Below are 72,089 nucleotides of genomic sequence, written 5' to 3' on the forward strand. Positions count from 1 at the left end.
ATCCCATATAAAGAAAAACCCCTCCAATACTCCCGAGTTGTATAGTTATTACTTGTCCTACCACCCTTGGTGTAAGCTGCTTAATGGCTTCCCCTCCAAGGTACCGGCTTGGAAGAGGAAGTATTTCTTCCTTGACCTAAGTAGTAGATTGTCATTCTTGATGACCTAGAGAGAGAGTGAGGGACACTGGGGAGGAAACTCTCAGTGAGCGGGTGCAAGCAAGAGTGCAAGTACTAGTGGACCGGAAGTCCATGTTGAGTGAGTACTTGGTCGAGGAGAAACTGATCCAAGCTAGGTTGAGTCCTCTGAGTAGGTCATCGTTTCAGGCTTGGGCATTGTCTTTTCCTTCTTTACTTTCTATTTTTTTACAGTTCAGCTCACCTTTAGATTTCTTGTCCAAGAAACATGTCGGGCATGCCAACTTCCGGGTTGTTCTAGGCCATGAAGAAGAAGAAGAGGAAGGTGGCTCATCAATAGAGGTGTCAACGGTCTTTGAAAATCCGATTTCGAATTCAAAATTCGGCACAAATGAATCAAATTCAGATAACTCGAATATCTAATCAGTCGAATTCGGATATCCTATTCATACTGAATAGTTAATGGAATTTGAATTCTAATATGACCTTATTTGATTCGATAAATATCTAAATCCGACTGATTATTTAATTCTAATATAATATATAAAATTTTTAAATGTTTTATATAATTTATATATAATAATTAAATTATATAAATAACTTATATACTTATATACTTTATATAAATAAAATATTTATTTTATATATTTATTAATTTCTTAAAATAATTAATTAGTCAAATTCAAACCGAATCGAATATCCGAATATTTAATCGGATTCGAATTCAAATATTAATTTTCAATATCCGTCAGATGTCGACTTGAATTCAGATATCGGGCTTTTTTAATCATATTCGAATTCGGATATTGCCTGATCTAATTCGAATTCGATCCGTTTACAACCCTACTTACCAAGAGGCACCTCAAGTCGTTGCTCTAGAGACGGTCGCGCAAAGTGCTACTGAGGCCATGCCGGTTGTTGACCTAGTCGGGAGAGACCAGCCAAAAAGGACCTTGCTAGAGCCCAAGGCCGCCCCTACATCCGAGGAGCCCCTTCCACCACCCAAGATCGAGGTGACTAGTGGTTCGAACGTCAAGACCGATCTCGAGGAGAGGCATATCATCATGGACTTTCGGAATGCCCTAGTGAAGAGCAAGGGGGCCGTCTTTCCCTAAGAGGTCGTGAAGCTTCGTGAATCACGTCCTAGTGATCGCAGTGGAAAGCTTATGCGTTGCCTCATGGTGGTATGTTCCTGACCATCCTGTCGTATTCATTCTAATCTTCATTCTAGACTTATTTTCCTTTTTCTCTTTTGTAGGCAAAGACTCTGGCGCACTCCTTGTTGGGTTAGGCTGAGGGAAGTTTGGCGAGGGCCCAAGCTGTTGAGAAGAAAGTGGTGGAGTACAAGTCCCCAATTGAGCAGGTTGTCCATCTCATCGGTGACCTGAAGGATGAACTCATGGTGGAAAGGAGCCACACTGCAGGCCTGATGAGGGAGGTTGAGAAGCTAACTAAGGAGCTTGAGGTCAAGGACTAGAAGTTGCAAGAGAAAGAAGTCAAGCTCACCGATAAATAGTTAAAGTTTCTCAATGACGTCCATGCTGCTGAGGTCTGTGTAGTTGAAGAATTTAAGACTTCGCCCGACTACTTGAAGGAAAGGGAGGAGTTCTGGTCCGACGATTTTCGTCAGGGATTCAAGTGGTGCCGGATGCTAGTGGCCTCAATGTGCCCAAGGTTCGACCTCAACAAATTAAAGTCCTTGGGGTGCACGAACGGGATGATGGATCAGGTCAATCAAGAGCTTGACTCTAAGGAGGAGGAGGAGGAGGAGGTTAATGTGGTCGGAGTATAGGGCGTGGAGGCAGACGAACTCCATAATGTCCGACTTTCTTGCCTCTTTTCTTGGACCCCCCATGTATATACATTGTATGTCGAGTCTCCGAACTCAACTTCCAAACTAATTCTAGTGTGTCCGCCTTCACCGTGGGCCAGTAGTAACCTTGTCATAGCGTTTTCTAGGTGAATGCCCTTCCTGCAAGTGTCCTTCGCACCTTCGTGGGTCTCACATAGCACATGATTTGACTGCCACTTTGTGAAATACATAAAAAAAAATGAAGTTTTTTCATAAATTTCTTTCACAAAACTCAAAAAATGAATATTGGTTGAAACACTTCAAAAATATTAGAAAAACAAAAAAAAAAAAAAAAAAGTGATGGCAAAATGCCTCTTGAGAAGGAACAATGATACGAAACACATCCTTGTTGATTAGCTTGTCGGAAGAACTTTGACCTATCAATGAGAGGCTTCTAACGGAGACACAGCACGCGGGGTAATTGCGTAAAAATGCAGCCCCGGAGATCTTTAAAGGAGATTAAGTCAGGCAGATGGGCCCGGCCCATTATATGGACCAAGGCCAACCATGACCGATCTGACTTCTTCTTGATACTTCATATAGTCTATCAAGGATTAAAATTTATGATTCTATAGGATGTATCATATTCGTATCCATATTCATGGATATAAGATATGAGTCATGCACATCAACACAATATGCCTTCTTATCAAGCTGTATTCCACCATATCAGTGGATACAATTCGATATTTACTGATATGGAAGCATATCTATGTCTAGTTTGACAATATTATATATTGATTGCTTTTGCCTTATTTTTCAGCTTTAATAAAAATTTAAAATATATATAACTATAAAAATTGAAATAAATAATTTAATGTTTATTTTTTCAAAAAATATTAATAAAAATAATATATTTCATCTATCTTAAAATGATTTGTATACTTTATTTTAAAATGAAAACATAGTTATTATTTGAAAAATAGTTATTATATAAAAATACTAAATAAATAAATTTTTCTAACAAAATTATTGGAAAATAGAAAGTTATAATAATAAAAACTAAAATAAATAGTTTAAGAATTAATTTCCCCAAAAATTTAATAAAAACTAAAAAAAATATAAACAATTTATTTTATCTACATTAAATGATTTATATGTTTTATTTTAAAATTATATGTTAAAAATGAAAACATATTTTATTATTTAAAAAAGAGTTATTATTTATATGAAAAATACTAAATTAATAAATATTCCAAAAAATAATAAAAATTGAAATAGAGTGATAATTATTGTAGTTTGAATGTTCTAGAGTTTGGTATGTTGATCGTAATGTTTCTCTTCCTATAAGCCTATAACTAGAAATATTCATTTATTATATGTTTATATCTTATTCATAGATAATTCAACTTTTAATTTAATGTTATTAATGTATATATTTTTGTGATTTGTATGCATTCATGTGATAGTGATGTGACCGCTGTTGAAGAAGCTGGTTGCTGCTACTGCTTTCAATGTTGCGCTCATTCGCTGATTGTGAAATTGTGATAGCTCTAAGTCTCTAACCTTTTTCACGTTGAAGATAGAAGAAGCCATTGTGATCGCGAACCTTCCTGCCTATTGTTGCTCTATTACCAGGCTTGATAGATGCATCGAATTTGACTCTCAGTTTCAGTTGATTGAACAGCGGAGGCTTCCACCTAATCCACAGGTTCTTCTTCACATGAAGGGGATGGAGAAAGATTCCTGATAGCTGCATAAAAATGTAAGGCAAATTAGGCAATACAAAGACTGACTCGATCTGAGTTGCACTTCTTATGTTGGAAAACGCGAATTCAGGCCGTTTCCATAGAGGACTGAGGACCAAATAAGGTATGCAATTCTCTCTACATCCCAGATCGAGTTAGACTCTTTAATCCCAGTTAGCCGATTAATAATGATGCCTTCATTTTCCTCTTGGCTCAACTAGAGATTGGCTTACAAGGTTCCACACTTGTTTTGCACCGTGCAATGCTTGAAAATATGTTCCACTGGCTCCCCCATTTCCTGCCATATCGAACATGATGGGTCCATGTTCCATTTTGTGTCCTTCGACCTCATTTTGGTGGGTACTTTTCCCATGGTTAAAAACCAGAGGAATAACTTAATTTGGGTTGGATTTTCAGCTTGCGTATATAAATTTTGATGGCAATTCACTGCGGGTAGAGAGTGGATAGGAAAAGTGAATAAGAAATTTGGACTCGAATTTTTTATCTTCATCTTGATGTGTAATGTTCATCCAAATGGCTGATTTTATTGTAAAACGACGCATCTGAAATAGGCCCCCGCCGCATCCTATTCCTATTATCTTGATTTGTATTTGGGATGTAAATGCCCATTATTTTGTTTAGGATACCAGATGAGATGAAGTGATGAACTCGTGAGCTTCGTCAAGGTCCGCTACTTTCTAAAGGGGTTGTTCGATAACAGCTTAAGTGTCTGCTGAACTGAATGGCTTTTCGCTTTTTCTTTTTAGTAAATGATTTTTCATTGATTTAGGCTCAGTTTGGAAAGAGTACAAATGCAAATACGTAGAATGTAAAATCTTATATTTTGTATTATTTTTCATATATTTTCACTGTATATATTTGCATTTGCACTCCTTCTAAACTGAGTGTAGATTGTGACCTCCTATACCGTTGATTAATATGACCCCTAAAAATTTTATAATATGATCATTTTGTTTACTAAAAGACAAAATAATATGTCATTCGGTTCGGCCATTATCGAATGGCCCAGTAGGTCTAGTTTGAAAATCATGAAGAACTTTATTCTATAACCAATCAGAGATGGAATTCTGGACTATGAGGCGGAAAGGGGTTTATTGATATTCTTCAAATTGTTATAGCCTTGTAGGCTGTTATTATCAGTATTATTAGGTCCAGGCCTTTTTATAAGGTAGAGACTGGGCAAAACATTTTAGAGGAAGTTGAGATCTTAATGTAATCTACTGGCCAAGATAAGATTACCAAACTAAGCCTGTTTGGGCATTTTTTTAATTGAAAGAAAAAAAAATCAAATTCTCAGCTCTACATTATAAAATGAGGAAACCAGCAACAACATAATAATGTATGGTAATAATGTGCATTGAAGAAGTGAACACATGGGAAATCTAGAAATGGACATTCTGGGTTGACCAGAGCATGTACATCTATACAAGCAGCCTAATTGAGTCAATTGAGAAACCTTTTTTTTTCTCATATGCTTGTGAATGTGTTTGATTTTTGGGAAGGGAGTGTGAGTCTGCAATAAATAAATTGAGGTTTAATAATTGAACCACTACTTCAAATACAATTATGAAGTTTAAATATTGACATGTACATTTGAACAGTACTGCATCTCAGTTTGTATCATTTGTCTCTGGGTTAACTGCATGTAATAAGAAATTAAATAGAACATGCTATTCATGTTTTATCTTCATAATATAAGGAGATTCCAAGTGTCTCACTCATGGTCTTAAGTACTGCTTACTTCAAATTACGTTCCAAAGTAGAGAGTACAAATGGTTTTCTTGACAGGTGATATCTGACATGCACTGAGCTATGGTAATTATCCCAAAGAAAACATCCAATGCTTATTCGCAACACCAGTGCTCTTCACAGAGAATAATATCCATCAAAATGCATGGACCTAAACCATCCTCATTAGGTACTAAGCATGCTGGAAATTGATGATTGTCATCAATTCCATTGTCATGCCATCTCCCAAATTTTATTTTGAATAGGTTTCTATATTGAGCTAATTATAGTTTAGGCTCAGTTTGGAAAGAGTACAAATACAAATACAAATATGTACAGTGCAAAATCTTGTTTATTGTATTTATAAATCTCACTTTGCACTGTACATATTTGCATTTGTACTCTTCTCAAACTAATCTTTACTTATAAATTTGTCCAGAAAGATTTTTTATTTGTTGATCAATGTAAAAGAAACTCAAACCAGTTGACCCCTGAAGAATTTTGATGTAATTCATCCATTTTGGTACCATAACCATAGACATTTATTTATTTCACAGGCTTTCTTGGATGGGATATATAATCTTTGTGTTAAAGAAAAAGACCAAATGAAAGAACATGAAACAATACTTGAAGCCTTAACCAAAAGCCTTCAAGCAATACTACATGGAGATACTTATGAGCCATCAATTTTGAAGGAATATATATTTGTATGTTTGTGTATACATGCATGCACTTGCTTAATCACAATTCCCTTGAGGTTTCATGATTAACCAGGATGCAACTTCAAAGAAACAAAAAGGCAACCTTCACATAAGCATACTAAAATGGAGGCGAGACACCTTTTTTTTTCATTGGATCAGCTAATGTCATAATGAACTTAACTTAGGACAGCTTTGTGACTACTGCATAAGAAATTTATAAGGAACAAACATATTTCATTAGGTCTTTTTTTCCCTTTTATTTCAAAGGATCAGAAAGGAGGCTCAGTAATAAGGAGTATGTTATGCATGAAGAAAAGATTACCAGGAGTATACAGCAAACAAAGACAAGACAAAAGGCTTCCAAAGAGAAGCTGGCCAAGACTTGAAGCATGGGAAAACAAAATGAAAAGAATGGACCAACAAACAAAAGGGATATACCCTCATGTACACCTAGAGATCCCAAGAATAAAAAAGAGATCTTCCTATAGCAGTACCAAGCCTTAAAGGTTGTGCAATTTCATAATCAAATTACCCGGAACAGAACCACCCAAACATGCCAAACTCAACAAAATAAAATAGAAGGATGACCAATGAACAGTGACCACCCTCACACAGCATGCCTAAAAATCCCCTTCCACTCTCCCTCTCCATCTTCCTCCTCAACCTCTACCTCTACCTCTAGAACTTCTTGAAACATCCTTTTCAATCTTTAAATTATTACCCCTACTGCCATCAACTGATTGTTCAACCAATATCCTACTCTGAAAAGCTTTCACCTTCTTAGAAGGTATTTTCTCTCTAGGCATCCTCCATGTTATCTTCTTCAGATTCTGCTAATGCTTTCAATCTATCTGTTATGGACGCATTCCTCGGGAAAAAGTATCATCGCCGCCGGCAGCAACAGGAACCTGACCCACCACCAAGAGCAGCAGTGATTCAATGATCCTCGTCCTACCCAGTTCGGCAACAACAGATTATATTAGATCATCTTGCTTGTTATTATCTTATTGTTCTTATCTTATTAGTGGATTATCATATTAGGATTAACTTATCTTATCCTTAGCAAGATAGAACTGGAAGTCTCCCTATTCAGCAAAGAGACTCCCTAAGATTAGGACTCTTGTAATCTCCTATTTAAGGAGACACCATTATTGAATGAGATATCGAATATTCAGTTAAAGAAGTGAGTTAGGAGGGTTTGGTGATCTCTTAAACAAATCACCAAGGTGCCAAGATAGGTTCATCAAGAGCACGAAGGAACAAGGGAAAACAGGAGATTTTACCCGTGGGCCGACCCGTGATGAGATCTTATTCTCGGGCACTTAACAACTTGGTATCAAAGCAAGGTGTCATGGGAGATCTGGAGCAGCTGCCATCCAAGGTCCACGACCTTGAGCACCAACTCGTGGAGACTAGTTCAAAAGTACGTGAGATCAAAGACGAGGTAAGGGAGCTACGACGTCTGATGGAGTTGTTCCTTTCTAACAAGGAAAGGAACGCGGAAGGAGGGACAGCCACTAGCGGCCGCCGACCAGATCTGTCGGATTCTTCTGGCGAACAACAGTCTATTAGCCAAGGAGCCGCAATCATCCCCAAGTACAGCAGGTTGGAATTTCTATCGCACAACGGCAACGGAGACCCCTTGGGCTAGCTGTATTGGTGAGAGTAGATTTTCGGAATTAGCGGACAGATGACCATGATAAGGTAAGTCTCGCCGCCTTTCATTTAATAGAGGAAGCACAACTTTGGTTCTATCGGTTAGAGTAAGAAGAACCCAGGCTCGGTTGGCCCCAGTTTAAGTCCTATTGCCTCCTTCGGTTCGAACCCCCACTGACCAGCAACCCCTTAGGTGAGCTGATTAACCTTAAACAGACCGGAACGATGGCAAAATACCAGTGCCAATTCCAAACCCTCCTCGCGTGGGCATCCTTCGTGCGACCGGACCTGCACGCAGCCTACGGGCGGCCTGGCGCAGCCTGTGCGCGACCTGGCGCTACCTGCGCGGCCTGCGCGCGGCTTGCATGGCCTGCACATGGCTTGCGCGGCCTGCGCGACCTGGCCGGATCAGCCTGGCACATGATCCGACCTGGCAACCCATAAGACGCCCACCGATGAACCATAACGGCATACCCCGCGAGCTCAGTAGCTCACCAAGGAGCTCGGTAGCTCACCAAAGAGCTCGCCAAGGAGCTAGGCAGCTCTCCAAGGAGCTCGCCACCAAGGAGCCAGGCAGCTCGGCAAAGCTCGCCACAAGCAGCTCGGCATAGCCCAAGGAGCTCAGCATAGCTTCCCCCGGGCAGCTTGCCACTTGTAGGGTAGTTCGGTACAGAAGGGTAGTTTGGCGTATAACAGGAAGATCTCCTGCCTGACAACCTGGCCCAAACACCGACCCGCCGACTGACACAGGCGCCGACCTAACAACCTGGCCCAAACATCGACCCGCCGACTGACACTGGCGCTGACCTGACAATCTGGCCCAGGCGCCAACCTGGCCGCCTGACACAAGCGCCATCCTGACAACCTCGAGGAGTTCACCACCGTACCCTGGTTCTGATAGGATATGACGAGTCTTACCGGTTGATGGCTTTTCACCCACCTAACCCACGAGGACACCACTATATAAGGACTCTGACCCCCAAAGCCAGGGGGGAAAGGATGGTAACCCCTACTCTCTAGCTCTCTCATTTCTCTCCAAGCTCTCTGTAATCAGAATGCTAACTTAGGCACCGAAGAGTCCCCACCGGGAAAATACCCTCGGGTCCTCTGATTCAATTCTCGCAGGTCCCTTAGCTCCCGCCACCTACAAAGGAGAGGAAATCACCTCACGTAGAGGGTAGTCGGGTTGCGCTACACCAGGGAGCTCCACCATCCTTTGAGCTACAGGCCACCTAGGAGCAGGTCAAATGAAAAGTCCACCAGGGAGTTCGCCACCAGGCAGTTCACCACCAGGGAGATCGCCACCAGGCAGTTCGCCACCAAGCAGTTCGTCATCAAGTAGCTCTCCACCAGGGAGCTCGCCACCAAGCAGTTCGTCACTAAGTAGCTCTCCACCAGGGAGCTCGCCACCAGGCAGTTCTCCACAAGGGAGTTCGCCACCAAGTAGCTCATCACCAAGAAACGTCACCACCGTGTCAAATAACGAGGTGCTTAGCCAAAAAAAATTTATACATCACAAAAACTTGGTACGGGACCAGAAACACATCAAGTGGCACCGTCTGTGGGAACACGCTACAAAAAGCTAAGTTCTCATCCTACAAAAGCTAAGTTCTCACCTTACCAAAGCTAAGTCCTCACTTTTTAGAAATTGAAGCTATCGCTTTATAGTTTACATTTTTTTATGAACTCAATGACTATGTAGGGAGCTAACAAACTAAGTAGCTCTACCAACCTTACTTTCAGTTCAGATAATGCCTCATCAGTCCTCTTTGCAAGGTCCCCCTACAAAGATGAGCTCTTCGTGGCTTCCGCGGGAGTTGGCGGCCAATAGACTACATAGGTTCCCTTATCGGTCGAGCCTTCCAAGGCTCCCGTGTGAGCTGGCGACCTAAAGTTAGTAGTACTGCCCCCAAAGGTCGAGCTCCTAGTAGCTTCTTGTAGGAGTGGGTGACCGGCATTACGAAGTTGATGCAGCACAATCATAGCTCGACACCTCACAGGCAAAGCCTACGGGCCACATTACGGCTTAAGACCCGGTCGCCTCTCCGGCACGGGCAAAGTCAAAAGAATCCCCCAAATGTGGTTACAGCCATGAACTTAGCCGACACGTTCGAGCGCAAGCTACAGCCCAGCCGCGGGACCGACAATGTGGGTCGTCCACCGAACTCATGGGCACCTCCAAAATCATCTATAGCGACACCCTCTTCGGCAGCCAGCTGGGAACTGCGATCTCACACAACCGCCACCTCTAGATCGGTGACAAGTGCAGGTAGCAACATGGCCGCTCCACCCATTAAGCGGTTGACCAGGGCAAAAATGGCAGAACGCCAAGTGAGAGGCCAATGTTTCAATTGCGATGACCTCTACTCAGCAGGACATAGGTGCAAGAGGCTTTTTTGCCTCCTAGTCGATGAGCAAGAGGAGGAAGAAGAAGATCTCGTCATATTCGAGCCGGAGATCTCCCTCCATGTGATCACCGGTATTAAAACCTCTCAGACCATGCAGTTATAGGCACAAATAGCAGGTCAACTAGTGCGTATTCTTGTCGATTCAGGGAGCACACACAACTTCACAAGTGAACATGCCGCCCTTCAGTTAAAACTACCAATGGAACTCTGACCACGACTACAGGTAGCCGTTGCGAACGGTGAAAGAGTTCACAGTCCGGGAATCTGTAAGAGTGTTCCGCTACAGGTCAATTCTGAAATATTTTTTGTTGATTTATTTGTACTCTCCTTGGATGGGTTCGATGTTATTCTTGGGGTCAAATGGTTAATTACCCTAGGCCCGATTTTGTGGGACTTCAGTGCACTCACAATGACATTCCACCTAAATGGGAAGCAAGTTTCATGGCACGGTTGCAGGGTTAAAGAGAGGACACCACAGGTCCATGCACTTCAGACAGAACTGACGACCATGGAAAGACTCATCGCCGAGTTTTCAAATATATTCCAGGAACCCAAGGGGCTCCCTCCTCCCCGAGCATGTAACCATCGAATTCCTTTGGTGGCGGGTTCAAAACCAGTCGTTGTCTGGCCTTATCGCTACCCTCACCTATAGAAGGATGAGATAGAAAAGCAATGTACAGAGATGCTGAAACAAGGGATCATACACAAGAGTCACTCTCGTTTCTCTTCGCCGGTTCTGTTGGTGGCGAAGCAGGATGGAACTTGGAGGTTCTGTATTGACTACAGGGAACTCAACGGCCGGACAATCAAGGATAAGTTCCCTATTCCCGTTGTGGATGAACTATTGGACGAGCTGCATGGTGCTTAGTACTTCTCTAAATTGGACCTCAGGTCCAGCTACTTCCAGGTTCACATGGCTCTCGATGACGTGAAAAAGGCTTCCTTTCGAACCCACCATGGCCACTTCGAATTTTTAGTCATGCCATTCAGTCTCTCCAACGCCCCATCCACATTCCAGTCATTGATGAACGAGGTATTTCAGCCCCGTCTGCGCAAATTTGTTTTAGTATTCTTTGATGACATCCTCGTCTATAGCAAATCATGGGTAGAGCATGTGCACCATCTGTAAACTGTATTTGAGCTCCTACGCCAACACAAACTCTTCCTCAAATGGTCCAAGTGCTCCTTCGGGGAGCGATAGGTTCTTTATCTCGGCCACGTCATCCACGGGCAGGGTGTGATGGTTGATAGTTCCAAAATTCAGGCTATCAAGGACTGGCCCAAGCCTCAATCAGCCAAGGCCTTACGCGGGTTCCTCGGATTAACGGGTTACTACCACAAATTTGTACAAAATTATGGACTGTTAGCGGCCCCGTTAACCAACCTGTTAAAGAAGAATTCCTTTCGGTGGGACGACGCAGCCGATGCAGCTTTTATAACACTGAGAAATGCTCTATCTTCCACCCCAGTCCTACAGTTACCAAATTTCGCTCTCGAATTTACAGTCGAGTGTGATGCCTCTGGAATGGGTATCGGGGCCGTGTTACAGCAGCAAGGGCACCCGATTGCTTTCTTCTGCCGCAGACTGGCCGATCAGCACCTGAAACTTCTGGCCTATGAGCGCGAACTAATCGGCCTAGCCTGAGCCGTCCAGCATTGGAGGTCGTATTTGTGGGGGCGGTCGTTCATTGTCAAAACTGATCATTACAGCCTCAAATACCTGTTAGAGCAATGTCTCACCACTTCCCCTCAGCAGCATTGGGTTAGCAAACTGCTCGGGTTCGATTTCCAGGTGGAATACAAGGCGGGTTCCTCAAATCGTGCAGCTGATGCCTTGTCTAGGCGAGATGAAGACGCGATGGCTCTGTGTGCAATTTCCCAACCCCGAATCTCCCTATTAAACGACATTAAGAAGGCAATGCCACAATCTTCGGAATGGTCGCTCCTGGTCCAGAAGATCCAGTTCGGCGCTGCCAACTCCAATTGGTCGCTTCACGACGGGTTGGTACTATATAAAGGCCAGGTACATCTTCTGCCTGAATCCCCGTTGATTTCCACCATCATCACTGGCGTCCATAACTCCACCCATGAAGGCGTTCAGAAGACGCTACACCGCGTCCAGGCTGATTTCCATTAGCAGGGCATGAAGACTTCTATTTGGGATTTTGTCCAAAATTGCTCCACGTGTCAACAACAAAAATGGAAAACCTGCACCCGATAGGCCTCCTTCAGCCCCTTTCGGTCCCGACACAGATCTAGGCCGACATTTCCATGGACTTCATTGAGGGACTACCCAAGGTAGGTGGCAAATCAGTCCTCTTCGTGGTAGTAGATCACTTCTCTAAGTATGCCCACTTCATCCCTTTATCACATCCTTACAGTGCCACTTCAGTTGCCTTCGCCTTCTTTACACATGTTTTCCGCTTACATTGGTTACCAAAATCATCGTCAGTGATAGGGATCCTGTTTTCACTAGCGCCTTCTAGAAGGAGTTATTCAGACTACACGGCACCACCCTGGCCTTCTCCTCAGCTTATCATCCACAGGCCGACGGTCAGACAGAGGTGGTCAACCGCACGATTGAGATGTATCTCCGTTGCTTCGTAGGGGTTCAACCGCGACAGTGGGTGGATTGCCTTCCTTGGGTTGAGTACTGTTACAACACGACCTACCATTCTTCCCTCGACATGACTCCCTTTCGCGCCGTTTATGGCCGGGACCCTCCTCGATTGCTGTCCTATGAGCCCGGTTCTACTCATTTGGAAGAAATTGATTACTCCTTACAAGAACGCGACGCCCTCCTAGCCGACGTCCACCTTCACTTACAGCAGGCCCAGCTCCGAATGAAACTCGATTATGACAAGCACCACCGGGAACTTTCGTTCGAACCAGGACAATTTGTTTGGTTAAAACTCCAGCCCTACCGACAATGCTCCTTGCGCCATAGGGCTGCCCCGAAACTGGCTCCTAAGTTCTATGGGCCCTTCAAGGTTCTATGGCGGATTGACAGTGTGGCCTACCAGCTAGAATTGCCGGAGAACAATCGGATTCATGATGTTTTCAACATCTCCTGGCTGAAACCATTTACGGGTGATCCTCTGGACCAAGTCCCCTCCCTGCCGCCCTTGAAAGATGGCAAACTTGTTCCCCGGCCTAAGGCTCTCACCCGCTCTCATTTCAATCGAGGAATTCTTGAAGTCTTGTGGAATGGGGTAGCTTACCATCGGCTGGAGCCACCTGGTTGGTAGAGTTCCAAGCCACGTATCCGGAGTTCGAGCTTGAGGACAAGCTCTTAGTCCAGGAGGGGAGTAATGTTATGGACGCATTCCTTGGGAAAAAGTATCATCGCCGCCGACAGCAACGGGAACTTAACCCACCGCCAGCAGCAGTAGTGATTCAATGATCCTCATCCTACCCAGTTCAGCAACAACAGATTAGATTAGATCATCTTGCTTGTTCTTATCTTATTCTATTGTTCTTATCTTATCTTATTAGTGGATTATCATATTAGGATTAACTTATCTTATCCTTAGCAAGATAGAACTATAAGTCTCCCTATTCAGCAAGGAGACTCCCTAAGATTAGGACTCTTGTAATCTCCTATTTAAGGAGACACCATTATTGAATGAGATATCGAATATTCAGTTAAAGAAGTGAGTTAGGAGGGTTTGGTGATCTCTTGAACAAATCACCAAGGTGCCAAGATATGTTCATCAAGAGCAGGAAGGAACAAGGGAAAACAAGAGGTTTTCCTCATGGACCAACCCGTGACGAGATCCTATTCTCGGGCCCTTAACAATTTGGTATCAGAGCAAGGCGTCATGGGAGATCTGGAGTAGCTGCCATCCAAGGTCCATGACCTCGGGCACCAACTCGTGGAAACCAGTTCAGAAGTATGTGAGATCAAAGACGAGGTAAGGGAGCTACGACGTGAGATCAAAGACAAGGTAAGGGAGCTACGATGTGAGATCAAAGACGAGGTAAGGGAGACTAGTTCAAAAAGTATGTCATAGGGAAGCATTGTAAATTGCTAGTTGGAGAAGAAGAGAGATTGGGGGGGGGGGGGGGGAGAGAGAGAGGACTTTGGAAGTCCACCACCGTTGCAACCATGGTTTTTAAAATCGAAGCGGTCAGGGGTCCGGTTACCGGTTCAAATGGTCCAACCGTTTGACCCGAACGATTTTTCTATTTTTATAATTTATGTTTTTTTTTTACATTTTTCTATTATAAAATTTTCTATTTTTTATTTATTTGCAATTTCTGTGCTTTTCTATAATTTTTGATGGTTTTTCTACAATTGTTATTTTTTAATTTTGTTTTTCAATTTCTATAGTTTCTAAATTTTGAAAATAAGTTTTTATTTTGTGTGCAATTTCTATATTTTTTTGTTTTTATGTATTTATATTTGAAAATATTTTTTGAACTTTTTCCTTTTTTTCATATCTAAATATTAAAATATATCTATATATTTTATATATGTATATATTTATATTTTTCTATGAAGGTTAAAATGGTAATATATTAACAGTTGTTAGTCTCTTTAATGTCAAGTTAGTGATATGGTGAGTTTTAGACATTTTAAAAAGTTGTGGTGAGTTTAGGAGAAATACTGAAAACTTATGGTGAGTTTTTGACAATTTCCCAAAAAAAAATGATGATTTGGTCAATGACCCTGCGGCCCACTCAATTGATCCTTGGACCATCTGATGCAACCAGCTAGTCATTATTCAATCATTAATCTTTTTTTTTTCTGTATTTTAACTTTTTCCATTATTGAAACCAATAATTCTCATTTGTCACACTTATTTATATTTAATATTAAATATATGTCTAATTTTTTTACAATTTTTTTTTTTTGTATTTCATGTAATTTTGTGTATCTTTAACTTTTTATTATTTATTTATGACACCTCAGATTGATCTATGGTTGAATTACTAACGTAGAGGGATGAAAAAATAATTCCATTTTAGGATTGATTTTTTAAAACACTGCTTGGATGTATCTTATAATGTGAGGTTTTAGATAATTTGCCTCTCCCCGTGCACAACACTTGGTGAAACGAATTGAATTGAACTTGAATTTATGAATATTTAGTTGAATTAAACTTGAATATAAATATATTTTAGTCAAACCTCCTTGGAAGATCAGACATGTTATAGAAGATTGCATATTCATCCTTTGTAGAACCCCTTATGGCTCGGTTCGTTGGGTTCAACGTTCTTCTGATCAAGCGGCTCACAAGTTGGCCAAACAGGCTTTATTAATTCCTCGTCTACAATTTTTACTTGAAACTATATCTTCTAACTGTAATCCGAGCAGCTTTCTTAGTGAAATCCGGCCGTCAATTACCTGTTGATTGGCCTAGTTGTCTTAAAAAAAAGAAAAAAGAAAGAAAGAAATTTAGCTCAGCTTGGATAGAATGCACCCATGACTCTGGCATTTTTCTCTAACCACAACACCAACTCCAATCTAAAGAGTAAAGAGATCTTCCGCATCAAAACCCAATACTACAATTTGTTTTGGGGGATAGAAACAAATCTTGATCCCTCTAGAAACATCCAAATGATGAGTTTGATGGGGTCACCTAATTATGCTCATTGTATTTATGAGAGATCATTGTTTATTCGTCACTTTTGAATTTTACATATCCGTGTCCCCACCAGTCCACCATCTTCTGGCCTCATTCTAACTACTACTACTAATATAATAATAAATAAAAGACCAAATGTTTTACTAATAGAACACAACTTCAAAGATATATATCGTACGATCAATCCTGGATTCATCGAACATTACCAATAATACCGTCGGCTTTTCTAGTCCCACCAGCACGTCTGCCAATTAGTTTACATGGAGTTGAGTTTTAAATTTCTCTTGCGTAAGCAAGCAATTTAAAAGTATTGCTTAAAAGATTATATTATAGTTTTGGGGTGTTTGGTATAAGTGGAATTGTGCTGATATTGCATTTTGGATTGGTGAGAAATATACGTATTGCCATGCTATATATGTCTGTTATTTCAATTAGAAAAATACATATGTAAGAAACATCAAATTTGATGTTTTAAGTTTTTTATTTCAATAGCCACAAGCCCATCACTATCAAAAAGATACAGGGGACATAGCCCGCTTTGCCCCAAGCCCAAAGTACAAGGAACACTCTCTAAACTCTCAGAAAACAAAAAAAAAAAAAAAACACATTACATGTACCTAGGAATTGGTAAATCAGAGTTATTTTCGTGAATTAAAAATCTACCTTGTATAGATATTTGATTGATTGAGTAAAAATAGGCATTTGAGGAACTGTCTATTCCAAAATTCACAAGATAATCTACCACATGATTAGCCTATCTGTAAATATGATTAAAGGAAATCCTAAGCCGGGCCGCCAACTGGGAAATTTCTTGAACTTGGTAATACACACTCCAAAGAGTCATCAAATCTGATGAATTTAGGAGGCTCACTAAGACCATGTTATCACTCAGTCAAAATATTATTCAAATTGAGATTTGAGAATAGTTGAAAACCATCTAGAAGAGCTTTAACTTCTGCTTCGAAGGAGGTACAATGTTCGTAGAAACAAGAAAAGCCAACAATGAAATTTCCTTTGCAATCTCAAACACCCAAACCTGAGTTGCCTCTACATTCTCCATCAGTATTAATTTTAGTATAGTTTTGTGCTGGATAGGTTTCCAAATTATCCATTTAATACATCTCGAAGGGACATTTTTAATAGGAATTTGAAGGCAAGTGGCCCAAGAGGTGTTATGATCAGCAACACTAGGCCATGGTGCCATATTATTTAGTTGGCTAAGCCAACATTTTATTCGAATAATAACTTGGTTCGCAAAGATAGCCTTTCCCTTATGAACTCTCCATACCTCTCAACCCATATTTCCCACAGAATAATAGAAGGAACCAATCTTAAAATCTAATTTCATTGACTATGTCCTTCGTATAAACTCCACCAATTTTTAACCCGGTCCCGAATATGTTGTGATCTGTAAATATGAATGTCAAGCGTATTAGCAAAGTAACTCTATCATTTTGAAGCTAGAATCCCCGTATACAAGAGGTGATCAAAAGTTTCCTGTTTGAAGGATTTGCAACATCTACATTTTGACGTCATAAACACTTAATGAATCAATTTTTGGTGATGTATCGATTTTTTGTGCTAAGTACCTTATCATTTGGTCTGAGCTGGGGGCAGATTAGGTGTCGAGTTAATTGGGCCGAGCTGGGCAGGTTAGATGCCGAGTTGGGCAAGTTAGGTGCCGAACTGACTGGGCCGAGCTAGGCAAGTTAGGTGACGAGCTGGCTAGAGTGCCAAGCTGCCTATTAGTTGCCAAAATGACCAGAGGGTCGAGCTGCCTATTAATCGCCGAGTTGACTAGAGGGCCGAGCTGGATAGGTTGTTGAGGTTCGTAGTTCTTTAGAGACCTGTAAGGAATCAATGTCAGAGGACCTAGGGTGGCTAACTTGGCGATGTCGCTTCGATGCTTAAGTCAGTACTCTCATAGTAGATTGCGAGCTAAAAATCACAAAGTATGAGAACTAGAATATGCTCACTTGTTCCCCCAATGCCATTGGGGTTGGTGCCTTTATATAGGCATTGTTTGGCGTGGGCTTCACGCACCGTATCCGAGATTTCCGTGAGGTCGTCTAAGTGGTCCGAGATTCCCGGAGGTAACCGCCATGCACGTGACGACATGCTGTTACTTTCTTACATCTTTTGATCAGGGATCCCTTGCTTTTTCTTAACAACAACCACTAATTTTGTTGAAAACAAGGGCTTCTAAAATTTATGAAGGACTCTTTCTTTCTGATATGGATTTTTTTGTCTATTAAAATTTGCCACATGAAAAGCACAAGCATGGTTCAAAATATCAATGCATATTGTGTTGAATCATAGATAGCAGTTCTTTGGGTCATCTAGATGCTAAATGTTGAAACTTAGGGGTTTTTATATGGTTTAAACATTAATATCCATTTGAGAATAATCAAACTATTCTGAGGTAGAGTGCAGTCTAAAAATCCCCTTTTTTCTTAAGGGTATCGATTTTTGAAAATTCTGAGCACATGATCTTTGCATATTCAAAGGTATAAATCATGACGGAAAGAGGGTGGTGCATGTGATCCTTACATTCTAGAGTGCTTTCGGTCTATGAATTAAGCCTAAGGCTACTGATATTTTTGGTGTGAAAGAAAAGCTGAGTAGTTGATTCTAGTAAGTTGAAATTGTTATTTGGGCTCATTCATTTATCGGTAAATAAGAGGGGGAAGTTGGTTGATGGGAATCTCTTTCTCATTGAGTAATTTTCTAGTGTTCTTTTTGAATGAAATGGGGCCCCACGGTAAAGATAATTTCATCTATTTGGATAAATAAATATCTCTCCGATGGATAAATAATTTTCTCATTGATCAAATTTACAATGTTCTTTTTGCATTAAAGGGGCCTCACGATAAAGATAGATTCATTTATCTAGGTAAATACCCATGTTCAACCACATATTTCTCAATTATTTAGTTGCACTAGAAATAATGTGGAAACTATCCTACAGATGGTTGGGTCCTACATGTTCAACCACATATTTCTCAATTATTTAGGTTTATTTTTGAAGTTAGAAAACACTTAGAAAATCTACTAGATGTACAATTTGTTTTCTTATTTATAAGTACATATAATTTACCATCACCCGGATTGTGACGAGGACATTAAAGAAAAACCATATGGAGGAATCCAGACCGGGACACCTCTGCAATGGTACATGAACACTTCATCAAAACGATGAAAGGCTCATACACTTGCAATGAGCACACCAAGCCACATAAGACATGCAATGGGCATAAAATGCCTTATAGGATGTGTGATGAATATAGAGGGCCACCCAAAGACATGTGATGAACAATGAATGTCACCGGAGATTGGTAATGGATGCAAGATGACATCACATATCCAAAACAAACCTAACACGGTGACAGTATCATGCAACGAGCACAATGTGCCATCCGATACCAGTGATGGGTATATAATGATATTGCAACTCTATGATAAACTCAATACACTATCATCATCTTGCGATAAGTATAAAATATCAACTCACTCCATGGTGAACAATAAACAAAGCCAAAGCCAACAATATATGTTCATAGGCAACTTGCACTCCGCACAATCATGGAAAGCCATGGCAAAATGCTTCAAATATGTCTTATAAAGACATTCTAATACGTCAACCAATCGAAAGTCCTAGCATGTGGCTGCAAGAAAACCCATGAAGGGGTGGCTGCAAGAAAACTCTATCTCTAGAGAGTCTCATTAGACACATGACCAAACATTAATGGAGTTCGCTTGATAACTGACATGAAGATAAATATCCATTTTTCTAATAGGGAAAGGTCTATTTTGGGGTCTTCCCCTAATAGCCTCATTATCCCGTTTATAAAAATAGAACCATTATCCTCCACATTAAAGCCTTAGGAACAATAAAAGAATATGCAAACCTGGATTGATCAATGCCTAACTCCATTGAAAAAAAAATCAAGGAGCATGCATATAAACAACCACTTAGGAATCTACAAAATAGGATAGATCAGCTCATTGGACAAGAAAAGCACGAAAGAATAATCCTTAATAGGCTGCATTTAGTTGCAAAAATGATGACTATACATTTTGGTTTTTTTATTTTTGCTTTTAAATTGATTTTGTCACATTTGTATGTGAGAAATAAAATGAAATAACCTCCACTTTCAATGAAAGAGAATGGAGGTAAGATGGATGTTATTAGAGTGAAGTAAGATGCAAGATGATGCAATTCCCATGAGGAAGATAAATTTTGCATCCGTTCCTTGGATGAAATGTTCTCACTCCCAATAAAGGAAAAATAGAAAAAATACAAAATTTGCATTAATTAGAAATGCAAATCATAATTACAAATAAATAATAACGAACCGAAGGGGGTTCCGATTTTACACACAACCAAAAGCTTATAATACTTCCAAAATAAAAAAATAATTAGGCTCGGAGAAAGTCCAAAGCTAGCTTTTCTTTGTTTATTTTTCTCAAGACTCCCCCGTTATTAATAGTTAATAATCCCCCCTCATTTTAATATTACAGCCGGAGCCGGGTAATTATGAACACTGTTTCTGTTTCCCGCACGGCCGTGCCTCCCGAGTCTCTCTGACTGTTAATCTGTTACCGATACGTTTCGTTTTCGTCTGGATTCGACTACGTCATCCGTCTCATTAAAATATAACCGAATATACGCATTTCCTACACGCCTCGTGTAGGTAAGGGGACCCAGATAATAAATAGCACGTGACAGCTTGGCTCCAGGCTCGGATTGGGTTAACGTCGAACAGATTCTTCACTTTTCACGTGGTACTAGGCCACGTGTATAAAGTTCTCCTTTTAAGCTGCTCGTAAAGGAATGTACTGGACCGTGTAGAGAACAATTGACGAGTTGGGATCTGCTCTCATTTAACGCGCCTCACACCGATTTCACAGTCACATCCCACTTGTGGACGTGAGATGCTCCCGATGTGCGGCCAAACATGCTGTGAGGTCGCAGTGTGAGGTGCGAAGTGTATGGAGAAGATCTGCCCTCGCAATGGACATTATAGAGGAGCGACTAGCGAGCGAGGGAGAGAAGGACAAAAGAAGAAAGGTGCAGCTGTGCAGGTTGTGAGCGAGTATTTCGTTTCACATGCGTGTGTGCGTGTGGGTTTCAATTTCAAGACGTTCAGACGCGGAGCGGCGGACGCCGAAACAACCGAATCCACTCTCTTCTCATTTGGTTTTTTTTTTTTCTCTCTCTCCCCGACAGAGAGAGAGAGAGAGGGAGAGAGAGAAAGAGCATCAGACCTTCAATTGACTCTGGAACGATGGCCGCTTTTAGGGTTTTGTAGAGATATTTGAGTTCTATCTATGGAAATGCCCGGGAGGCGATCCAATTACACTCTGCTGAGTCAATATCCTGAAGAACAGCAAGCACAGCTGCAGCAGCCATCCAAGTTCTCTGTGGCGGGTGGTAGTGCAGGTGCAGCGCCAGTGACGTTCTACGAGTCTTTGTCTGCGGAGAAGAACAAAGGGAAGACGGAGAGGGGGTTCGATTGGGATGGAGATCATCGACTGCAGCAAGGGGGAGGACGGATCGGGAGTATGTTTCCGTCGATCGGATTGCAGAGGCAGTCGAGTGGGAGTAGTTTTGGGGAGAGCTCGTTGTCGGGGGATTATTACAACCAGCCGCTATCTGTGGTAGCGAATGATCAGGAAGTTTTCGGTCAATTGCAGGAAGATGGGTTTAAGGTTGGTGGTGGAGAGTCGAGGCTGAAAGTGGTGGAAGCGGGAGGGTCTTCTTCGTCCAAGAGCTGGGCTCAGCAGACTGAGGAGAGTTATCAGTTGCAGCTGGCGTTGGCGCTTCGGCTTTCATCAGAAGCCACTTGTGCTGATGATCCCAATTTTTTGGATCCCGTCCCTGATGAATCCGCTCTCAGGTCTTCTTCTTCCTCGGCAGAGGCTATGTCTCATCGATTCTGGGTACGCTTTTACTTTTATTTATTCATATTTGAGCTTTCCATGTTTTTTGTCTGGTTTGCTTTAAGCTTCGTGGTAATTGGCCTCTAGGGTTTGATTGTTGCCTCTTGATAAAGTAAATTTTAATGTTCATTCCTCGACTTCCTCGACTTTAATTCATTTAGAAAATTCATGACTGAAACGATGGAATCCAGAAAGTTTATTTATTTTGCCCTCTTTTCTGTTTGCTACACTGAAATGTTATCTGAAATAAACACTGAATTAGGCCATGAGTGTAAGGTTGTACATTATAATTCAAATAGCTTTCAGGGTTTCATAACAATTGCCTAAATTACCTAACTTGCTATCTATTCCCAGTCGTTATTATTTTTATAAGTATACCAGTATCAATGATGAGATTCGATCTTTAAGATACGTTTTACTTCACTGAATAATTGATTCATCACCTTCACTTATATCAGAAAGAAAAGGTAGTTTTGGTTTTTGACCAACAGACTGATATCTTAAATACTTTTCTTTTTCTATTTTTTTGACCAGTCACTCTTATGAGGTGCAAATTAAAATCTGATTTTATCTGTCCATTTTATTTCGCTTGCTCCAGGTGAATGGTTGCTTATCTTACTTTGACAAGATTCCGGATGGATTTTATGTGATTCATGGAATGGATCCTTATGTATGGACAGTTTGCTCTGATCTCCAAGAGACTGGTCGGATCCCATCTATTGAATCACTCAAGGGTGTTGATTCTTGTGATGGTTCATCAATTGAAGTGATTTTAATTGATAAACGCGGTGATCCTGGTTTGAGAGAGCTACAAAGTAGGGTACAGAACCTTTCCTGTAGCTGCATTACTAAAAAGGAAATGGTTGATCAGCTTGCAAGGCTTGTCTGCCATCACATGGGGTGAGTAGTTTACATTGCTATACCTACGAGTGTCCAGAATTCATTTAATCATGCTATAATTCTGGTAACCAAGCTTTTTGTCACTGTCACAAGGGGTGCAGCTTCTACAGGAGAAGATGGTTTCCTTTCAAACTGGAAGGACTGCAGTCAGGTTTTAAAGGATTGTTTAGGTTCTGTTGTGTTTCCACTGGGAAGTCTATCATTTGGCCTTTGCAGACATCGTGCTCTTCTGTTCAAAGTAAATTTCTTAACTTATCTTATATTTGACATTTTAAAGTTCATGGTGGCTGTATTTTCAAATCTTTGATATGTTCAATTTTTTGGTGTGTGGGGGGAGGGGGGAGGGTTGTGCCTTCGTCCTAGCTAACTAGGGGTGCAAATGGATCGGGTCATGATCTGATCCGATCATATTTGGTCGAATTTGGATCACCCCTATCCGATTTGAGAAGATCCGATCCAATATATGTTGTATATTTATAAATATATATAATACATATGTATATGTATATATTTATTTATATTGTATTTTTATAAATTTGTTATATTATTTATTTTTTATAAAAATATGTATATATATGAAGAAAATAATTAAAAAAATACTTGTGTTCTGTGTTCTTTCTTTATTTAAATTTGGTATATTTTTATTTTCTTTTAATAATTTATTATTTTTTAAAGAAAACAAGTCGGGTCAGATCAGATCTGAAGATCCGACTTACCAATAGGATTTGAATTCAAATCAAGGCTTATCAGATCTGACCGGATCAGATCAGACATGAACAGTGTCAGATCGGATTCGGATATATCCTGATTCGAATATGATTTGATCTGTTTGCATCTTCTTTGATCTTTTGCTGCTATAAAGACTTCTGCCATTATGCCTCCATTTAGATGTTCGTTTGCAGATATTTTATCTTGTTCGATTTATATAAGAAACACATAGGATTGAAACCATTTTGTCAAGTCTGAGGAGGTTCACTTGCATTTTTGGTACACTTTACAGGTGTTAGCAGACACAATTGACTTACCTTGCCGGGTTGCTAAAGGTTGCAAATATTGTAGGAGAGATGATGCCTCCTCCTGTCTTGTGCGGTTTGGTCCTGACAGGTATTTTGTGTTGCTTGGGCCTTGGCTTCTTTACCTTGATATTGATGATAAAGTGTATTGTAAGCATAATTTGCTTCATGTGAATAGCATAAGAACAGGACTAAAGGTCCCCAAAAAGGCGCTGTTTAATACAAAACCAATACTAATTGTCAAAGATGCATGGGAATGGTAAACTGAAGCAAAATGAGCATGTTGATAACCAAAAGTTTTGGGGGGGGGGGTTGAAAAGATGCATGAGAATGGTAAAAAATACAGATAAATCATATCTATTGTAATTGATGGGCCTTGGGATCCTTTAGAACAAGACTTTAAATTTGTATGACTACACCTAAGCTTCCCAGGGAACCCTCTAATGCACCCCCCACCCCAAAAACAATGTTCAATGCCATTTGCGAGCATTCTTTCCTTTTAATGAACTTTTTTTGAAGATAAATAAAAAAAAAGAAAATTTAATAAGGAAACTAATTAAAGAAGATGCATCAGGGTGATAAGAAATCACCCAACAAAGGAAAGACCAAGACTTTCAACCTAACCCCTTAGATAATCAACCCTAATGACCATGAGAGACCAAGGTTAATGTTGGTGTTGGTGGAAATGTTGACTCTCTAAATATAAGACACATGTGAGAAATGTCGGAAATATTGTAAAAATTATAGACACAGTGGAAACATTGTAAAATATAGAATGATAATTTATGAAAAATAAAAGAATAGGCACACCTTTTTAGATTATCTTGTTCCAAATCATTAAACAAAGCTAAGAAACTAAGGTTATAGACAAAATAATACTTTCTGAAGTTGCCCTGTAAACCTTAAGATTCAGAGCTTCATGATAGAATGAGTTAAAGCAAAATTTGAACTCATAAAAAGTGTAAATGGCTGCAATGGATCAACCAAATAATCTATTACACAAACAAAAACTAATATTTAACTTCATGTTTGAAATGAATATTGAGCTAGCTCAAAGTGGTAATCAAGTTAGACGAACAATAACGTTGTTACTCCACATATATACAATATTGTTACCAACTTATGTTATAATACTATCCCTTATACTCCACATAGTGCTGATAATGTTCATTGGGGAATATGTTGATTCCAGTAAATTTCATGTTACTACCCATGGAAGTGAAAATGGAAATATGTCGTGGAAACTATCTCTTGTACTTCACATAGTGCTGGTAAAATTTCATGTTGCTACCCATGGAAATGGAAATATGTTGTGGAAATATTAGGGAAATTAGGGACATTTTGAACCATGCGAGACAAGCTGAAAGTCCCCACCCCAACAGCAAAACAATGAGCTATGAGCCCAAACCAAAGATCACAAGGAAGCTCCTTCCAAAATTCACAAAATAAACAATCCCACCCAACCCTCCCAGCCCCTACCTTATAACAATGAAACGCCCTGAACCCAAAACCCCAATTCCAATTAGAACCAAACTTCAAGCTTTGCCCATTTCCTCAGCACATCCAGTGTCTAAAGCAGAACTCTCTCTTCCTTTCTCAAAGTCTTTCTTTATCTTCTTCCCCTTCTTCTTCGGCCCCACCCCAAATACTCCTATCTTTAATCTGGCAAAAACTTTAGAAACTTGCACTATTTGATTAGTTTTCTGTCTTCTGAATCTTTTTACTGTGTTAGGAATTTTCTCCATCACCGAAGAAGCAACCCTGTTAGCATTGATCCTTTCTAACTCAAATATCACATTCTTTTCGAATAATTGAGCTGCACCTAAATCTTCTCTCTCAGTGACTCTGTGTTGCTACAAACTATGTATACATGCTGATAGAATAAAAGTTAGGTGGATTCATGTAATCGTTGGAACAGATGGGAAGACTACACTCTTGCAAGTTCAAGAGCACTGAGATAAATGTTTCTTCCTAAATGGGATTGTGAAAATGCAAGAGGAAAAGTAGTGCCATCCACAGTTTCAAGGCGCCAAGGCGAGATAGGCGACATGGGATCACCTTATCGCCTACACCTAGGTGATGGTTTTTTTTTGAACAAAAAACATGAATTCTTGGATGGATTATTCCCTACATCTTCATAAAGATGTATAAATTTCATTTAAAACATAGAAAATCAACATATTCATGAAAAATGAAACAAAGAAAAGACATTTCAGAAAATAGAGGGTTGAGCCTCTATTTTTGTTGCAGGAAAGAAGAAGAACAAAATAATAATCAATATGTGTTGATTAGACAAATTTTGAGTTCTTCTTTTGAAGTCTTCAAGAGCAGCTTTTCCCATGGATAGAGGTAAAGTATTGTGACCTAATGGTTTTTCCATGGGATTCTTTCAAGATTGTTGGGAAATTGTTAAGGAACATATGATGCAGTCTTTGAAGAAATTCAAGATACGAGGAAATACTTGATGTGTGGGATGACAACTAAGGGGGAAGTATGTAAAGTAACAAGGTTATGGGGTAGGCAGCAGGGGCTGGCCTAATCTTCTACGAGGTGCAACCATGCAAGTAACATGTTTGTTTGTATACATTTCTTCTCGCAATTAATTAATCTTTTCAATAGCTACCAATAAAAAATTCATAGGTTAGAATTGTTGGATCACTGTTTGGTTGGAAAATTCTTAGGGGGAACTCTAGATGAAGTGTTCATTTCTGTTTTGATTGGAAGCTGGGCTATCCTGTTGATGTTAAATTGTTAGGTGGAGGATTGTTCCTATTTTGTTTGTAGAGAAAGGAAGATTCTGTAGATGTTCTTGAATGGGAATGTTCACAAAATTGAATTCCTGAATTTTGAATTTGATTGTTGGAAACCACTAGCTGGATATATTAAATGATCAGTTTTCAAATTTGGTTAATTGGTTTGGAATATTGTATTCAGAGTACTCCTTCATGCTTTGCCTTTTGAGTTGTCAAGTCAATTAGTGATGTTGGTAGATTTACTGATGTTGATAGGAAAAATGTCAACTGGAGTCTTATTAAGCTGGTGTGGCCATGTGGATTCTTGTAGAGGAGTTTAGGGTTATTATTTTAGAGAGGCTAAAGAGGAAGACATCATCAGGTTCTTGTATTATTGGTGAGGTCAAAGAAAAATCTTATTCATAAAAAAAAGTCAAAGAAAAATCTTTGGAGTTGGATATGACGAAGGAGTTTAACCGCACACAAGGGGTCGTCAGTGGTGAAGCAATTAACAAGGAATGTTTAGTTCCAGCTTTGGCTGAAGATGGTGATAGAGGCCTAGAAACAAAACTAAAGAAGGCTTTGCACGATTTTCAAGACACCAAGGCGAGGCTAGACAACAGGGGCACCTAGGCGATGGATTTTCTTTTAAATAAAAACCATGAATCTCACAGTAACTCCCTAGGCTTCATAGCAATTTCACTAGTAGTTATCTATAATCTTCATAAAAGAAGTATAAACTTCGTATTAAAACATGATAAATCAACATATTCATGAGAAAAAAGAAGAAATAAAAGAAATTTCAAAAAGTACAGGGGCGCCTAGCCCAGTTTTTCAAAAATTTGTTGATTGGACATTTTTCTTTGACTTAGGTTTTGAAATCTTTGAGGATTCAAGACAATTACACCAACACATGTTGATTGAACCCATCAGCTTGGTGTGGAAAATCTAATACTTGAAGGAGACTCTAAAGTTGTTGTGGGGTGGCTGGCAGGTTTGGACTCAGTGGTTTGGTGCTACAGGGATCTTTTAAAAAAAGCTAAGTGGCTAACTAGAAAGATGGATATTAGCTTACACTGGGTGGGAAGGTTGGCAAATGCTCTGGCTGAGTCTTGCCAAACAAGGGGTTAATGGGGAAAATTTTTACTGGGCTGCTTTGTAATCTATCGCCTACTGTTTATCCTGTAATTTTCTTTTAAGGAGAGGTTGCACGTTGCACCTCGTGCCTCTCCTTGAGATACCTGTAGTAGCTCTCATTTCCTGTTAATAAAATGACATTTCAATTATCAAAAAATGAGAGATATTACAGGCATCACTATTCATTATTTTATGGTAGTGATGGCGTTATGTGCCTACATGTAACTATGAATGGTAGGATTATATTTTATTTGTTTTTTAATGTTTTTGTGGGTCATTTTGGGCATTTGTGGAACTGTGGAAGGTATTGAGGCAATTCCTGTAGGATTATAGAAAGAGGTTGGAGGTTCCTGTTGTGGCTTTCTTATTGAGGCAATTCCTTTTCTCTTTTGTGTACACTTTTTCCTTTTTTCTTATAAAAAAAGCTACAAACACGGTTTTGACACGTGGAACTATCATGAAAGAAAGAAAAGAGAGAAGAAAATGTTTTTGGGTTGATCATGAAAACTATTATGAGAGAGAGAAATGGAGAAAGGAAAAAGTGAGATCATAATTAAAATAGAACCAAAGTAAAAGAATTCAAGCACAAATAAAAAGTTGGACTCAACCAATAGAGGTCGAACTCCTCTTTTATGTATTGGTAATATAAAATCTTCTGATTTTGCTCTTTTTCCTTGCTGTCTACCCTACACACCATTCTGATGTTTTTTTAATGACAAATTTTCTAAGCATGCTTTGTGCCAATGGTTCTTGTTAAGTTGTTTTCATTGGCTTCGGTTCGGATTGGAGCATCATTACCATGTTATAGCAAGTTCTGTGCCAAGTTAAAAGTGTTAGCATTGGCTAGAACCATAAATTTTGATGAGTTGTTGTAACATTTATTGTAAGAGGAGGCAGTTAGAAATATGTCCACAAGGAGCAATGAGAAACTCATCTGCTACCCCTGGTGTTGGTTGCTGTATGCATTGTTCCTCAAAGACTCTCTTAGAAGCTATCTTGATATGGCAATATATAGTATGTTAATTGCAAGAGGTTCATAGAAATACTGTTAACTGCGCAAGTTTTTCCTGTAGAAATATTTATTTAAACTAAACTACCAGTCCCTCTCTCTTGTGGTCTTGCCCCTTTTGATCCTGGGGCTGGATTTCATGACTCTTCTATTTCCTATTTCTGATGAGATGTTTACATTATTGACCAGATGCAAAAGAATACGGACCTGATCAAAAAGAGAAAGAAAAAGGGAAAAAACCTTCAAAAGAAAGAAAAAAAATTAAATCTTCCATTACTTGTTTGTATCTAATCCAGCAAGATAAGCATTTGTATCTAATATATTTGAGCTGAAAGTCTAATGAACTAATCTTATTTAGCCACATCAACAATTATGACTGTGTAACCCAAAAGAAATTGTTACAACAGACATTGTTCAGGTTGTGCATAGGATGAAACATGATCTCTCTGTAAGTGCTAATGAATCCTCATTTAAGCTTATTGACATTGTTAGGATTGCCATATCATGTGGTAATTTCTAGTCATTCCATTCCCATACTTGGTATTAGATTCATGTGCCTGGCTTCAAAATGTGATTGCACCACATTAGTATCCTCTGTCCCATGGATAATGGACTGATTATTTTCTCTAATTTTTGAAGAAAACTAGATGGCAAGTTGGGAGGGATGAATTGCGTTTAGCAGAAATGGAAGCCAAGCCCTCAGTGTGAATGGCCAACCAAATCCAACTGCAAGCCCAAGCTGACATTAAATGAGATCATAATTACCATCCAAAGAACTAACTTAATTGAATCAGATTAGGTTGGCTAGATCCATTTTAGCTTGAGATGCAATGTTATGACTAGAATTACACATAAACAGTGACTAGAAAGAGGACCCAAGATTTATAAAAAAAAAAAAGAAAGAAAGAGGACCCAAGTCCTGTTGAAGACAACTTGACATTTTGGCCATTAAACCAAACAACCAAGTTGTTGTCAATACATTTCCAGAAAATTATATGGTGAGTTGGTTTGGTTTTCTAGGGCCTGAGCCTGTGCAATACCCAAGTTTAGATCTGGCTGGGGTTCTTAGGTTTAATTGCAACCTGAGGTTCTAAGAAAGGACCCTAAAGCTGACCTAGTGCCACTGTTTTGGCTGGTGAAGGCAACTTGACATTTTGGCCATTAAACCAAACAACAAAGTTGTTGTCAATACATTTCCAGAAAAGTATATGGCGAGTTGATTCTGGTTTTCTAGGGCCTGAGCCTGAGCAATACCCAAGTTTAGATCTGGTTAGGGTTCTTAGCTTTAAGTGCAACCTGAGGTTCTAAGAAAGCAGCCCAAAGCTTACCTAGTGCCAGGGTTTTGGCTGGTCAGCCTAAGTCATAGCCTAGTAAACACAAACACAGAGACAAGGAGGAAAAACACAAAAAGAAAGGGATAAAATAAAGTCTTTTTCTTCTTTGTTGTGTACTGAATATTTCATTTGTGAAATGCATGTCAAAGTTTAACACCATGGCAGGCGTTTATTATTCACATTCTATGGCAATCATAGTTTTCAAGGTCAAGGTGAGGCTAGGCAACTGGGGGGTGCCTAGCCGCCTAGGCGATGGATTTTTTATGTTAAAAACATAGATCCTAGGGTAGTTCCCTAGGTACCATAACCATATTTCTTTAATAATTATTCATGATTTTCATAAGAAAAGTATAAATTTCATATTAAAGTATAGAAAATCAACATATTCATGAGAAGAAAAGGAAGAAGGAAAATAGAATTAAAAAAATATAGGGGCTGAACCCTTATTTTTATTATAGGAAAAGAAGAAAATAAAAAGTATCGGTAGTAGTAGTAGTGGTAGTAGTACTTATTGGTTCAGGTTTATAAGTCTTTGAGGGTTCAATACAGCATTTAGCAATGTTTATGTTGATTAAACCCTAATAAATAAGAAAATAATAAAAAGAAATTAGTATATAAACACACAAAATGATTATTTTAGTTTAATAATGTCTATTTTATAATTATAATCTCAAAAAAGAGTGAATAAAAGAATATTTTATAGTAGGAAGTAGAAAACTGTTAGGCGATTAGGCGAGGCGAGCCTCAAAGGGTGCCTTGTCGCCTAGGTGTCATCTTGACAACTATGATGGAAATCTTAATGATATATGGGTATTTTATGCACTAGATTGTGGAATATAATTATATATGATGTTACAGTCTGTTGGGATGCTTGTGCTTATTTCTGAGGATGTCCACATATCATTAAGATATCCTTTTTTTGATAATTTATAATTAAGATATCCTTTCAACTTTTGCTTTTGCTTTTATGTATGATTTCACTCTTATCTTTCTGGGACTCTTTTACCGAATGTATACCGAAAAGAATATCCTTAAAGAAAATGCAAAAGCAAAAAGTTGGAGCGGGGACTCTTCCCTCTGAGATAGTTGCTAAGTATATTTATATGGTTTCAGGGAATACTTGGTTGATTTGATTGAAAAGCCTGGTTGTTTATGCGAGCCTGATTCTTTGCTCAATGGTCCATCTTCCATCTCAATTTCTTCACCTCTACGTCTTCCAAAGTTCAGAACTCCTGAAACTACAGAGAATTTCAGGTCCTTGGCAAAACAGTATTTCTTGGACTGTCAATCACTTAATCTCGTATTTGATGATTCTTCAGCAGGTGATTATTTTACTTCATGCAATTATTCAAATAAAATGAGACATCCAGTTTCCGTGCTGGTATGATCTGGAGCTGATAATATCTGCTCAATATTGGCAATATTTGGAGAATGTTTGTGTAGTTCTGCTATTATAATCTATTGGGATAAAAAGGGTAATGACAGAAGATGGCTGTAAGCATCTTTACCAAACAATCCAATGTTAGCATGCCACATTATTTGAAGGAAACTGGGAAACGATTCTAAGGGTTCACATCTTTACCAGACATTCCAATCCAATGCCAACAGGATTTTTGGCAATGTCAGCAATGACACTTTAACGTAATAGAGTGCACTGATCTTTGTGGCAACACTGGCAATGGTGTTTTAACATGATAGGATAGATTGGTCAGAGCAAATGTGTTTTAATAACAAAAAAACCCTCAGAGCAATAACAGAGAAAGGGGTAAATAAGGGAAATAGGAAGTGAGTGGTAACAGGAAAGAGGATGACTCTTACTGGAATCAGCACCAGCAAGGCTTTGGCATCAGACCAATATGTGAAGGAGTCAGCACCTTAAATTGTTAGAATCACTTTTTTTTTTTTGATTTTTTGATCAGTAAAGTGTTTTTTTTTTTTAAATCTGAAAGGCTTTGGGTGCATAAAAGGTGACTGGATGGTCAGCTTCAGCTAATCATCCTCGTAATTAGTATCACATACATTTTCCCCCTTATTGTACCATTCCCCAAAACAATGAGTTCCTTGTACCCCCTGTTTTGCTAATCCCATTTGCAAGAATATTAGCTGACCCTGGTGTCCATTGAATGACAGCTCTCAATTTCCTCTTTTTGTTAGAATCACTTCAAAAGCAGTTGGAAAAAACACTTGATTACCTTCCAAGTTTCTATAAAAAAGGAGATGCCTTACATATATTTATTGGCAAATAGAGTAATTTCACATGTTCACATGAATCTTCAAGGTCTTGTCAGAGCCAAGAATTTGGGAAATGCTTCTAAAAGCTTCAACTCGTGCTTAAAGAGGATCTATTTTGTAAATTTTTCCCAGATAATAGCCTCTTGTCTCACTTTGTTCTCTTTCTGGTCATTAAAGTGGCCTGAGGCTCAAGCTTTCTTATCAATTTATAATTTTATACATGGCATTATTTTTGATTGCTCATTATATGATGAGCTCTGACTTAGTTATTTCTATATTACAGTTTGGCAACTAACAGGTATATAGTGGTTTTAATTAGATGCCATTTGTTTTTGTTTTATCACAAGATGCTGCTGCTGATAAAGAAGATGTTACAAATCCACAATTTCCTAGGAACACTGATACGGGCAATCCATTGATTCCTTCAAATAACAATAATGAAGTATTGGTCTCACCTCTTCCACAAGATGCCTGGTTAAATACTCATGAACTGACACAAAATTTGTATAATCCTCCTCTCAATGTTGGAAGTTCAAAACCTCCCATCCCACTAAATCGTATCCATCCAAATGTTCTGGCCTTACCTGAGACCAAGTTCACTGAGAGAGGTCAACTACTAGCAAGTAAATCTAATGAACTTTCTCTTGATGTGGAGGACTTTGAGATTCCATGGAGTGATCTTGTTTTGAAGGAGAGAATTGGAGCAGGTATTTTTGTTTTGCCTTCTAGATATATTCCTGTTTCTTTGACATGCATGCTATGTGGTTAGATCCTAATAATCTTGTAGGAGTCTTTACTGGATGGTCCTGACACTCTGCATTTCAGGTTCCTTTGGAATTGTCCATCGTGCTGATTGGCATGGTTCGGTAAGCATTTATCCTTTGATTTACTGAGATTTGACCCTGTGCTTAACAATTTTTGGATTTTGGTTGTAAATTTCCTCTCTTTTTTGGATAGCGGTAGTATATAGAATATCCTGGCTGGCATTTTTTTATCAATGCTGTCAGACTCACAGCAGACATTGAATTTTTTTGGTGACTGGATCATAGGTTTAACAATTCAACCATTTTCCTCATCCAAATAAAAATGCAAAAAAAAAAAAAAAAGAAAATAGTTCCAGAATATCATTTAAAGATATTCTTCACAATAGATATTAGAGGGTATAACAGTAATATATATATATATATATATATATATATATATATATATAATGGTGGTATTTTTGACCAAGTAAACATTTCTAAGAATGAGCAAACAAAAAAGCTGTTATGGCCATCCTAGTTCTCATGGTCAACCATCCAGTCCAGTCCAAGTCTGATAACATTGGTTTTGACTTTTGATATTAGTGACTTTAGGAAACCAATTTGATGGCAATTTGGAGGCTTTGGTTTCATAAGGTGAAACTGCTATGTAATTGTCTAAAATATTTGTTCACAGTGTTTGTGTGATGTGGTATTTCTGCTTATAAACCAGACGGTCCAGACCTGATGTTCAGGGTCAGTTTTTTTATTTTTTTTGGGGGGGGGGGAGGGGGAGGGGGGATGGATAACCAAGGTTTTTATAGAAGAAAAAGAATGAATGTGTACGAATAAACCAAACTTGCTCTGAGAAAGGAGTGAGATTTCCCTAAAAGTGAGGTTTCTTTCATTTAGCTCATACTTTTGCAGTGAGGATTCCCTGTCATGCCTCAAAACAACCGAATTCTGTCTACCCCTTGTTTAGCCAACATATGCACAGCCCATATGTGGACCTATTGACCCATTTCACTTCAGCCACTCTTTGTCCTGTTAATAATTTTATTTCCTTCATTATATTTCTGTGTTCCCAGGGATTTAACTCTTGATTTTCCATCAACCACAGCACCACTTTGGAGTCCCTATCAGATTTTGGAAATTGCAAGATGTAGCCACCCTATATCCTTGCACAATTGCTGTTAATTCTGCCAATGTGGAGCTACCTTGGCCAATGGACCCTGAAAATAAAGCAAAAATGCTTCAATGAGAGTCCCTAGTGTCTCCTCTCACACCAGATGGACCTGGTTTGCCTTTGCTACAACATTCAGGGTCATGGTTATAGATATCCATTCTTCACAAATGCAGGCCGCTAAGGTTAAAAAAAGGAATTTTGAGACTTCCAATGAAATGGTTCCAGAATGCAATCCTCAGGACTCAAGAAACCTTTATCATTTTCTTTTTAAACACACAGACACACGCACACAGAGTTGACCTATGTGTTTTTTTTTTGTTTTTGATAGAGAAATCAGAGGAGAAAAATGGGAAGTGATGCAGATATGGAAGCAAGAAAAGAAACCATGAGAAATAGATGAATTTTCTACTTCCTAAACCAATTTACAATTTTAAATTTACTTTATAGTTGTAGGTGTCTTAAGAATGGGATTTCAAGTCCTCTAGAAATTTACTATTATTAGGAAATTGAAATGATTATTTAAAGTAATTTTGGACTTTTTTTTGAGATAAAAGGTAAAGTATTTCATTAACAGAAGATTGAAAAAAGATCCAGCCTTGCCCACTGAGGAACTGAGCAAGGCAAAGCTTTGTACAACTCAGAAAAACCAAAAAATAGCATCATACAAAAAGATTTCTATACTCCAAAAAAGAATTGTAAGGACAATTCTTGAACAGTTTGTGCGTTGCCACCCAGGAGTGTAACCTTCCCCAAATGCTTCTTAAGACTTCCTCCTCTGATCTCAACTGATTTTCAAAGAGTCTCTTGTTTCTTTCCAACCAGATTGACCACACTACCGCCGCTGGCAGCACCTTCCATACAATCTTACCTCTTCTCGACAGACCCCTTAGACCCCAACCCCGTAACAGATCCAACACATACCTTGGGAGGCACGACTGAACTCCAAAATCCTCTAACATCTTCATCCAAATTACCCAACTAAATCTGGAGTGCAGGAAGAGATGCTCCAACTTTTCAGAATTGTTGCCACATAGGACACATCTGCTTGGTTCTACTACCCAACCTCTCTTTGTCAGATTGTCAGCTGTTAGGCACTTCCCTAAGGCAGTTCCAAAGTAATTTTGGAATTATTTTTCATAGTAATTATATATATATTGAAGCAGAGTGGTGTATGGTTGATGTCTCTCCATGCGCAAAATGGTATCCCACAGTAATTGCTTTATATTTTTGTTCTTGAACCCAGTTTTATTTACCACTGTACCAACAGATATCTTACAATTCCCTAACTCTCCATGTCTAAGGGCCATTTTAGTCTTATGTGCTTTTTGTCCCCTTTTCCTTGCTTTGTGGAACACAATTATTACTTTCAACATTTTGCATCTATACATGATATATAAAAGAAAAGGGGGGGTGCGGTAATAGGCTCTCCTTGCACGAAATGGAATCTCAAAGTCCCCCTTTCATTTTTTCTACTAAACATCTAGCCATTTACAATGATGCCATTATATAAAACGAAAATAATAATGACAAAAGTCATCTCAAAGTCTCTCTCTGAGCCCAATATTTAGGGTTGTTAATGGGTTGGGTCTTGTTCGAGATAGCTTGTAGCAGTCTTGTCCCAATAAAATCTTATTTATTTATTTTACTAAATTAAATAATTTTTTTTTGATAATTGAAGAAGAATTATATTAAGAAAATATGAGAACTGTTACAAGCATCCCACTGAGAGGCACGAGGTGCGACCTCCCTTAAAAAGTGAAAATCACATAGCACTATAGATCAAGATTACAAGGTACCCAGTACAAATGTTCCCTCAAAACCCCTTGTTTAGCAAGATAATCTGCCATAGCATTTGTAAACCTTCCAGCCCATGTACGCTAACATTCATGTTTCTTAATAACCGGTTGTCCTTCTTTGAGAGGTTCTTGTAGCACCAAATAATTGAGCTTGGATCTGTAACCAACCTACAACAATCTTGGAGTCACCTTGTAAAGCTGCCAACAACTCAGCCCTATTTGAGTCTCCTATTCCCACTGGGCCCGAGTACAAGGCTAAGATATTACCATCCTTATCTCTCAAAACCCCTCTTATACCTGAGGGGCCAAGATTGCCTTGACTGCTTCCATCAAAATTCAGTTTTATACAGCCTTCCGGCGGGGGAGTTCATACTATAGACGTCCTTTCCTTCTTGAGGGAGCTACTAGTCACCTCTATGCAGTTCCTTCTAAAGTCATCAAAGGAGAACAAATGGAAGAATTCTGAAGTTCTCAACCAATGAATTGCCCTTGTTAAGATACACTCTTTGATATCTGGGAGACTTTGTTCCTTTTCTTGAAAAATTCTTGCATTTCTTTTCTCACAAATTGTCCAAAGTGTAGCTGCTTTGATGCATTTCAACATGATCCTCCCTCTTTTTTTGGGCCATACAAAAACCGACGGGTCAAAAAGCATACTTACATCAGTGGGTAAATTCCACCTGCAACCAAATAAGGCTAAAATCCAATCCCAAATAGTAACAGCAAAGGAGCAGGAAATTAGTAAGCGGAAGCAGTCCTCACCATTAGCTTTGCAAAGAATACACCAGCTAGGGGACAGGCACATAAAAGGCTTCTTTTTTTGTAGGTAGTCTAGAGTATTGATTTTCCCATAAAACACTTCCCAACAAAACAAGATAATTTTGGGGGGAACAGGCTTTTAGCCCAAAGCTCCTTTACATGAAAAACCAATTGAGTGGAGGAAGATTACATAGAGCTTTCAAAAAAGAGGCACAAGAAAAGGAGCCTTTTGGGTGGGGGACCAAATCCTCTTGTCTGACTATAAAGGATCCAAACAAACACTATCAAGAATCAAAAGAAGTTGAGAAACATCACCAAGTTCAGCATCCCTCAAGCCCTGATGGAAGCAAAAATCCCAATTTAAAGACAAAGACAAAAAGGGGGAGGGAAGGAAATTAGAGACAACCTTATTCTTAAACAAGGAAATAGAGTAGAGAGAAGGGAAAAAGGTCTTTTAAGGCTGAATTTCCCACCCAAACATCTTCCCAAAAGAGAACAAAATTCCCTGAGCAAACACCATACTTGACAAGATTAAGAAATTGGGGAAGGATGCTATGAATCGCTTTCCAAGGATGTCAAAGTAGCTTGTCGAGAAAAACCAATATCCCAGCCATTATTTGAGCGACCATGAATACTAGCTATCACCTTATGCCATTATTTGAGCGACGATGAATACTAGCTATCACCTCATGCCATAATCTCCCTTTTTCCAAGGGCCATCTCCACAATCACTTACCTCACAAAGCTGTGTTCTTCAGGACCAAGTTTCCTATCCCCAGTCCACCTTCTTCCTTCTACACAGTATATACCACCTTATTAAGTGATCCTTTTTCTCTTCCCCTAGTTTCTATAGAAAATTTCTCATTAATTTCTCCAATTTCTTTGCCTCCCTAGAGGGGATTATAAAAACAGAGAGATGATAAATCGACAAGTTAGTTGGAGTGGCTCTTAACAATGTTACTCTACCTCCTAGAGAGATATAGTTCTTTTTCCAAGTAGCTAATCTTTTTTCAAACCTCTCTAGGATTGGAGTCCAAAACTTACTTTCCTTCGGGTTAGCACCTAAAGGGAGCCCAAGAAGTCACTTGACAATTTAAGCACTTAGCAATGGACTCAATGACCCTAGAGGGGATTATAAAAACAGAGAGATGATAAATCGACAAGTTAGTTAGAGTGGCTCTTAACAATGTTACTCTACCTCCTAGAGAGATATAGTTCTTTTTCCAAGTAGCTAATCTTTTTTCAAACCTCTCTAGGGTTGGAGTCCAAAACTTACTTTCCTTCGGGTTAGCACTTAAAGGGAGCCCAAGAAGTCACTTGACAATTTAAGCACTTAGCAATGGACTCAATGATCCTGTCATCCAAATTTATTCCCACTACATAGCTCTTCTTCAGATTTATTTTTAGGTTAGAGACACTTTCAAAGTAACTTATCAAGCTCTTTAGATTCCTCACTCTCCATAGGTTGCCCCCTTAATTGAAAATGATGATATCATCCGCAAATTGGAGATGGGTAATTGGGACATTACCTCCTCCCTATCAGCCTTAGAAAGTAACCTATTGAAAACATCTGCTACAAGAGTAAACAGAAAGGGGGAAAGGGATCACCTTGCCTTAGTCCTCTAGTAGGAGGAGCTGATGCAACCCTTCACCCACCTACACCACCTATCACCAAAGTCAGTTTCTAAGAATCTTTAACAAGAAACTCCAGTCAACTAAATGATAAACTTCTCTAGATCCAATTTACAAACCACCCCTTGCTGGCCATACCTCATTTCCTCCACACTTTCATTAGCTATTAAAATTTGATCAGTTATTTGTCTTCCTTGCACAAATACCCCTTGGGCTTGACTTATTAATTGGGGTAACACTGCTTTTTTTCTCAGGGACAAGACCTTAGCCAGAATTTTGTAAATACTCGTCACCAAACTAATTGGCCTGAAGTCTTTGGGATGTCTTGCATCTAACTTCTTAGGAACTAGGGCTAGAAAGGTGGCATTAACTCCAAGGTTCACTATATGTTTATTTGCAAATTCCCTAAAGACCTTGAAAATGTCTTCTTTTACCACGTCTTCCTTTATTCCACTCCTTTATTTTGGATCTAAGCCTTTTTAGCTTTTTATAAAATTTGACTCCCTCCCACCTTACCCCCTTCAACTCCTCATTCCACCATTCCACAACCCTACGCACAAAATCAGGGTGGGCTAGCCACATATTCTCAAACCTAAAGGGACGAGGTCTGCTTCCCAAGAGCTCTGGTCCTAAATGGTCAGAGGTTACTCTAGGCAAGGCTCTAGCCACCAAATCCCTCCAATGATTTTCCCACTTTTCATTAAAAAGGAATTTGTCCAATTTCGAACAAAGGGGGGTTTCCTGAAAGTTGGACCAGGTGTAATTGGCCTGCAACAAGGGTATCTCCTTCAATGCACAGGTTTTAATAAAGTCATTAAACTTTCTCATACTAGAGGTAACAACACTTCGAGGGTTATTTCTCATTACAAAATCTAATGACATTGAAATCTCCCCCCAAACACTAAGGGCCATCCCATAAACCATTAATTCCATATAATTCCTGCACCCAAGTTTTCAAATTTCAAAGACACAGAAAACCTTCCAACAAGTTCCTCAACCGATTCCACCACATTCTCTCTCCATAGAGTAACTAGACCTCCAGAAGCTCCCCAGGAAGGAGCTGAGTCCACTTCACTCTTGATTTCCAAACACTTCTAACCCACCTTCTGTCTAACTCTGCTAGTTTGGTTTCCTGTTCCAAAACTATATCAGGTTTCTCTCTTCTCAAGAAATCCTTAATCACCCTTCTTTTTCTTGCACTCCCCAAACCTCTCACATTCCAATTAATAATCTTCATGAAGCTTCACACTAACAACAGCCCCTCTTCAAACCCAGAACTCCCTTAAAGGGGAGCCTTTCTTCTCTCCCCTCTGCTGCTGAATTCAATGTTTCTCTCAATTTCAGAAATCGATCTCTCCACCTCTGATCTCTTTTTTTTTTTTTTTAGATTTCCTTTTCTTCTCCTTTTTTGTTGGCTCACCTGCACCTGTCAAGTTTTCTCCAACCTGAACTCTAGGAGGTTGTCCTTGCCTGGTTGGAGTAACATTCCCATCCTCCACCTCTGTTTTATTAGACCACTCGAACTCCTCTTCATTTTTCTCATACTCTTCCAATAAGACACAAATTTGGGCCCAAATTCCTTCCAACTACTCTTGTTGTTTCAAAAGTTGCCCATTATTCACACCACCTTCTGAACTAAACCTCCCTTCTAGTCTGTCCAATTGGGATGATGCTGGGTTATCTGTTACAGGCACAGTACACACATCAGTAGCAAAAACGGAATAGACAAGGTTACCTGACTGGGGAGGAGTCATTGGGACTGGTTCAGGAACAAAGGAAACCTTTGTTTCCTGTGCCTGCTTTTTCTGTGGAAGGCTAGAAGAGGAAACAGATACTTTTTCAACTGAAACAGAGGTAACCTTCTCAAGCTGTCATTTTCCTGGTGAAACGTTGCAAATCTTCTTGGTGTTGACATGCTCCTTCAAACAAAGGTCCTGTGATTGCTGAGCTACTGGGATGAACTCCCTTGTGGAATTAGGTGTACCTTTAGCCACTTCCTTTCCCTCTGACGTGCCCTTTTAAAGCCTCATGTGTGAGTTGGCCCGCTGCTTCTGGGCCTACAACCCTTGGCCCACCATTAAACTCTTTCTGGTTCAAAGTATAACCTCTTTTAAGTTCCAGCCGATTTAACTGGTCCGACCCAACATCCTGGACTTGGGTTTGCAGATCCAGTTCAGGTCCATTTACGGATTTACCCAACCCGATAGGTTGTTCTGACTAGGAGGATTAGAAAAACAATTCTTGGCGCCACCTCTCACCACCTGAGCATAGGATGTATTGAAAGCCGAACCTTTTTCTTGTTCTATACATCTTAGACTTCCCCCTTCTGCATTACTTTAGGATCACCCAGTAACTGCCTACCCATTTTCGTGCAATTTTTATTTCTTCGTTGACTTTCCAATCCCAAGCTTCCACGTAAAGCTCTAAATTCCATGTCTTCATCTTCTACCTTGCTTTCCCTCCACAGTGCAGCTTCAATGGAGGAAGTCAACCAAACCGATAGAAAGATTTCATCTACTATTCACTTTCCTGGGTATATTCTCAGGCTTAAGACCACTAAGCATTAAATCTGCAGATCAAAGATCATCCCAAAACACGCAACCAGCACTTTGGGTAAAAAAAGGGTAAAGGGGAAAGCTATGGGCGATTAATAAAAAAAAAAAAAAAGCTCATCCCAAAACACTCTGTCTAGACGAGCTCCACGCAGCACCACAATTTAATCTGCTACCTCTTTGTTCCAGAAATGAAAAGGTAGCTCTATGACATGCACCATCACTCCATCCGTAACAGAAAAATCCTTTTGAGTTTGATGACAGAGTCCATCTAAATATATTAGAAGTCCCATCAGCATCAAGGATATTCATGGCCACAACTTCTACTTTATTTTCAAGCAGATCTAACAAAGCTCTGCAGCTATCAAAGGGTGTTAGTGCAAAAGTGTGTTGTAATTTTAGATTTTTTATCAGAGCATCTGCTACCTTTTTCCAATCATCAACCTGTTTCTCTGCTTCTATCACCAACTTGCTCAACCAAACTTCCTTCTCTGAGCTTACAAGCACAGTGTGATTACTATTACCTTGAGTGCCAGTCAATAATTTCTTCTCAAGTGTATCAGCACTACCAACTGCCTTAGGAACCTCCTCTTTCTCCCCAGAAGACTCTACTTCTTTTGTTATCAGTTTTAACAGATAGTTGTCCAAGGTCTTGACCACCATTTTCCAACAATAGCTCTTCCTACTTTCTGGAAAACAGACTTGTTGCTTCCTACCTTTATCAAAGAATTCTGAGAAAGCTATGAAGGAGCCTTTAGCATTTTTCTTACATTCAACTAAATAGCTTCTTCCTGTGCCAGTGGATAGATCCTTCTGACTGCTTAACTTTCCTTCAGGCAAGCTTCAGAGATGAAACCTCTTAGCCACTCAATCACCTCCAATCCGACCAGCAAGACTGTTGCCTTCTTAGCTTCCCTGATCTTTAGAATGAGCTGCCCATATCTTCACCTCTTTGAACAAAAAGTTTTTTGCTTCAACTTTAAGAGCCCTCCTCCATCGTGCCGCTGCTTAGCATCCTATATTTTTCTAAATACTTTTTACCTAACCCATACACTCTTGTTTCTTCATCAGTAACAATTGGAAATTCTAAGGTCTAAATTAAATAAATTATTATCCATAAATATAAATCTCTCTCTCTCTCTCTCTCTCTCTCTCTCTCTCTCTCTTTCCAAATCTGATATTTCAATTCATCCAACTTAGTTCCGATGTCAATTTGGATTTACACGAGAAATATTTTCAAATTTATATTTACAAATATAAATATTATATAATCTCTCTCTACTTTCTCTATGAGTCCAATGTTTTGGGTCATCCAACTTTAGATCAAATTCAGATTTAAACTGAAAAATATTCTCTCCCTCCCAAGTCTCATGTTTTGGGTCATCCGACTGTCAAATTTAAACAAAAAATTGCAGATTTATATCTATAAATATAAAATATTATATAATCTGTCTCTCTACTCTCTCTGAGTCCAGTGTTTCAAGGGTAGTGGAGACGGTTCTCAAATCTAGGTGACCCACTTTCCCCAATTGATGCCTTTGGTTCTGAGCTTGAAATATAAGCCTAAGACTGGTCAAGGCTGAACTTCATTCTATGCATTTGTTTTTCTTTATAGGGATAGTGATGGAGAGAGAGAGAGAGAGAGAGAGAGAGAGAGAGAGTAGTGATGGCAATTTTCCCCGTCCAGCAGAAAACAATGACGAGGATTAATAGGGATACTTGATCAGGGATAGTGATGGGGATGGTGAGCGAAGTCCTTGCACTTCCTCAATCCTGATTATATATCAGAAAATATATATGTTTTAATTAAAAAGGTTTGGGGATTCAGCTACTTTACGCAGGGACCCCCTTGCTAGTTTATACTAGAGAAAAACATTGCTTGATTTTCTTGACAGCAGTTAAAGCTTGATCTGACATCAAGGGGAACAGTAGAAATTCTCAAAGTTTCTCTGTGAGATACAGCTGCAGGATTTTGAATAATTTTTAGAACAAAAAAAAAAAGAGAAAAGTTTATAGGGTAATGTTGGGGCAACTTGGCAGTTTCTAATCATACTCATTTATCTTTCCTTTGGTCCCTTTGAATTATACTGGTTAAACCTCTCTAATTACTATTTCATTATTTCTCATAAAAGATATTCTTTTCAGGATGTTGCTGTGAAGATTCTCATGGAACAAGACTTTCATGCAGAGCGCTTCAAGGAATTTTTGAGGGAGGTATATTGCAACAAAATTTTCTGTTATTTATTTATTGTAGACAATAGTAAAATGGTATTCATTGCTTATCCAGCAGTTGGATAGTAGGCTACAAAGTACCAAAGAAAAAATTGCTAACCACATCTTATTGCGTTTAACTAATTTGGTTTTTGCAATCCCCTCAGGCCCTGTTATTTATTAACAAGTTAATTTATATATGAACCAAGGTGGATAATGAAGATCTAATTTCTGTACTTAGAGAAAATGTTCATTGCATCTTTATGCTTATTTATTTTGTGGATTCCAGGTCTGAAGTATAATTGCACTGCCTGTGTTGTTTATTAGGTTGCAATTATGAAACGCCTCCGACATCCAAATGTTGTTCTTTTCATGGGGGCTGTTACCCAACCCCCAAACTTGTCCATAGTCACAGAATATTTATCAAGGTATCAAACTATAATTTTCTCCTTATATTTCTCTCTCATGGGGTTTCTTAACATCACTTAGTACAAGTAAAATATAGTTTGAAGAAATAATTACACTATGGCGTTTGAGTTGCAGAGGCAGCTTATACAGGCTATTGCATAGGCCAGGTCCAAGAGAGATGTTGGATGAGAGACGTCGGTTAAATATGGCCTATGATGTGGTATGGCTATGTAAAATTTCATTTTGTTGTCTCACATTTATTTATTTCTTATCCTCTTATCTTATCCATGTTTCTGTATTTCAGAATTTGTGTCTCTTGTATAAATTTTCCTTTTTATTCTATGATGAAGTTTGTTGAGTTACTAATAAAAAAAAAAAGATTAGCAAATCATTGTCCTGTGAGCTGATTTTTTCTTATTATTTATTATTTCTGATATGAAGTTTACACTTGATTGAGTTCATGAGCTTGGGATGCCTATGTCCAGGCAAAGGGAATGAATTATCTTCACCGACGGAATCCTCCCATTGTTCATCGAGACTTGAAGTCTCCAAATCTTTTGGTGGATAAAAAATATACAGTAAAGGTACGAATAAGTGAACGTTACTATTGGACATTTTCCCTTCATCTAAGGTTAAGTGGTGCACGGGTGCACACATGATCCCTTATTCATGCTCTTTATATCTTATTGTGAGCTCAATGTGTTTGAATTTTGGACAGTATCTTATTAAGTAACCATGATAGGCCCTCTTGTAAGCATCATTTAACAAAATCTTATTCCCATGATATATATATCACCAACAGCCATGACTAGACGTAGGCCATTGCTCTCCTTGTCACCTCAACTTCCACTTGTTATAAAAAATTCTGCCATTTCTTTCCTTCCATAGAGCCTGGCATATAGCTGTGGGGATAGTGCTCCAGATTAGTCTTCCCCTCCAGTTTAGACTCTTCACTTGGCAACGTTTAATAACCTATTGTAATGTTTTGAGGAAGCACCACTTAACCCAAAGAAATGCTCCCGCATTGCACTGAATGAGCAGTGAATAAACAAATGGTCCAACCCTTTCAATTCATATTTTGCATAATAGTAGTACACAGATCAAAAGATGGCGGTTCCTCACCTCTTCTTGATAGTTGGTCTCATCTTAGGGATTCCCAGGGCATTTGTCCATGTCAAGGTCATTCTTGATGGGATTGGGGATTCTCAAATCTCCCTTGCAGGAAAAGGGTGTGACTGTTTTCCCCATCTCCACTCCCTATCGTCCTCCCTGTTTGCATCAGATGTATGCTTCTGCAGTTTCTGTAATACCTTCTAATGCTTCTTGTGATCAATTAGGTATGTGATTTTGGCCTTTCCCGATTTAAGGCAAACACCTTTCTCTCATCCAAATCAGCTGCAGGGACTGTAAGTTCCTTATTTATTTTTTATTTGTTATTTTCCTGATGTGAATTGTTGTGTAGTGGAATGGAGTGCGTGCAATACTTATTAAGCTCTATTTGATTAATTCCTTTTTTTTATCAGCCTCAATGGATGGCACCAGAAGTTCTTCGTGATGAGCCATCAAATGAGAAATCTGATGTTTACAGTTTTGGTGTAATCTTGTGGGAGCTTGTGACACTACAACAACCTTGGAGCAATTTAAATCCAGCCCAGGTACATTCATTGGTTTGTTTGTTGAAATATAAAGATCATTAATATTGAATGCACATATTTATAGGGTATGTTATTGGTAAAACACTTGATTTGATCAACCCAAGAACAAATATTCGCAGCAAAGTATAAATACTAGAGGGGGGGAGGAAGGACACAAGGTTTCTTCTGCTCTGTTTGGTAGTAGTGGAGGATTGGGATCAAATCCCGCTTGCACCAGGGACAAGGAAATTTGAATCCAATGCATGTCCAGGTCCTCATGGAGTCCGACTTGGCAAGATGGAAAAAACAAGTTTTTGTGGACACGTCTATTGAAAAGTGTAAAGTATTTAGGCCATATTTTATAGGTTTTGTAAATTTGACTTTGTTACTTGATAATATTTTATGAAAAAAGTGTCCATTGTGTACATTAACTGTTACTTTATGTCAATAAGCAAGTAGATAAAGGAAAATGTTACATAAAAGTGCCCTAGAATCCCTGGAGCATCCAACATGCCAATTTTGAAAACTAATGGTTGGGGACTGGCTGTTAAGTAATATAAAATCACACAGATAATTTAGAAATATAATTTAAACAAGTAGACTAAAAAACTTTGAAGGTTAAAGTATTGATTCCTAATTGGATCTATTGATCCATGACACTGTTTAGGAGTATGCAGTTCAGTACCGAAGTTTTTTTTTTTTTTTTCCTGGCTTTCATGTTGGAGCATCGTGGTGGTTGTTTCATCTAGATTGGTGGGAAGTAGTTTTAATATTGTTTCTTTTATCTTGGTAATGATTTAACTTTTTGGTAAAAGATTAAAGGTCCTATTTATGTGGGAGCCTTCTTTCCATGATACAAGTTCAATCAACCTTCCAACTCAGCACCCATAATGAAGAGCAGAAGGGCCATTCAGATTGGAATTTAACAAGGATTTCTTTCAGAATGAGCCATCATTGCCTTTTCTTTGATGAAGACGGTGGAGTGGGTACATTGATCTCCTTCTATTGCTGCTTTCAGTGAACAAAGATCAAGGATATTGCAGTCCCAAATTCAAGCATGTTACCCAACAATAAAGTAATTAAATGAAACAAATGTAAAAATTCAACAAAATATTTCTATGAAAATTTACTACTAAATGCAACTTATCTGCATTCAAAAAAGTGTTATCCTATTTATTTGGGGTTGTCTACTTGAAGCTTTCTCTCATAACATACTGCCTAATTCAGATGGGCCCAGATTTCCCAACTAATAGCCACTGCAATTTAGTTTGATGACACCACCACTGTGAAGTTGAAAGCTTACAGCTGTGGCATCTAACAGTTAAGATTCTATTTCTGGTAACAATTTTATTGTGGGTCTGGACTGAACACAGGAACTAATTAATTTGATGGATGTTAGGCTCCAGTTATAAGTTCCCTATAAAATATTTCATATGTAAGAATCTGATTATTGCACAAAGGAGGCCTCACTTTGTCGTGCAAGAAAAGAAAACAACAAAGAAAATGAAAAACAGAGAAACACAAGATTTAACGTGGTTTGGCAAGTTGTGCCTACATCCACATGTGAAATATACATACGGGCAATGTGTAGTTGAATTTTGCATACCTGACCCTATTTTGCATGTTAGAGGCCCCTTTTAAATTTTAATACAATACACCACTTGGTTCCACTCACTTTATGTTCGATACCTTTGTGAAGTTTTTAATTCATATTTTCAATTTAACTAGATCTATCATGTTCTTACCAATTCCATGATGTTATACTTGATGGGGTCTTAGTCCTTTTCATGAACTACTAATTGTTCTGTGGCCAAGGTTCATAGAATTAGTCTTCTGCCAGTTTCCTGCTATGTTTTTTTTTTTTCTTTTTTTTAATCATTTTTGTTATTTACTGTTCAACAATTCAGGCTCCAAGCTATTGTTGCTTGTTCAATCTTACAGACTTGTTAAGTTGATTGCTCCTTGCTTCCCTTCTTGCAGGTTGTAGCAGCTGTTGGCTTTAGAGGCAAAAGGCTTGAGATTCCAAGTGATGTAAATCCTCAAGTAGCGTCCTTGATTGAGGCCTGCTGGGCCAAGTGAGTAAAAATTGTCAAATTTATCTTAATTTTAGTAGTTCCGTCTATTGCCTTTGTTGTATCCATTCCTCTCACAATTGTAATATTTTGAACTGCAGCGAGCCCTGGAAACGCCCCTCTTTTTCTAGTATCATGGAATCCTTGAAGCCATTGGTGAAACCCCCAGCACCTCAACCCATTCGTGCAGACATTCCACGACTAACTTGAAGAAGTCAAATGGGCACATGCCGGTATGCTTTTTTATGATCTGATGGGTGACAGTCTCTTATTCTCCTAGGTGGGTGCATTTTTTTTTTAATCCGCATCACTTAACTCGAGCAAAATTGTTTTTAACTCTAGCCATCTTTTAATTTCAAAGACTAACATGCCATAATCTACGTGACCAGAGAGAGAGAGAAGGATTTAGGCTGTTCAAGCAAAATTAGGCTGCATTTGGCATTCCTTATTTTAAGGACATATCCTTTTTGCAGTTAAAATGTCCCTATGAACAGAGTTTTTAACTGCAAAAAGGAGAAAGTCCTTGAAATAAGGAATTCGAAATGCAGCCTTAACCACCAATATTCTTGGTAGATTGAGGAAGCACACATTTGTTCACAGTTTTCTTCAATGTGAAAATGGCAGTCTATGCTCTGACCGTCCATGTTCCAGACTGCAGGTTCACCGGGCTCTAGTGGGCATTTCCTTTTTCCATTCTGAGAAAAGAGGACTCTTAACATGGGCTAGGGGAACTACCACCAGATCACATCTTACTGGACAGTGTCTGCCAAACACCATCTTTACCATCTCCTGAAGATATTGATCTTACGTGTTGATTCTGCACTTGCCTACACGTAATTTTTGTATGTATCATTGCTCTGTAATTAAATTTTAAAAACAAACAAGTTTAAGGAAACCAAATGCCTTCCCCAGCGGAAGCAATACCGCTTCAGCATTCTGTGTAGAATTTGCAGTTTGGCTATATAGGCCGGCCTCTGTTGATATTCCCCGTGTGTTGGTGATTGAATTGATGGCCTATGTTGACAAAATGCAAAACAGAACATGCTATGGCAGAGTTTTTTACATGGAACGCAAAACAGCTCCTGATTATTATTATTATTATTATTTTTTTGGTAAAATGCATCTCCTGGTTATTGATAAACTCTTTATGTTTTTGGCAGCTCTTCCACTCTTATTCTCTAATATTTTTCTTTTTTATTCTCCTTAGGTTTTTCATTATTAATTCCCATGTCCTAAAATGTTTTGCTTAGTTTTGTTTCCGAGGGGGGTAAGAATCTGCTGCCAACACAACCCTCAAGCCATTACATTTCCCCATGAATGACAAGGGAGATGTTTCCACTCCAATATGCGACTGCAGAGGCTAGGGAGAGTAGGAGACATAATGTGGTGCCATAAACAGACTTTGCTTTCAGTTGAATGTTAAACCTATTGACAAAAATTTGAAGTCTGATATGAGAATCTAGCTCCAATTAATTTTAGAGTGGTGTGCAACCATGTGGCCGCCTTGATTGCGAACTAGCCATTTGGGTTGGGTCCTCATCATAGTTTTTCACCTCTAATGAAATTAGGTCAGTACGTATGATTTTATCCTTTGAGAAACCTGGAACTGTCTGCACTACGTGCCTTGATCCCATTTCTTATTTGCCTCAATGTTAAATTGATCATTTCTGTGTAGTTTAAATCAAAATGGCAACCTACCTCTTGATTTAAGTTATCACGGTATAATCCAATCGATTGTCAGTCCATAAACAAATATCCTTGTCATTTCACATGATGTTAAGTGGCTTGTCAAAAGGTAAATTATTATATAGGAAAAAAACTTGTGTAAGGTAAATGCTTTAATTAAAAGTTTATTGGAAAAATATCTAATTAAAATAAATAAAAATATATGGATAATGATATATTTAATTTAATAAAATAAAACAATAAATAAGTAAATACATAATCAAGGCCATTAGGGGATAGCGTGAGAGGGAGATATGACTTTTGTCATTGTATTTTTGTTTTATATAGTGGAATAATTGTAAATAGTTAAGTAATAATTAATAAATAAATTTAGTAAATTAAATGAGATAAATAGACAATCAAATGAGAGTAAATATATATAAATATATACACGATCCTATGTCTTACTTTGCTAGCAATAATAATTTGATAGATTATTAAATAATTTAGTAAAACAAATAAATAAAACTTTATGTATTATCAACACAAGATTGGTAAAAGCTATATCAAATTATTTAATTAATTAATTTAGCAGTGTTAATGGTTCATGCTGAAGTATCAAGCTACCAAGCCCATGAATAGTCTTAGCCCTGTTTGTGGCCTGGCTTGGCCTAAGACTCGTCTTGCATACCAGCCCAGGTCGCGGCATGGACCCATATGGGCTCGGGCTAAAATAAAATTTTTAGATGTTTTGAATTTATGTTAAGTTTTTCATTTTTTTTTTCAAAATTTTTACAAAACATTGCATAGCCTGGTTCGTGGTCTGGCCTGGCCTAAGACTTGGCCCACTGCATGGCACAAGTCCACACATTCTTGGACCGCACATTCTAATATTATATACAATAATTATATAATATACAATATAAAAACAATTGTATACATCGAAATTCATATAAAATAAAATTTTAAGATTTTTTTAATTAATTAATTTATTTTTTAATTTATATTAACTTTTTCATTAATTTTTTTCAAAATAAAATAAAAACATGGATTAGCCTAGTTTGTGGCTTGACTTGGCCCGCATACCAGCCCAACCCGTGACATGACATAAGCTTGTGCGGGCTTGGGCCAAGGGATGTGTTAGGTCGACCCCCTAAAGTATCCCAATGGAGGGAAACACAACCCGGCTTAGAACGACCCACATGGCATAGCCCAACATGGCCCAATTGATCACATTCAGTTAGACTTGTTCATGGGTCGGGCTGGGCTCGGGTCAGTCTTTCACTCTGTATTAATAGATTTTTCTAAGGTCCGAGCCCGAAATTTATCCCATGTTGTTACTACTGCTAAAGTGGCTGAATAGAGAAAGAGAGAGAGAGTGTGAGAGAAATTATAAAGAAAAAATAAAAAATGTATATATTAAATTATAAATATATATATATTTCAATAAATATTATATTATTTATATATTTTATATAATATATAAAATACATATTATGTATTTTATAAAATATATAATGCTGTAGGGTCGGGCCGGGTTGGGCTTTTTTGACAAATCCCGAGCCTGGCCCGTAATATAGTCGGGCTTACTGTGTTAGGCCTGAGGTCAGGCCCGCGGGCCTAATTACATGACCAAGCCCGACCGAGGTGCGGGCCGGGCCATTGGGCTACCCGGCCCATGAACAGGTCTACATTCAGTAAAAAAGGTTAATTCCATAAACTTGTAATTTCATGGAAAATAGTTTAGAAATAAGTAAAATAATTAAAAAGGAAAATCTTCAAGCTTGTTAGTAACCTCTTCAGCTTCAGCCATTAAGGAGCCCAAACCTCCTAAAAATCTTATTTTACTAATGACAAAGCAATAAATTTTGCAAATCAGCCACAATCAAACAACCTCCAACAAGAAAACTTGATGCTCAAAATAATAAAACCAGGAACTTTGGATCTCTCGTTTCATTCAAATTGGAATTCAATGCCATTAATATTCCATGCACCTTTCATGTTTAACATCAATTATGTTCTCGTTCTATAAACAATGGACAACATAACTAAGCAAACTGATGATAGTGGATTTGGCCCTCTAATGACATCATGACACATGGCATCTCAGAACAATTGGATGATATCCCGACACCATATAGGCGACGACTTGTCTTAGCCAAAATGATAGAGCCTGACTTGATGATAACAGAGAAAGGGATAGATAAGGGAAATAAGAAGTGAGTGGTAACAGGAATTGAGGAAAGAGGATGACTCTTAATTTTGGTATCGAGTTTCAACTTTGATTTTGGTATCGAGTTTCAACTTTGGAAGAAGCAAATAAAGAAAAGAATGGCAATGATATATTCTTCCTTGCGATGAATAATGGTAGAGATTAATCATACCTTTCGATGGAAAGCTTTGCGTCCTCCACAACCTGGAGAGATGAAGTCGACAATAAGACTGAGAGAGTCGATGTTCTTTTGGGGTTTTTCTTTTCTTGAGATGATAGATTTCGAACATGGCTCCTCTTTGAGTCATCTGGGGTTGATTGGGTGTTTTGTTGAGTTTAAAACGAGGTTATTTAAGTAATATTGTATGTAAAACAATTTACAAAAGGCTGAAATTGGTATATAGAAAAATTTGATGCATCAGCTTAAGGTTTTCCGTCTAAATCAGTGATGGAAGGGAGGTTTTTGATGAATTTTTTAAAAATTCAAGAGAGGTATTTATTACAATGAAAACATAAGGAAGTTCTTATGATTATCATAAACTTCAGGGGGGGTTCTATTTTGCCCTAAAAAATAAATTAGGGCCTACAGCCACATCACATAGGTCCTGCAAAGTGCAAACAATAATATTTACAAACAGCAGCAAGCCCAACCATAGACTCTATCTAATGCTGGATAGACTACTATTAGAATTCTAGAAGCAATTCATGAATTATTTGATCCTTCATGTTTTAGATAAATTGATCCTCAACTCTCTCTCACTCACGCGTGCGCCAAACAAAACATAACCTTAGGTTGTGATTGATTTGACAAGAATATAAGAAAAAGACACAAAAAGTTGAGGAAAAGTCCTTAAAAGATTTTCATTTTTTTTTGTAAGATATGTTTTATCACCATTTTCTTAGAAAATAGCATAATGTTATCGCCACATTGGCGCCATGTCATATAATCACTGCAAACAATTATTTTTGTTTGTTTGTTTTCTACCAAACAGAAGATGACATTACTTAAGCAAAAAGTGCTGAATTAACATTACGTGACATCGTTTGTTTGTTTGTTTGTTTTTTTTTTTTCGAAAAACAACCATGGTACCAAATATTTCCTTAATGCATGTCTAGCAAGCTCAATTTGGTGGAATCTCTAACTCATTGCAGTAGAGAATTGGGATAAAAACCACTATGTGTTTGTGTTATGTTGAAGTGGGGGTATTCCACTATATAGATGGATACAAACACAATACAATTAATTAATCATGTCAATTTTTTAAATATAAATACAACTTAGTTGTTACACAGTCACACAAATAACCCATATAACTCGAATTGACATGATTAACCTATTTTTGTTTATACTAAATAATACCTATAACCTAAGTTAACATGATTAACCTGTTTTAAATTAAATAATAAATATTAAAAAATCCATTAATTAAACAAAATCATAAAAACTATTCAATATCATCCTTGTATACCCTAATAATATTTCATTTAAATTTATATAATTTAATACACTTCGAATCATAGTATGAGTCTTTTTTGAGCTAGATGGGTTAATTTGAAATTAACACGTTTATTAATCACATTAAATGGATTAATACAATTTTGACGTCGACACAATTAATTACTTTCATCCCTAACCCCCCTTGTATCATGTTATGGGGTAGACGTGTATCAAATACTGTCAACCCTAACCCCTATTGTTTAGTCCCACGAAGCAGAGGAAAAGTGTATCACATTGGAATTTGCGTCGACATCTTACAGCCAGAGCGGCCCACCCGTGTCTCACATGACATTCAACCGTGTATTAGAAACATCTCTTGTCATCCAAATGCGTGGTGAGATGCGCGCCATACTATGCCCTGAATTAAACGAAGTAAATTTTGTAGAGCCACTGCAGTACATATAAGGCCATGATATTTTGCTTTACTCTGTCGTAGCGCTGGTAAATGGTAAACGATCTTTGATAGACTAGTGTGAGTTCTATGCGTACGTAATACTGGCGTATTCATTTCACTGATTAGGTAGAGTTAGCTTAGTTCCCCGTTAGAAAAATACCCGTATCAAACGCCGATGTATCTATGGTAAGCACAAATGTACAAAACCTGGACCAATTACGAGTGAACACGTCAATGATTCATATAAATGGGATCCACGTGTGCATATGAAATACTGACGTGTTCACTCATAATTGGTTATTTGGCCAGTTTGGCACACTTTATTCATACCACATCCGGATTCGCATCAAACAGGCTTCATCTACGCTCACGGCCCACGCGCTATCTTTATATTCTTTATTTATCTTTCCCATCTCCATTGCAAATTCTTTGGAATCGAAATGACCCTTAACTCCTCTCCAATTTACGAAACTCAACCACGCGGGCGCCAACTCTCCTCCTGTATCGTTAACCATCTGTCCCATTTGATTTCTCGTAAAGCCATTTAGGGTTAGGGTTTTCAGGGTCTGAGATTTCTGAAATCCGTTCCGATCGGATTTTGTCAGCTCTTAATTTTAATTTTTGAATGTTTTGATTTTTACGTTCTTTAATGTCTCTGTAACATAAAGAGGATTAGGGTTAGGGTTTTGAATTTTTTTTCTTGTTTTGGTCTGTATTGGATATGGAAATGGAGAGCACGCGTAGATCCATTGATAGGTCTAGAGAGCCAGGTTTGAAGAAACCTAGATTGGCGGAAGAGGCCGAACGGGACAGGAGTTCGAACGGGGTAGTCGATCGTGAACGACCATTTCCGCAGAGAGTTTCTTCCGTTTCCGGTGCCGGAGCTGGACCGTTGCTCTCAAGGTTTAGAACGAACGAGAGGGAGAGAGATGATTCTGTTCGAGGGGCATATCAGCAACAACAGCAGCTTCAAGAACTTGTTAGTCAGTACAAGAACGCTCTTGCAGAGCTCACCTTCAACTCGAAACCAATCATCACTAACCTGACTATTATTGCCGGGGAGAACCTACATGCTGCAAAGGGGATCGCTGCCACTGTCTGTGCGAATATTCTTGAGGTGAACCGGTTAACGCCGTTCTTCCTTACTGTCTCGACTGTAACTGTTTATGTGCTGAATTCCGAATCATCTTCCGGTTCTGGTGCCTGGCATTGTTTGAGTTGTAATATATCATCGAAAAGAAGGAATTCATAATTTAGATTAGTGGAATACTAGACTGTAACTGAATTGTCGAGGTTCAGATCAATGTTTTTTAACTCGTCATCTGACCGGAAAATGAAACTCCAAAAATCTATTAGTAATGGTACTGGAAGGTTGATTACTCATTAGCCTCTTTTTTGTTCCTAAGTAGATGTATATGGCTAACACGTGGCAAGAATTGTCAGCAGGATTCATTACTTGCATGGGGGTTTTCATGTGATCTACAACATTTCACAATCTGTTACGAGGCCATGACAATAATAATGGATTAATGATTAAGGGTTGAGCATATAAGCAATAAACATCATAAGATGTACTGAATTGTGTTTGTTGCCATGGTTAAATAACATTGTCTCTTTGTAGTCTTCTTCTAAAATTTGGATTAGGCCTTTGGCCTCAAGATCATTCTTTTTGTTGTTATTTTACTTAATCATTTTATGCACCCTAATTTGATAGAAAACATGACTCTTGATAGACCATAATGCTGGACAAAATTCATGTAGCTAGCCCCAAATAATTGAAGCTGAGTTGAATTGATCACTTTATACACCCTGCTTCTTGTCTGTATTATTAATAACCATTAATTGAAAACAATTACTTTTTTCTTCTTTTTCTGTTTGATATGTTGAACTAAATAAGAGGGGAAATGGAATATCTATGTTTTCATACTCTGATAAACCACAGGAGATTAGCTGGATCAACATCATCATCAATTCATCATCATCATCATCTAAGCCTTATCCCACTATTCAGCTACATGGATCCTGTTTTCCATTCTGTTCTGTTTAGTGCCATATCCATTGAGGAGTTTAGCTGGATGCTTTCTTGTATTTAGTAAGCATATAACCCTGTGGTTAGAGTTGGATTTGAAATTTATTACCTTATAGTGAACATATTTTTCATCTGGATTATATCTTGTTCTGGTGAGAAATATTGATCTTTAAAACCCTTGTAGTTTCAGTGGTGCTTAGGGCAAGTACTACTTTTTTGGGTGGCTAAATTCGGTAATTGTTTCTGAGTGAACTTTGCCCTCACAATTGTGGGCATATGTTCTTGAATGATTTTTGTTTTCAAGGTCTCTGCCTTCATTATGTAGTGGATGGCCTTTTAACATTCAGCATCCTCGTGGTCAGAAGACTGGAAACTGTGTCAAAGTTCTGGCAGGTGCAGAGCTTGACTTATATCCATGCACCTGAACAAATGAGTACATGGTATGTATTGGAGCATCAAGGTCTTGTAGGTGGTATGATGACATCGTTTTCCAGCTTGCTCTTGGCTTCCGTTCTCTTTTCATTGTTTAGTGTCCACCATATTATTTGGAACATTAGGTTCATGAACACTACTACTGTCTTTCTATAGAACTATGGTTGTGAGAATCATAATTTTTAAGTTAATTATAGAGTTCCATTTTGTGTTTATGTTGGGTCTACTAAAAATCGGCTAATTTGACTTGAGATTAATTGGAGGTATCTGATTTAGAAAATTTGACTATTCCACAATCAATATGCATAAACAAATTTCTGTCTTGTTGTTTCTTAGATAACATGTGTTGAAAAGCTGTTTTTCCTCCAATGTTGAAGATCTTGAACATACTCCTTGTTTGCACATTTTCCTTATTGTTATTGTTTTTCTTTTGTTCTCATTTCTTGCTGTCAAATCATGTATCTGTTACTAAGATTTAGATCTCACGTTCAGTGAAAGCCCAAGTTGTTGATCTGGCTAAATGTTGATGGCCTTCACCATGTCTTTACCATCACCCCATGTTTCTGATATTTGATTGATGTATTTAATCTTGTCTGAGATTTTTTGTTTTGATTTAGTTTAGAACCATGTTATAGGTTTTCTCTTAATTTAGTTGTTTTGAATTTCTTCATTCTATGAAGGCATCCTATATTTCATGAGTAATTTGTATGACATAAATTCTTTGGGGGAGTTTAGTAATGTTGTGTTTTATATGACTGCAAATAATTTGCAGGTTCCTAGCGAGCAAAAGTTGCCTTCTCTCTACCTTTTAGATAGTATTGTAAAGAATATTGCAAGAGATTACATAAAGTACTTCGCTGCAAGATTACCTGAGGTTAGAATTTTCCATCTTCCTGTCATTTAGAATGGCTTGTGGAGTAATTGGTGAAAATTTTATTTGGTTTACATGGTTTTTCTGTTTTATCACTGCTCTAATTTTCATTAATCAGAAAAATATTGGAGAAAATATGCCATTTATTTCAGTTGGGTTCCATAGCCATAATTTTTTATTTCTATTTTTCATATTTTGTGAACTCTGTAACTGATAGGCATTCACACTTCAGCTACTGGGTTTCTTAAAGTCTTAGTTAATTGCAGTTTATTCCCCTTGCATGTCAATGGATTTTTCTAATCTTCATTTTATTATGATGTTTCTTAATTTTTCTAAGCTGCTATACATTGTGCTATTTATTGTTATAGCTACAAACCAGTGTTTATTTTATTTTTATTTTTTTTTCTAGGTATTTTGCAAGGCTTATAGACAAGTTGACTCCTCAATTCATCCTGGTATGAGGCATTTATTTGGGACTTGGAAGGGGGTATTCCCCTCTGCAACCCTTCAAGTCATTGAAAAAGAACTAGGATTTCCACCAGCCATTAATGGTTCATCATCAGGAACCACTGCATCTAGGCCTGATTCTCAGTCACAACGCCCTCCACATAGCATTCATGTAAATCCTAAGTACCTAGAGGCGAGGCAGCGCCTTCAGCAATCAAGTAAGGTGAGTGCAGTTCTACTTTTAACTGATGTGATTTAGTCATGTTTTGCATACTGGGCACATTGCTATCATCCTGGGTATGCGTGATACAAGATACATGTCTTTGGTACCGCTTATTATTTTCTGATGTCATATTTAGTAGATAAAAGCTACCTATCCTTCATTATCTTATTATTCAAACAATGTCACGATATGGGTTTTGCACTAGGCTTTTAAGAGCAGTTTATGTCCGTGCTCCAGTGTATATAATTGTTACATTCCGTCATGTCTTGTAAGAATTCTTCTCCTTGATTTGTGGACTGGAAAAAGGAGTTTCTTTCAATAAAATACTTATAATGGGCAAGTAACAATATGGATCATGGTCATCAGGCATCTTTTATTTTATGTAAGAATACAATTAGAGCTAGAAAAAACCAACTTAATGGGATTCTACTCTAGTATGGGAAATACAACCAACCAACTTGCCAAGATTGATCTAGACATCAGTCATGACTTAATCATGTCATAGTTCTAGCTAAGTAACAATCTTCAAGGTGTGACTTTTAATTTTTTAAATGTTGGTTATAATGCTGATAGAGCCAAGCCAAGGTTGGCCCAACTTGGGCCCACTTAACATTTTTTTCATGTATTTCACATCATATAATATAAAGTTTTATAATTAATGAAATTTTTTATTATTTGATGATAGAGGCCCAAAGTGTGGTTTGACCTGGCTTAGGTTCCTATAGACCTGGGCCTGGACTTATATTTTAGGCATGGAATTTGGGCTGATTTGGGCTTGTGGTTGGGCTATAACCCTTATCATAAGTGCTGAGCTTGGCTTGGGCCTAACCTGACCCATGGTCACCCTTACTCTTGTCTCTTGATCAATTTGGCCTTTTGTTTTGGAGCATGTCACAAGTGTTGATCTTGATCACTTCCCTATAGAAAGCTCTAATCGTTGGAGGCACCGGTCTCTAAACTTCTTTCGAGACCCATCAACCAGAAGCTATAGCAGTAGCAAGTGGCAGTGGGCCTTTTAATCTGATGGTCCAGATCTATTCTATTGATAAAATGGCCTGACCCATGTTGAACTGGTGAAATCATCACCCTGGAAGAAAACTGGATCAGTCACATCTTTCTTCCACTTAAGTGGTGGAAGGGGATTCAAAGGGGGTGGTGGGTTTATTTAAAATCATCGCTGGACTCAATTTTTTTTTTCCTCCTGCCTGTTAATAGGAGAAGAAAAAAGCTGTGAAAAGACAATTATAAAAAAAAGCGCTGTGAAAAGGTGACTCTCCACATCTGCTGGCTGTATCAACCTGGATTGAAAATAAGAAAGGAAATGCTTCTAAAATACAAGCGATACAAGAACAAGAGGTTAATTGGTCATAAATAGACTTTTACTGCTTGTTGTACAAAAGTAGCATCAATGTGGTGATAGATAGAAACGAAATAAACCCCCTTTACTGAAAACATCATAGTTGTTGATTTTCTTATGCATTACTTCCAAAAATAAAGCCTTACTTTTAGGGAATCAACCTATCCTAGATATTTTTAGCTTTGAAAACAATAAGAGGGCTTAACAGAAGGAGAGAGCTTGAAGGGAGCACAAAACTACAAAAGAAACCATGGGGATTTGTCCACCATTATAGTCACCATGATTTGTGCGGTAGCAATGATTATTGTCAAATCTAATCTAACCCTTCTCCCCTTAATCCCCTTCCCTGGTATTTTGTTGGTGAGGCGCACCTAATACTAAGCCCCAAACTCAATCAGGTTATATGGTTGATACTTCTTGCGCTAATTAGTTTGTTTATGTAAGTACTCTTAACAACATCGTTCGGTCTTAACTGTAAATTCTGATTCTTGGATTTTGGTGAATACTACCAAAAGGAAAAAGAACCTTATATTGTAACTCAAAAAAACTGTTTTTTCCATTGGCTTAGTTATAAATTTTTCAATTTCCCTCCTTCCTATTGATTCCTTTTTTTATATGTATAAATAAAAGAATAAATATGTGTATTGATCCACTTGAACTGGTTTGAACTGTGGTGCTAGGCTGGTCTCCAACTCTGGCAAGTCATGCTCAAGTTATATGGGTTGTTGAGCAATTCTTGCAGAAGGGTTGGGTGACTAGGGTCTATTTGGTTTCTGACACTGCCATATAGTAATTCTTTGGGATGAGTTGTCATTTGAAGTGTCTACTGACATTACATTAATATGATTTTATTATCATTGCAAGTTGCAACATAATTCAGTTTCATTGCACACCCAGTGAACTAATAATCTATGGAGCTGTACTAGTGCAGTGTATTAAAGGCGGTTTTGGGAGTGCTTATTTGATGGAAAAGCACTTATTTCAAACAGGCACAGTATAGGTATTTTCAAAATGATGTGGTGAGCCAAGACAGGCCAGAAAGAAAATAAGCATTTAATAATAAGCCCAAAATTTGGGCTTCTCGAATAAACACTTATTCGGGCTTATTTCCCAAATGCAAATAAACACTTATTGGTGTGGTCCCGACCCAAAATAAGTGTTTATTTTTAAGCATTCCCAAACTTAGCCTAATTTGGATTGTTCTAACTGATCCAAAAAAACAGATTGTTTTTTTTTTTCTTTTTTGTGTTCTTATGAGACTTCATTGGTTTGCTGAATTTTTCATATTTACTTTTTCTCTCTATATTGCTATCTGTGTGTGTGTGTGTGACTAGTAATTAATTCAGTCAACCAAATCTTGCATCATAACTTTCTTGAATGTTTGCTTGGATTTATGTAATGAAAGCAATAGGAACACCTAGTGACAATACCAAGTGCACGGCTATATCTTCTCAGGATATGGAGAGGCTGGAAGAATAGCCTGGGTAGTAGTGAAGGCCATTAATAGATTTCATGTTAAGATGCATTATTGTTATTATGTGTATATGCTTTTTATCCATTTTAATTGAGTTGTAACAAGATAAATTCTGCAGAATGTTCCGCGTCCTCAGAAGGAAGCATTGAGTGAGCCTGTTCATGAGAAGAGCAGTACAGCAGGATTTGGGAATTATGAATATCGTTCTGATATTTCAAGAAGCTCCAGTTTGGGAGTTGGAAGAGCTAGCGAGAGAGTTACTGAACGAGAGGGACCTGGTAAGCCTTGGTTTGGAGTTGGTGGCAATGTTACAGATGCAATTATTGGCCCAAGGAATGGATTTGGAACCCAACATGGGTTCCAAAACTACCCACCACCCAGATCTGCCCAGCCTGTTGTGCAGATGCAACAAGCACAAAGCATTGCAAGTAGAAACAGCAGAGGGGTGTCTAGGAATTGGAAAAACTCAGAGGAAGAAGAATATGTTTGGGATGATATGAACTCCAGATTGGCTGATCATGGGGCTCTGGATAGCTCAAGGAGAGATGGTTTGACACCTGATGATGCAGAAAATCTGGTAAGCATATGCTTGAAGCAAGCTTTTGACATCTCACTGGAGATATATATTTGATATGTCTTCTTGCTGGAGAAGCCATTTGGGGGCAAAGGTGGATTTTAATTGCAAGCAATCTTGCTTGCTGATAAAAAAAAAAAAAAAGAAATGCAAGCAATCTTGCTTTTTTAAAGCCTAATGTTTTCAGATGGTTGAAGTCTAGAGTGACAATATATCCCTTTAGCTAAATGACATTGTGCACAACTTCTATGCATATGTTGCTTCTTTCATCAAGCTATTTTCTACATGTCCTATATTCTTCAGGTATGCATGTCCACCAAATGGGGAATGGGCTTCACACTTGAGTTAACAGTATCCATTATTATGTTGAAAGCATATGATGGCTTTAGCATAGTTAATCACCATCAAAAGAAAAAAAAAAAGGAGTGAAGTTAACTGGTGCAAGATCATTCCAAGTCTGAAGAAGAAATAGTGAACAAGAATTCTTATTGCTTGACATTTGAAGATGTCCCACTTTGGCCAACATATTTATTGTTTACCATGCATGCCTTGTCAGGTTATCATGATAGGTTGAGAACTTGCACTTTCACTTGTGTCATCTTTGGGGCATGTATTTTTTCCTGCACACATACTTATTATGAATGCAGGCTCTGTATTTTGCATGTAAATAAATACTCTTTGGTCATTGTTAATGATTTAAAGAAAGCCTTTTTTCAGTCAAGAATATGACTATCTTATAATTTCAGGTTATCTAGCTCTGCTGACATAAATTTACTGTGCAGGATGTTGATGACCACCTATCACAAACTCGGAGTGAACATGAATTTGGGTCAAGGATTACAAGAGAAACTTCAACAGATATACCTGTAACAGAGAGAGGAAAATCTGGATTTGGGCATCGGACATCTTCAGGGTGGCCATTAGAAGAGCCACTTCTGATTTCAGGCAAATCAGGACAGCTTGCATCTTTTGCCAGAACAGGTCTTCGAGTGCCATCTCTTGTTGGAGCTCCAAGCACTGGATCTTTGACAAATGCAGGATCAGGATCCACTGGAATATTGGGGCAACAATGGCATAAGCCTCTCAGACCAGCTTCCCCATCTGGACAGTTGTCCATGCACCAGCGTCCTCACTCACCTTCATCTTCAGCAGTCCATCAGCATCAACAAGCACAGGATATGACTGATCAGCCCGGTCCCCAATCATCACAACCTCCAGGATCATTGAACCGGATACCTCAAATTTCAGTTTCTCAAGATTCTTTTCCAATATTGCCTCAAAATCAGATCCATTCAGGTCCTTTGCAGAATTTGCAGTCAAATCATTCACAGCTCCCTCAGCATTTACAGACATCATCTTCCTCAGTTCGCTTGCCCCAATTAAGGCATGGTCCTTTCTCTCATCAGCAGCCTCAGTCTGAACAAAACCAATCTCAACTATCTGGTCAAACCCAGAAGTCACTTTCTCAAGCCTCAATTTCTGGAATGCCACAAGCAGTAGGTTTGTCTGCTTCAGGCCATTCTAATAATCCTGCTACAGAGACCTCGGGAGAAACAAGTACAAGTAGTTTGTTGGCTGCAATTATGAAGAGTGGCCTACTTTCAAAGGTTTCAGCAACTAGTAGCCTTCCCAACCTGAATTCTCAGGATTCAGCGGTGCAGCCTTCTAATTTGAATATCCAGCCCCCTTTGCCAAGTGGACCACCTCCTTTCCAGCTTACGTCCTCTGCACCTACTTCTGTATCAGGTCTGGCTTCTCATGTTAGTGCATCATCTCTAACAGCAACTGCCCAGAGAGCATCTGGACTACCTCCTCTTCCACCTGGTCCTCCACCGTCCTCTTCTGCTTTAGGTAGTACTTCTCTGCAGACATCAAGCATGGCCAATGCTGTCCCAAACCCATTGTCAAACCTTTTGAGCTCATTAGTTGCAAAGGGCTTGATATCTACATCATCAACGGAGTCACCAACTCTGACCACAACCCAAGTTTCAAGCCGGCTTCAGAATCAGAGCCCCAGTCCGGTGACTAGTAGCTCCATGTTGGTTTCTTCAGGTCCCATTTCGTCAACCGTTCCTACAACCTCCAGGAGTGAGGTAAATTTATCAGAACCTGTGGTGAAAAGCCCAAATGCCTTGTCTCAAGTCTCTACAACACAGACAGAGGATCTTATAGGCACTGAGTTTAAACCAGAAATTATTCGGGAATCACATCCTTCAGTGATCAATGGCCTCTTTAATGACACTCCTCATTGTTGTGATGTATGTGGCCTTAGACTTAAACTGCAAGAACAACTTAATAGACACATGGAGTGGCATTCTTCAAAGAAACTTGAATCAAGTGATTGTGCAATTTCGAGGAGATGGTATGCAAGTGTGGCTGACTGGGTTGCTGGGAATGCGGGATTTCCATCTGGACCTACAATTATTACTACTGTTGAAGAGGCAGTGAAGATATCAGAGGAAGGTGAACCAATGATCCCTGCTGATGAAAGCCAGTGTATATGTGCATTATGTGGGGAACTTTTTGAAGACTTTTACAGTTATGAAAGAGATGAATGGATGTTCAAGGGAGCTGTTTATATGACAATCCCAGTGAGGGAAGGCGAGATAGGAACTACTGATAAGTGTGCTGCCCAAGGTCCTATTGTGCATTGCAAGTGTATATCACACAGTTCAGTTTATGAATTGGGACTCTCTGCGCATATTAAAATGGTAAGGAACTTAGTATTTCTGTTCTTCAAATAGTGAGAAATTATGGATGTGTATAGCCTTTGTCTTGACAGAGCTGTACCATATGCTTAGAAACCATTACTGATCAGAGAGGAGTGAACTGGCATTTGATGTGTCCAGATTTCTTAGGCACTAGTTTAACCTTGTTGGATGGTACCAACCATCTTTATCTAGACATTCTTCTGGGTATTTGTTATGTTACTTTTGTTCTGCAGAAGAATGCTTGTAGCAATTTATTTCTGGTGAGGCCACACAAACGGTGGGTCCAGGGCCTGAGCATATTTATCATGGTATGGGTAGGTTGGTAATCAAGGTTAAACATAAAGTGAGCTTGTATTAACTCTAAAATCCAGTCTGTAACTAGAGGCCTATGTGTAAAACCAAGATTTATTTATTTATTTTTATTCTAGATGAATTCCTCCTATTCAGAGTGCCTCTGGTGGGCATGATAAGATTATTATTATTATTATTATTATCTCCTTTTGTTATGCTATTGAGGTTGGCAGCTTTTGTTATGGCAAAGGTTTCTAAACATAAATATGGTTGTTCCAAATGATATACTGCATTCCGGTACCTCATGCTATGGTGGGTTCTCTTATTTTGCAGGAGATAGATGGATGATGCTCTGAAGGGAAGAATGCGAACCATTTCTTGTAATATGGGTACAATCAATAAAAGCTGACGTGGATTGCCCAGGTTTTTATACTTGTAACAGCTTATATGTGCATGATAATTGTCATGCTGTTGGTGTGTGCCTGAAATTGCTCCACTGGGGGGGGGGGGGAAGATTCGCTCCCACTTGTATGTTTTCTTTTTCTCCTCATATTTTCAAAATTAAAATATATAAATCCAACAAGGTTTGCACCTCAGGTTTCTTCACTAATGTTGCTTTTGTATTCCTTCTTGTTTCTGTTTAAGTTTTGGCAGTTTCAGTGTCTGATGCTATCAACCAAAAAGAGGGCATTTCGCAATCATTTATGCACTTATATTTGAAATACCCACTAAGATGGCAGAAGTATCACTGTATCAGTAAATACTAACAGAACTTAATGGGTGCGTGTTTCAGTTTTGGCTTTGTAAAGAATGTTTTATCAACCTATTTCTATGGTAGCAATAAATAAATCCGTTTATTCATTAATTTTCTATTAATTTATCCCATCCTGGTTTCGAGACTGTTGGTACCTTTCCGTCTTTCTCGTACTCCATTGATCTTGTGGAGGGTTTTATTTCAGTTTATGGGTATTGGTTCCTGATATATCTTGTATACATTCTCGCGTTCTTTTAAATCAGCATTTCCATGAGTCAAAGGGCAAAAGCTCTGAGTCAGAATCTATGTTAAGGACTTGGTGCCTTTGTGGCTGTGGTGGCACGTGGCAGATACTAATTGCCCCCACCAGCTAAAGGTTTTCCGATTCTTTTCTACTATTATTCTACGATAACTTGACAGTTGACAATGTATTTTTCGTATAGGCAGACAACTGAGTACGTGGCTTGTAATCTTAACAAGAAAACGAGCCCAGGAATGACCGTTTGTGATTTACTCTATTTTTCTCCGTTTCGATTTTGGGAATTTTGTTTTTGGTCCCTGTCGTTTTATGCTTAATTGTTTATAGATGACACCTGGGTAGTGGTTCGATCAACTGGGTCGAATGGTTCAGGTGATTTAGAATATTAGGACAAATAATAATCATTTCAGTCTTTTTTAAGAAGAAACACAAAAAGAGTTGTCAGCTGAGAAAGAAAGGGAAGGAGGGAGAGAGGAAAGGAGCAATGTTCAATTATTATGCATTTTTATTTTTCTTAATATAAAAGTTTTTTATTAAAGATAAAGAAAAAAAATGAAATCTCCCATTCCTCTTTCCTTCTCTTAAAGAAACTTATGCCTTTTGCATTTTGAACTATGTTTCACGCCTCTAAGTAGTGGAATGCCTCTGTGTTTTAAAACATTGATATTTTTTTTTTAAATTTTAGAATAAAATATACAAAATAATTATTTCATCTATTATATCTATAAATCCATTCATTTTTTTGTTATATATTTACTTTTCTTAATTTTAATTTAATTTTTAGAATAAAACATGCAAAATAATTACTTGATCTATTATGTCCATAATTAGATGGTATGTTTCTATTCCCAATTTCCCGTTTATTGATTATAATATGTAAATGTGTTATTTTTATGCATAAATAGTTCATTTATGTCTTATATTTAGTGTTATTGATGTTTATTTATGATTTATTAGAGTATTTATAGCATTTTCATGTGTTTCTATGCATATCTTAATTTTTCGTCCGTATCCATGCGTATCCAAGGCATATCCCGATACATCTCTTAAATTTGCCTTTCCGATAGGCATAGCATTTCCGATACTTTGAACATTGGAAAGAAAAAGAGGAAAACTTAGCAAATTTGCACCTTGCGATCTCAAAGCCTCTCTGGTGATGATGAAAAGCATCCGATGTTCACCGGTGATGATGATGGCAACAACGATGACAATGGCGGCAACAGAAAATTTAGTAGCAAAATCTCTTTGCGATCTCAAATCTCAGATTTGAGAACCGAGAACAGTGATATCAAATTTGCAATCTTCTCTCTCTTTCTCATTGGGATATTAGTGATCTCAGATATGAGATATCAGTTTGCTCTGCAATTGCAAGTTTGCAACTTCTTAAAAATTGAACTGTTGTTGGGTTTAACAAGTTGATGGTTTGATCACCCAGGTCAGCGGTTCTCTGACCAAGTCAATGTTTTTTGGCCAAAAACGGGTTAAGGGTGAAACAAACGGTTGCTTGAACAGTTTCCGGGCCAAATGGTCCGACTATCAAATTCAACGGTGGTTCTAAAACACTGGATGATACTATTCTCATTTAAAGGAACTTTGGAGTAGATTCTAATGGGTGAGGACTAAGATGATTTGGTCAGAGCAAAGATATTGATGGCTTCCATAAAGTGATGGGTTCCAGGCTGGAAGAGTAGGGACAAGGTTTGAGGTATTTATATGATACGCCCTTAATGCCACCGATGCAGGTAATATAAAGAATTATAAGATTAAATTAAGATTGGTCTCTGTCAAATTGTTACACCTAAACATAAAGAGCACTAATAGTTTTATTTTTTTTGTTAAATCAAAACTCTTGATAGGCAATGAGAGTATCTATACTTTGAACTATTAAAAAGAACATGACTTGAAGTAATAAGAAATGACGTAAAGCTGTGTTTGTTTTTGGTGCAAATGAGAAATGGGGTAAATTTTGCATCTCAGTTCAATTTTGCCGGCATTTGTTTTCAATGTGAATGTTTTTTTTTTTTTTTTGTTAAACCAAAACTCTTGATAGGCAACGAGAGCATCTATACTTTGAACTGTTAAAAAGGACATGGCTTGAAGTAATAAAAATTCACGTAAAGCTGTGTTTGTTTTTAGTGTAAATGAGAATCGAGATAAATTTTACACTTCAGTTCAATTTTGATAGGATTTGTTTTCAATGTCAGTTTTACATTGAAAATTGATGTAAACTCAGCACACACGGTGGAGTTTTATATTGATAATTGATGTAAAGACTACATTGATTTTATCGATGTAATTTTTTATATGCACTGACTATACCTTTTTCACTTAACGGTTCACTATATTTAAACGATGGATTTACTATTGAATCGATATATTTTTACATCATACAAACTTTACACAAAAAACAAACACAGCCTAAATGATCTAGTATTATGTTAGTTATTGTTGAATGTTGTTGGTTGATAATGGACTTTGAAGAACTGTTTCATGTACCTAATAGTAAAACTGAAATTCATTTTTACATTTTCTTGGGGTATTGAACCTTACTTTGAAGAACTGTTTCGTGTACTTAATATTAAAATTGATTTTTTTTTAACTTTTTTTTGGGCTATTGAAGCCTTGTAGTTTATGTTGGATGCTGAAAAATGATTTTAGGAAGGGCAATTTCTGTGCAGGTACCCAACCCATTACGGTCCCTATCCGGGGCGGTTATTGTTTATCAGTAATAAATGATTGATGAGGGCATCTTTCCAATCCTAAGACTTAGAGATATAGCAACACAGTAGAAAATATGATAATGGTTCAATGGTGTGAGGATCGAACCCTCATGTATTTATAATAGTCCAAGCAATTACAATTTGAGTGAAATACAAATATTGAGGTATTTTGATGAGAGTATAACACAACTAACTCTAGATAAGATACAAGAGAGATAAGATTAAGATGAGGATAACAAGAGAAGATAACAGATCGTGTTAGGATTGTTAATCATTACCCAATACGCCCCTCAAGTGAAATGTTCGAGAAGGACATGAAGCTTGGATCGTAGAGTAGCAAAGCGAGCACCACTAATCGGTTTGGTTAGAAGGTCGACGACCTGATCTCTAGAAGAAATAAAATGCACACACACACACACGCACACACGTGCGCACACACACACACACAGAGCGCTTTAGTACTAGATCCCATAAGAAGTGAAAGTTGACCTCAATATGTCGAGTACATGCACAAAAGGCTGGATGAGCAACAAGATACGTGGCGCCAATATTATCACACCAGATGACGAGCTCATGAGCTAACAAATGACCCAAATCTTCCAATAGGGACTAAACCCAAATAATCGTCGATCATTAGGGCAACTGGACCAGTTAGCATCTGAAAAAGCCTAAAGCAAGAGAAGAGCTAAGGTGGAGTAGAAATAAGACCATGATCTGCCATATGTTTGAGATATTGTAAAATACGTTTAACAGCCACCCAATAATCAGACGTAGGAGAGTGAAGAAATTGACATACTTTATTGACAGAGAAGGAGATATCGGGGCAAGTAATAGTAAGATATTGCAAAGCTCCAACACTGTTCCGATATTCTGAGGGATCTGAGAGAGCAACACCACTGAACTTAGAGAGTTTAGAGTTCATAGCCATAGGAGAAGTGAGAGGTTTGGCTTTGGTCATGTAGGCGCACTGTAAGAGATCTAAGATATACCTCCACTGAGTGAGAATAATCCCATTTGGTTGTGTCGTGATCTCCATTCCAAGAAAGAAATGTGTTGGACCAAGATCTTTTGGAGAGAAAGTACATTTCAAAGAAGAGACCAAATCATTAATTGCAGACAAAGAGGAACCGGTAAAAAAGAATATCATCGACATAGATTAACATATATAAGGTCACCAAACCCTTGGTGTATATAAATAATGATGGATCGACTGAAGACATCCAAAAACCTAAGCAGAGGAGCTAAGAGCTAAGACATGAATACCATGCATGAGGAGCTAGTCAAAGGTTGTACAAGGCCTTAGTAACTTTACAAACATGATTAGGAGAAGATGGATCCTCAAAACCCTTAGGTTGCCGCACATAGATATCCTTAGAAACATACCCGTTTAAAAATGCATTATCGAAGCCCAGTTGTCGAAGAGGCCATCCAAGAGTAGTGGAAAGGGTCAGAATGGTTCGAATGGTAACCGGTTTGACCACCAGACTGAAGGTGTCAGTGAAGTCAACCTTGGGAACCTGACTAAACCCTTGCACATGCCATTGGAAACAAGAGAAACTCACACAACATCGCTTCTTGACAACACGGCTCAGTAAAGGCTTTAGAGAAACAAGTGGGCTCACGAAGATCATCATGAAGTGTAGCGAGCAATGCTTTAGGAACTGGATAGCGTGAAGCGCTATGAGATCGAGACGAATGAGAACTAGTGAGAGAACATGTCTGCATGGGATGAGTGTGAGAAGATGGTACCTGTATTGACTGAGTAGAGTCGAGCAGATCTTGAAGAATCTGGGTATGCCTTGGTAGAGAAGAAGTGGAAACACTACCCAAAATGGGACTAGCGTTGGTTTGAGAGGCTGTTGGTGGGTCAATCGATGGTGATAGTGCAGAGATAGGTAGTGATAGTGCAGAATATGGTGGTGATAGCGGAATGAATATTGTAACACTAGTGTAATCATCAGAGGCTGGAGGAGAAGGAATACCTGGAAAACAAGACTCATCGAAGACCACATGTCTGCTGATGTAAACTCGTCCAGACGGAGGGTGGAAGCATTTGTACCCCTTGTGAGAGGAGCTATACCCAATGAAGATGCGAAGATGCGAAGCGGGGGATAACACACACATTCGAAGATGTGAAGCATAGTGTAATCTAGACAAAGACCAAATAATGCCTCAAAAGGCGACTATCCACGTAGCACTTTGGTAGGCATACTGTTAATTAGATAGACCACAATAGAAGTTGCATCATCCCAGAAGGTGAAAGGAAGGGTTGAGGTAGCCACTAGAGATAGGGTAGACTCGATGATGTGACGGTGCGCACCACCTTGCTCATGTGTACGCGGGCATGCAAGACGATGCACACCACCTTGATCGGCCAGAAAATTCGAGACACATCTATACTCCCCTCCCCAGTTAGATTGTAAATATTTAATTTTCTTCTCAAACAAAATTTCTACATATTTCTTGAATTTAATAAAAATATCAAAAACATCAGTTTTTTTCTCATCAAGAACAACCAAGTAAACTTACTAAAATCATTAAGAAAGATTAGATAATATCTATAATCATTGTTGGACGCAACAAGGGCAAGGCCCCACACATCTAAGTAAATTAGCTCTAAGGGAGCACTAGATTGATCAGAAGAAGAAATATGAAGTTTACGACTCTTTCCTAACTGGCAAGACTCAGAGAGACAAAGCGTTACTGGCAAAAGATGGCAGGCCAAACTGAGAGATGACTTGTTGAACTACATGGAGAGAAGGATGCCCGAGTCGTTGATGCCAACCATGAACTAATGTACGCTCACCTGAAAAAGCTGAAGGAGTGTCGTTCTTGATGCCAAGTGTACTTGGGAAACAATAGAGCCCGTCTATACTGGGTCCTCATAGAATTTGCCTCCCTGTATAATCCTTCAAGACAAAATAGTCGTGATGAAACTCAAAAGATAGATCATTACCGTGAATAAATTTGCTAACAGATAATAAATTCTTGGAGATGTCAAGCACATGCATTAAATCATTCAACTGAAAAGTATGAGAATTATAAGTAAGAGATGAAGAACCAATATGTGAAATAAGAAAACTTACACCATGGCCGACTTTGACCTGATCAGAACCACTATAATCTGAATGATTTTGCAGGTTGTCGATGTTGGGTGTCATATGGTGTGCTGCACTAGAGTCAGGATACCATGTGGGATCAAAATTGGAGGCAATTCCTCCATGAAAGGCTGCTGGTTCAGATTTTTCTGTTTGTAAATTATTAAAGTTAAGATCATAGTGTAGTGACCACCAATTCATATTCCAAACTTAGGCCGAATAAAACAAACATAATGAGATCAATAGAACTAATAGGATCAACAACAACAAACAAATTATCTAATAAACATTTAGCTTTATTAATGTATTCAGTAACTGAATTCTTTAAACTCTGAAGTTCCTTACGCATTTGAAGAATCCGAGATTGAGAATGAGTAGAAAAGGATTTTGCCAGGGCATTCCATACCTCATATGATGATCAAAGATCTATCACTTGAGAGAACACACTCACTCTCTGTGAGCGTGGAGATGATCTAGCTGAGAACAAATTGATGTTGTTGAAACCATTCGGCATATGTAGGGTTCGGAATCATGTTGTCGGGATGGGTAGGATCGGCAACCTCTTTGGGAGGTGCCTTAGTGGTGCCATCAACTATTCCCAAGCTTGTCAATGTAGAAAATCAGGAGCAATTGCGCCTTTCAGAGTAGATTGTTGTCTCCACTAAGCTTGATAGGGAGATAGTGAGAAGATGCAGAAATTGATGAAGATATTGACGCACCGGTCATAGACACACTAGACTGAGAGCCTTGAGAACTTTGAACAGTTGCAGACCTGGAATCAGCATTGGAGGCCATGATGTTTGGCTTTGATACCAACTTAAAGATATAGCAACACAGTAGAAAATATGAGAATCATTCTATGGTGAGAGGATCAAACCCTCATGTATTTATAATAGTCCAAGCAATTACAGTTTGAGAGATACAAATATTGAGGTATTTGGATGAGAATACAACACAACTAACTCTAGATAAGATACAAGAGAGATAAAGATTAAGATGAGCAGCGAGCGAAGATAACGAGAGAAGATAACGGATCATGTTAGACCGTTAAATCATTATCCAATACTAAGCCTAATGTTAGTATATCCTTGATCAGCTGTTACTTTGATTGAATTCATATATTCTTCCTTCATCAGTATCAACTATCAATTCATAGGCCTCACAACCTTTGCTTTATAGTTCAAATTCTCTTTTCGTTACTGATGTATCTGTTTCTGGCCATGTACCAATGTTTTGTGATGTAAAAATTTTTTGGCTAAGTACCTTGTTATTTGATCCGGTGGTGACGTGCCTTGGTGATGAGCTACTTGGTGGCGAACTGCCTGGTGTGAGAACTGCCTGGGGGCGAACTGCCTGGTGGAAAACTACCTGGTGGCAGACTGCCTGGTGGCGAATTGCCTGGTGGCGAACTGCCTGGTGACGAGCTCCCTGGTGGCGGACTGCCTAGCGGAGAGCTACCTGGTGGCGAACTCCCTACTAGGCGGCCTATGACTTAAAGAATGGTGGAGCTCTCTGGTGCAGCACAACCCGACTGCCCTCTACATGAGGTGGTCTTCTTTCCTTTGTAAGCAATGAGAGCTGAGGGACCTACGAGAACTCTATCTTTTCCTCCTCTTTCTAGGCGGCGGGAGTTGAGGGACCTGCGGGAACTCCATCTTTTCCTCCTCTTTGTAGGCGGCGGGAGCTGAGGGATCTGCGGGAACTCCATCTTTTCCTCCTCTTTATAGGTGGCGGGAGCTGAGGGACCTGCGGGAACTCCATCTTTTTCTCCTCTTTGTAGGCGGCGGGAGCTGAGGGACCTGCGAGAACTGAATCAGAGGACCCGGGGGTATTTTCCCGGCGGGGGCTCTCCGACGCTTAAGTTAGCACTCTGATTGTAGAGAGCTTTGAAGATAATATTAGAGAAACGAGAGAGCAGGGATTACCTCCACCTTTTTTCCATCTCCCTCCCCTTGGGGGGTGAGGTCTTTATATACTGGAGTCCTCGCGGGTTAGGTGTGTGAAAAGC

The 72,089-nt window shown here is 38.6% G+C and overlaps 2 protein-coding genes and 1 long non-coding RNA gene across 8 annotated transcripts; all 3 read left to right on the plus strand.

The window, feature by feature from the left end:
- The first annotated feature begins 3,383 nt into the window (after positions 1 to 3,383).
- Positions 3,384 to 4,640, plus strand: LOC148847300 (uncharacterized). Its single transcript, XR_016101265.1, has 2 exons — positions 3,384 to 3,801; positions 3,899 to 4,640. It is a non-coding gene; the product is annotated as an uncharacterized LOC148847300 (long non-coding RNA).
- Positions 4,641 to 20,828: 16,188 nt separating this feature from the next.
- On the plus strand, positions 20,829 to 48,213 carry CTR1 (Protein kinase superfamily protein). 4 transcript variants are annotated; one of them, XM_088950164.1, is made up of 16 exons: positions 20,829 to 21,725; positions 22,324 to 22,625; positions 22,719 to 22,863; positions 23,626 to 23,729; positions 30,964 to 31,172; positions 32,430 to 32,789; positions 32,908 to 32,948; positions 42,893 to 42,961; positions 43,286 to 43,386; positions 43,502 to 43,586; positions 43,852 to 43,950; positions 44,704 to 44,772; positions 44,890 to 45,021; positions 46,981 to 47,075; positions 47,174 to 47,305; positions 47,724 to 48,213. In XM_088950164.1, exons 1-15 carry the CDS (start codon positions 21,114 to 21,116, stop codon positions 47,280 to 47,282), a joined length of 2,532 nt encoding a protein of 843 aa, XP_088806290.1. In that variant the 5' UTR covers positions 20,829 to 21,113; the 3' UTR covers positions 47,283 to 47,305; positions 47,724 to 48,213. The 4 variants fall into 4 exon arrangements, 2 of the variants coding, with proteins under 2 accessions (XP_088806290.1, XP_088806291.1); XR_016100849.1 differs by having other exon boundaries at positions 20,835 to 21,725; positions 47,174 to 47,352; XR_016100850.1 differs by having other exon boundaries at positions 20,835 to 21,725; positions 47,174 to 47,352; positions 47,731 to 48,213.
- Positions 48,214 to 53,193: 4,980 nt separating this feature from the next.
- On the plus strand, positions 53,194 to 64,126 carry LOC148847302 (polyadenylation and cleavage factor homolog 4-like). Of its 3 annotated transcripts, none has more exons than XR_016101158.1 (7): positions 53,258 to 53,958; positions 56,075 to 56,176; positions 56,583 to 56,843; positions 59,793 to 60,251; positions 61,031 to 62,959; positions 63,584 to 63,778; positions 63,896 to 64,126. XR_016101158.1 is itself a non-coding variant. In XM_088951618.1 (6 exons), the coding sequence occupies exons 1-6, from the start codon at positions 53,563 to 53,565 to the stop codon at positions 63,596 to 63,598; spliced, it is 3,162 nt and encodes a 1,053-aa protein (XP_088807744.1). In that variant the 5' UTR covers positions 53,194 to 53,562; the 3' UTR covers positions 63,599 to 64,126. The 3 variants fall into 3 exon arrangements, 1 of the variants encoding a protein (XP_088807744.1); XR_016101159.1 differs by having other exon boundaries at positions 63,905 to 64,126; XM_088951618.1 differs by having other exon boundaries at positions 53,194 to 53,958; positions 63,584 to 64,126.
- The last annotated feature ends 7,963 nt before the right edge of the window (positions 64,127 to 72,089 follow it).

This window comes from Nelumbo lutea, chromosome 6 (assembly GCF_056320005.1).
Source record: "Nelumbo lutea isolate HS-2025 chromosome 6, American lotus-T2T, whole genome shotgun sequence".
In the NCBI taxonomy this organism is placed as follows: Eukaryota; Viridiplantae; Streptophyta; class Magnoliopsida; order Proteales; family Nelumbonaceae; genus Nelumbo; species Nelumbo lutea.

Coding starts and splice junctions, on each gene's coding strand:
- LOC148847302 (XM_088951618.1), top strand. CDS start 53,563: ATGGAAATGGAGAGCACGCGTAGATCCATTGATAGGTCTAGAGAGCCA. Junction 56,177..56,582: donor TCGCTGCAAGATTACCTGAG/GTTAGAATTTTC, acceptor TTTTTTTTCTAG/GTATTTTGCAAGGCTTATAG. Junction 60,252..61,030: donor CTGATGATGCAGAAAATCTG/GTAAGCATATGC, acceptor TTTACTGTGCAG/GATGTTGATGACCACCTATC.
- CTR1 (XM_088950164.1), top strand. CDS start 21,114: ATGGAAATGCCCGGGAGGCGATCCAATTACACTCTGCTGAGTCAATAT. Junction 31,173..32,429: donor ATTTGATGATTCTTCAGCAG/GTGATTATTTTA, acceptor TTTTATCACAAG/ATGCTGCTGCTGATAAAGAA. Junction 45,022..46,980: donor GCAATTTAAATCCAGCCCAG/GTACATTCATTG, acceptor CCCTTCTTGCAG/GTTGTAGCAGCTGTTGGCTT.